The sequence below is a fragment of the Marmota flaviventris genome, chromosome X (assembly GCF_047511675.1).
Source record: "Marmota flaviventris isolate mMarFla1 chromosome X, mMarFla1.hap1, whole genome shotgun sequence".
Lineage (NCBI taxonomy): Eukaryota > Metazoa > Chordata > Mammalia > Rodentia > Sciuridae > Marmota > Marmota flaviventris.
In genome coordinates this window covers 7,758,062-7,830,150 of record NC_092518.1, presented here as the reverse complement: position 1 = coordinate 7,830,150, position 72,089 = coordinate 7,758,062, and the positions used below count along the sequence as shown (strand labels likewise).

The 72,089-nt window shown below is 38.2% G+C and overlaps 1 long non-coding RNA gene and 1 pseudogene across 1 annotated transcript; one reads left to right on the top strand and one right to left on the bottom strand.

Annotated features, from left to right (window-relative positions):
* Nucleotides 1-22,927: 22,927 nt before the first annotated feature.
* Nucleotides 22,928-58,440, bottom strand: LOC139703230 (uncharacterized). The gene is made up of 3 exons (XR_011705602.1): nt 58,361-58,440; nt 24,991-25,146; nt 22,928-23,167 (listed from the first exon to the last, which is right to left on the bottom strand). It is a non-coding gene; the product is annotated as an uncharacterized lncRNA (long non-coding RNA).
* On the top strand, nt 23,178-23,790 carry LOC139703320 (pecanex-like protein 4; annotated as a pseudogene).
* Nucleotides 58,441-72,089: the final 13,649 nt, after the last annotated feature.

Below are 72,089 nucleotides of genomic sequence, written 5' to 3'. Positions count from 1 at the left end.
GCATCCCCAATACCACAAAAAAAAAAAAAAAAAAGGCTGGCTGGTAGGCAGTTGTGTTAACTCACTCCATTAATATGAAGTGAACCTTCTGTGTCCCAATTGTAGGAGGAAAGACATGTAAATGATGATGAGGATGGGAACAGGGGTGAGCAACTAGAGGCAGTTGGGAGAGCTATTTTTCCCAAAAGGCCTTTAGCCTGGTAAAGGATAAATACCAACAACATATTTTGCATCAGGAGGCCACACCCTGATCCACCTTCAATCTTTAGGCTGGATTTGGTTAGGAGCTCACAGAAGTGATGGCACAGTAAATATTTACAGTTTAGAGATGGAGATGCCCTGAAGTCTGGACTCCTGGCATGCTGGAATACAGTGTAGAGTACGCAGGGGTTCTAACTAAGAATCAAGAGTCAGGGTTTCTATTCCTTCTTGAGTCACTACATGACCATAAGCTTGGTCCTGCCATGCAATTTTCTGGGTCTTTGTTTTCATTTCTAAGTGCTTCCTAGATCACTAATGTCTGCAGAACATTTAAAATATAAAGATTCTCTTAGGGCTAGAAAGAAGGTGCCTTAAAGATGAATCAGTGGTTCTCAGGCTAGAATCCCCTGGGACTTATTAACACTGAGATGGTTGTTCCCCACTCCTAGAGTTTCTGATCCAGTAGGTATGGAGCAGAGACCTGAAAATTTCATCTCTCACAAGTTTTCCAGGGAGAATGATGCCTCACCACATGTTGCAATTCACTGAGATAAACTAACGAGTTATTCCCAATCCACCCTGGATAGTCATCAGAATCACCTGAAAATATTTAAATAAATTTTTTATTAATATTTTAATAATATTTAATAATATAATATTCACCTGAAATTATTTTAATGACAACTGCCAGGACCTCATGCCATGTGTAGTAAATCATGGGTCTTAAATAGTCTAGAGTCTTCTGTGGAGCTCTAGGTCGGGGCTATCATGGTGAGTGGGCCAGAAGGAGCAGGAACAAACTCCAGGTCAGGAATCAGAGGCTATGATGATGGTCATGGGAACCATGACCCAGGTCATCACAGATAATGTTTATTAACTACTCAGTGCATTTATTTAGTACCTAAAAGGTGAGAGAAGGAGATATAATGGGAAAAGAAAAGCAGCCTTTGCATAGAGATGCTTAGGGAAGAGTTGAGGAAACTTCACAGAAAGTTCCAGATAGCATCAGTGTTAGATTACAAAATTTATTCCTGTATTCTTTTAATTTTTCCCAGGATAAAATCTAAATAATAATAAGAGCTTTTCAAAGAAAAATTCTGTGGCATGAATTCCTAAGGAATTAAATTCAATTTACTGATGTCTCAGCATTAAACAGGTCCTTAGATGCCATTTCAAGTAGTACCTGATAGAAGCCTTGCTCATTGAATATTTACTTGGTGGAACAGAGAGAAGGACCTGTTATGTTCCCTGATAATTACTTCTAGGCCAGCATCCTACAGCAAAGACACAAGCCTCCATAGCTCATCTTATTTAAAGCAACTCCTGCCAATTATTCAGATATTTGACTTGGGTTGTCTATTTGACCTTAGATCATCTGCTAGAACAAAATCCATCAACAATTAGGTTCTGTCTCTACAGGAAAAAAAAAAGAGCAGGCATTCATTGGCAGGCACAAATAAAATAAGTATAATGTGATAAACTTCTGTAATGCATACTTTAAAAAATTTTCCAAGGGTTTACTTAATTTGGGACAGCCACCTTATCCTACCTTCCAAACTTGCAATAGGACTAAAGCTCTTTAATTGTCTTGTATACTAATGTGATTGGTGCGATTATGTAACTAATGACATGACTATTTGGAGAATTGTCCCTGCCAACAAACATCATTTTGTAAAATTTCTTTCCAAGAAGAATGCAACTTCTTTGAGGTCTTACTCTTACATGCTTTATGTCCTTGCAACATTTAGCTGTTGAACACACATTGTGTTCATAATTTTCTTTCATTTTTTATCAAAGGAATACACAACAGACTCCCTGGATGGTATAACTGGTTTACTCAATAGTCAGAAAATAGTGCCTTGAATGCACCATTCAAAGTGCATTTGCCTTGAATTCAATAATGTTATCCTTGGGTTTTTCTCGAATCTGATTCACTCTCTTCTCAATACAGTTTATTCTATGGCCACAGAATAGAGTGTAGACATCATGTTCCTCACCCACTAATGGAGTCAATCAGGGCCATTTTACTACCAATATGTAACCCATAAAATCATCTTATAATCCCCAAATAAGCACACAATAAAATTTATATATAACAAAGATGATCTGGGTTTGAATCTCAGCTCAAGTTTGGGTGTCTGATGACCCCAGACCAATCAGTTAAGCTCTTATAGCCTCCAATTCTTCATCTGAGAAATATGAACAGCCTTGTCCAATTTAGCTGTGTTTTATCTCTCTGATTTGATTATTCATAACAAAAGCAAAGACAGGGGTTTCTATCCTTTAGTATACTCCATGTTACCTGATGAGCTCCCCATTAAGCTGATAAAATACTTCAAGAACTAGTTACAAGAAGGAAAGTCTAGGTGTGGTGATGCACACCTCTAATGCCAGCAGCTCAGGAGGCTGAGGCAGGAGGATCACAAGTTCAAAGCCAGCCTCAGCAACAGTGAGGCCCTAAGCAACTCAGTGAGACCCTGTCTCTAAATAAAATACAAAAAGGGCTGGGGATGTGGCTCAGTGGTTGAGTATTCCTGAGTTCAATTCTTGGTACCCCCCCCAAAAAAAAAAAGAAGAAGGAAAGGGACAAGGTAAGGAGGGACCATTGAGTTTAGGAGAAATGTAAAACTTAGAATTTTTCCTTTTTTCTTCTATTTTGTATTTTCTTAGCCAGAGGACAGAAAAAAAAAAAAAAAAACAGTGATGCTCCTGAATGTCAGCAGGGAGAATAGTGTTGTACAAGCCTATGAAACTTGAAAGAAGCTCAGAGACTTTGGAAATCCCTTTGCCTGACAACCTGTGGGTGTGGCTTCTAGGCTCACAGTCTTATTTTGTCCATCTCTGAATGCACAAAGGAGTACCTGGTGGTGAATTGCATTTTGTAAGTATTAACAGATCCTCACAAGAATCATGTGACTTGTTAATGTTTAAAATGTGACTGTTGTGTCTATCTCAGGCCCCTGGAAGCTAATTATGGAAAGACTTGTATTAAATGCCACGGACTAGACCATTTCCCTGCCTTTCTTGTCAACTGGTCCCATGTGGAGGTTACTATGGGCAACACTCCCTAGCAAAGGAGTAGTCATGTCTGCAGCCCTGGAGATTCCAGTAGCAACACTATTGTGCTCAGAGACATGGCCCTCTGGGATTTCATCCAAGCTGTAGAAAGACAGCCTGGGAGTGTGGGGGGGGGAGCATTTTATAAACAAAACTAAAAGAACAGGGTGTCCATTTACAGTGCTGGGAAAAGAACCAACAAAGACTAATGAGTTGGACAGATCAGCAAAACTAATTTTAAGCTCCAATGTGCTGAAGAATAATTGTGTGTCACCTATACAGAGAGTCATTTTGAAGTCATTTCTTGGGGCCACTTTGCATGCAAAGTAGATTTCAATCAGGATGCAAGTGATATGAGAAGCACCAAGGTCATTTTGAAGAACAATGTTATGTATAAAAATGAATGCTCAAGCCTGACATGATAGCTCATGCCTGTAATCCCAGTGACTTGGGGGGCTGAGGCAGGAGGATCTCAAGTTTGAGGCTGGCCTTAGCAGCTTAGCAAGACCCTGTCTCAAAAAAAAAAAAAAAATAAGTAAAAGGCACTGAGGATATAGCTCAGTGGTAGAGCACTCTTGAATTCAATCTCTAGTACCAAAAGAATATATTTAACCAGGAGGTTGGTGATGCCTGTCTTGGTGTAGGAATCACAGAGCACAGTGGTGATGAGAAGTTTCAAACTCTTTTGGTTGAGGATGGCTTTGGAACAAAACTAAAGCAATATGGAGAAGGAAGAGGAGAAAGTGCAATAGTGGCATTTTCTAGAAGCAGAGCTCACAACTGGGATTTAAGTGCATCAGAGTTATTAGATGTTTCTCTTAGTGCTCTCAGGAGAAAAGGAGAGAGGCAAGGGTTTGGTCTCGGCTGAGCTTCAGCCTGATTCATGGAGCCTCTGCAGTGTGAAGGGACCATAGAATTGCATGCTGAGGCAGGAAGACGGCTGCCTTTGGCATATCCCCACCTGAGTACTGCAGGGAGGTGGGCAGGTACATCAACCTCCCAGACGAGGTGACTCCCTTTGGTCAGGAGCAGTTCTCCAGAGAAGGGAGCAGCTGTGAGTGCCCAGCAGCTGGGTGAGGACGTGTCAGAACAATATGGAGGACCCACTCTAGCTGCTTACTTAGAGCCATTAGTTCATTAGTGGCAAAGCCAAGACAAAAACTGTCTCTCAGCCTAATCGTAGCCATGTCAAGTCCATCTTTTATAATGGCAATACCTACTCTTATGCCATACTTTATAAAGCATTTTCAGGGCTATTACCTCCTTTTGAACCCACAGTAATTCTGGGATATAAACAAGGGCAGATATCTGTGTGTGCATTTCTTGAATGAGGACATGGAGGCTAAGAAAGTGATCTGGCCCAGGGTCATATATTTGAAAATACCATGGTTGTGACTAGAACCCTGTTTCCTGGGATACCACCATCAGAAGAGCTATTTAGTAGCTGGCCACCATTTAGCCCTTAATGCTTCATGTGTGCTGAGCATAGGCTCATCATTGATTTGTTTTTGTCCTTTGTCCCTCTGATGCTTTGGCAGTTGTGAGTCCCTAACAAGGACCCCCATCTGAGCAGAGCCTCACTCAAGGAATATTTAAGTTCTTTGTCATGTACATCAGCTCTGGTGTGGAGTTTCCAGTTTCTATTTCTAACTTTTGATACCCACTCTTAGTAATAAAAGCAAAATAATCTATTTTTATAAAATGACTCAGATGTCTCTGGAAACATTTTACAATGCTTGGAATGTTTTGTTTTAATAATTTCCGATCTGTATGCAATAAGGCATTTCAATGCAAGAACAAATATGAGATTGCTCACTCTAGTGGGGTTCAAATTTTGCTTTACACTTTGCTTGCATTTAAATTTAATCAGAGTTGATCCTCAGATGAGTTGAATTTGTTACAACCGCCTCAGCTATTTGCTTATTTATGGAGAGTGCTCTCTGCTTTTCATCTTATCTCCCTCCTCCATTTCCTTAAGCCTCAAAAACCTTTTTATGATCTAATGGTTTCCTGCACTGACGTCTGGATATCCAGAGCCTGCTCCAAATTCTGCCATGGAATGTTCATGTATTTACTGAGGTCACTGGCATAAGGGCATTGTGGAGTTGTAGAGTCACAAGATATTGGTTCCAGACCACAGTCCACCATGTACTGACCTTGTGAGTTTGTAGCAAAAGAGAATGTGGGTGTTTATAATTGTGTAAACCCTGTACCTAGAAAATATAATTTTTATATCTATTGTAGCAAAATAATTGTAGATTTCTCAAATGTTTGGTTACAAAAATGTTTACTGCTACAACTCTGCAAGAAAAGGAATTGCTTAGGGACTCATGGGGTGACAGAACGTTGTGTGTACCCCCATTCATATGTTGAACTCCTAATTCCCAATATGATAGTATTCAGAGGTGAGGCCTTTAGCAAGTAATTAGGTTTGGGAGGTGAGGGTCATGAAAGTGGAGTACAATGATGGAATTAATGTTCTCCTAACAGCAAAAAAAAAAAAAAAAAAAAAAAACCCAAAAAAAAAAAAAAAAAACAGAGCTCACGTACTCCACTTTGGGTACACACCCACACTCTGTCTCTGCCATATAAAGGAGGATACAGCAAGAAGGTAGCCATATGCAAGCCAGGAGAGTATCCTCACCAACAATTTTAATTTTGGACTTCTAGCCACCTAGTCAATGGCATTTTGTTTTAGCAGCCCAAACTGAGTAGGACATATACAATAAAATAATATGTATTCATGGTTCTCATACTTGAATACAGGTTGGAATCCCCTAGAGGGACTGTTAACTAAAGCACATATTCATGTGTTCCCCTTCTGTCACCCCACCCTGAAGTTTTTGATTCAGTAAATCTAGGATGGGGTCCAGGAATTTATATTTCTACTAAGTCCCAAAGCAATGCAAATGTTGCTGGTCTGAACCCTACTTTAGGAGCAATTAATATATAAGAGCATCCAGTGACATAATCTCTTTATATTGCTTAAAAGACAATTGATGTGGGCTGGGGTTGTGGCTCTGTGGCTCAGTGGTAGAGTGCTGTCTAGCATGTGCAAGGTTTGATCCTCAGCACCTCATAAAAATAAATAAATAAAATAGAGGTATCGTGTCCAACTACAACTAAAAATAAATATTAAAAAATTGATGTGACAAAAGTACTTTAAATCTAGTTTTGTATACCAATGTTTTAAAAGTTGAAAAGTGGTTAACTGAGTTATCCTGAATGGCGGGATTATGGGGGTGGACATTTTTTGCCTGGGTTTAATCCCATCTCTAGCTCTCATCTTCTATAATATCTTGAACAGATTAACTAATCCACAGCAGCCACAACTTCCTTGCTTACAAACAGATAATGACACATACCTCAAGGGGCTATTTTGACTACTAAGGGAAATATTGTAATATTTCTGTCTTTATTTAACAAATATCTTTGGAGCCCCTACTGTGCCCTGAGCACTGGACAGGGACTGGAGGTAAAATAACGAAGATTCAGTGTTTTGACTTCATACAATTGTAAGTCTATCAAGGAAAAGACATTCAACCTCCCTCATGTTTTTTCCCTGTACATATTGTATTTCAATGAAAGCACATCTTAAAATGATTACAAAGGAATACACTTTTGGATTCCTCTAAAGAGCCAGTCCCTCCAGTATAATCTTATTTAAACATCTTTTCAGGAACAAAAATGTTGTATGAAGTGAGACAGGGGCTCCTCACAGTTTGGGCATTTCCTAGGCCTGTAGGTGTGGCTCTGTGTCCCCTGGGTGAGGGTTATTCCTGTTTACAGAGGGCCTGGAGGAATTTCCTGACAATCCCCAAACCCCTGCCCACAAAGGAAGGCTGGTTCTTTACTGAACTCTTCATGTGCAGCTCTAGAGGGAAAAGGGCCCTGCTCCCACCCACAAACCCGGAAGTAAGTGCCTCTCATCCTCTCAGTGAAGGCACTGGAGGCAAATTTCTTGATCCCACCCTGTTTAAAGGAGAGCTTGCTGAGGCAGGAGAATTGGGAGTGCAAAGCCAACCTCAGCAACTTAAGGAGCAACTCAGTGAGACCCTGTCTCTAAATAAAAACACACAAAAAAGGCTGGGCATGTGTCTCATTGGTTAAGCACCCCCTGAGTTCCATCCCCAATACTCCCCCCCAAAAAAAGGAAAGTTTACATATCTGATATCCTTGAGACTTGTTGTCTGGAAGCCACCAACACTGTGGAGGACAACACTTCCAGTATCAGTTTTCACCCCAGTGATGTGTTGTTGATAGGGAAAGTCATTGGGGCTGTGGTCATTGAGCACAGTGGGAGAGGCCCCCAGGATATGGTTATCACAGGCAGAGCCTCACCTTCTGGGCACTGCCCTTCTGGACCTCCCTCTCAACCAAATCTCTGGCTTTATCTTTTGATAATGCAGGGTGTTTACCTTACCTGCCTCTGTACCCCTGAGGTCCCATAGGTAGTGGGTGTGTTTTACTGCCCTTTTAATCTCTCGGCCTTTAACTATAAAAAGAAAGAAGGAAGAAGCTATATCAGCCCTTTAAACAAAAAACCCCAAAACCGAAACCATAAAACATTAAGACCAAAAAAAATCAAGTAATTACTATATTTTAGAAGGAGATCATTTTTCATCAGGTATCTTAGATTTCATGTTTTCCGGCATTTATCAAACTTCTGGAAGAAAGTTGTAAAAATGCTCACCAGATGTCACTGTGGAAGGAAGGGAACACAACTCATGTGGTATGAGTCAATAAAAACCAACGTGGATGTAAATACTATGTTGTTGCCATTTATGGGACTATTAATATCTAGGTAAAACTATGGTGAAAAGGACCCCATGTGGTTTTGTGGAAGACAGAGTAGGCTTTGCTATAGGACTCTAGTGCTACAACTAATGATTAAAAAGAGAAAGACAACTAGCTTAAGAATTCATTTTTTAAATTGAGATACAATCCATAGACCATAAATTTCATCCCTTTAAAGTATGTTCTGAAAGTTGTGCAATAACCACCAGTTTCTAATTTCAGAACATTCCATTGCTCCAAAAAGAAACCTCAAACTCATTAGTAGTCCTTCCCCATTTTCTCCCCCCCACCCCCCGCAACAGCAATGACTGCTTTTAGGGCAATGAAACTACTCTATGATTCTGTAATGGTAGACACATGCCATTATTCATTTGTCCAAACCTATAAGATGTATAACACCAAGAGTGAACCCTGATATAGGCTATAATGTGATAATGATGTGGCAATGTAGGTTCATCAATTGTAAACAAAGGTACCTCTCTGGTGGGGGATGTCAATGACAAAGGAACTATGCATATGTTGGAACAGAGGGTGTACTGGGGACCTTTATACTACCCTCTGAACCTAAAACTGTTCTAAAAAATAGAGTTCAGGGGCTGGGGTTGTGGCTTAGTGGTAGAGCTCTCACCTAGCATGTGCAAGGTGCTGGGTTCGATCCTCAGCCCCACATAAAAATAAAGGTATTGTGTCCAACTACAACTAAAAAAAATATTTAAAAAAATAAAGTTCAGCCATTTTTGATTCCTCTTTACTGTCTTCTGAAATATTCCTGGGGGAAGACAAGTTAAAGGATCCCATTTATTTGTTTCTTCCTTCCGAGTTTTACCAGTTTTATACTCATTTTTAGTAATTTTAAGAGGAAAAAGGACTGCAGGCCCCTTTCTCCAACAAAGAGCATAATCTATCTCTTCCTGATTACCAGGGCTTTTATTATCATCAAAGAATTTTGCCCAGTAATGGCTGGCCCGATGTCACTGTAGTTCTCTTGACCTTTTCTTTACTTTGGGGGTAACAAGTATCATTTCTGCATTTAAGGCAGGAGAAAAATGAGAAACATGGAAAGGGACACACTGGCTGGCTTCATCTCTTTTTATCAAGGAGGCAAAAGCTTCCAAAGAGACCTGCTTCTGCCTCACTGCCCAGAATCAGGTCATGTGGCTCCTCCTAGCCATAAGAGGGTCTGGGGAACAGAGCTGAGCATACTGCTACTGCAAACAGAACTGAGATTATGTTAGCATGAAAGAAGGTAATCAATGGATATTGGAATGCAAGTAATAGTATTTGTCATCCACATTCCTAATAACCAACAGCTATGAGGCTCTCAATGTGATTTGAGTTAATGTATGTAAAGCATCCTTTTCAGTTAGCATCCAGTGTAGAATGGCTTTTATAATAATGATAATGACATTTATTATAGCAGGCCCTTTTCTCACATATTTTTTGTTTGATCTTAAATCAATTCTGTAGAAAAGTTAAGTCTTATCATTCCCACTGCACAGAAGAGAAACTCAAGACTCAGAGCACATCTAACAATGTGGACATGGTGTGCACAGAATGTGAGTATGATTCTTCTGCTTCTAAAGCCTGTGTTGAGAACTGTATTTCTTTCTGCCTGCTCAGTCAGCAGTGGATGCTGAACCTTCCCTAAGGTCACAGGACTTAAACTACTAAGAAATGAACAGGGCAACTAGAGTTGAGAGCCCATAGAAGACAGGCTGTGTGTGGTTTCCTCTGCTTCAGATGGCCTGGGGCTTTGGGGTTTCTTTATTGCAATATGCTAAAGGACATTCTGGCTGCACTTGTGGGCTAGCAAAATGTCGACTGAGGAGCTGTGGCCAGCTGTGGGAAGTCACACCCCTCAAACCTCAGATTACAATGGAACATTAACAAATAGTTCACTGAAGATTTCAGGACTGTAATCAAATGAGGTGCTGGGCAGAGAGGGGGCCCACCTTTGCCTTGGGTGCATGGCCAAAGCTTGCTTTTAGAGAGATAAATCTTTCAACACTGGAGTTTTCTGTTGGTTGCTGAAGCTTTTAATGACATAGGACTTTTGGGGGAGTTATAAGGGAATTTCAGAGACCATGACCTATAAAACCCCCTTCCACTAAACTTTAGACAAAATGTCTTATGTATGACCCTGTGAAGAAATGTTAGACAATACTTGGAAATATTCAAAAGGATAATAGCTTGTCCTTGCAAAGTTATAATGCAGCACTATCAAGCCCATCCAAGTGTGTTTCATTCTCTAGGAAGATACATCTATGTTTGACTTACTATTTATCATTGATTAGGACCAGGACTCTATGAAAGGAGAAGTTAATTTGTAGTTTGATAAGCTGCAAACAATATTTAGAGAGTTGCAAATTATTTCTATTTGGTAAAAAATATAAACAAATGTCCCTGAAAGTTAGGCTTATATTTCCTTGAAGCATATAAAAGTTTTGTATCTATCTTTGCAATCATATTTTAACATTTTTTACTGACTATAGATACATAAGTCTCTCCTACACCCTTGCTTCCTTGTTAATGAGTAAAATATGTCTTTGATAACTGCTCACCATATATTTGTATAAAGGTCACATTTCTACCTTTTCAAAATTTGCTTTGGCAGCGTCTTAGCAATTCTTGTAGAGAGAATCAACTACAGTTTAAGGAATTTAGCAATGTGAAGATTATAAAGTGCAAAGAGGAAAATCCCACTGGGAGTATATGTGCAATTTAACTTGATCCTGGCCTTCGGCTGTTCATAAACACTGCCTAGAAGCTGTTCCTCATGGTGTATTGGTGTTGGACTAGAGAACCAAAGCAAAATAAACAACATAATGCAAAATGAAAAAGCCCTATGGAAATGAATGGATGAACAACGAAATTACAATTTTAGAAGTAAAATGGAATCTGGTAGTTGTGGCTGCACAGTGAGCATCCTTCTAGCTTCTAAATTCTGTCTACTGGTACTGTCTGCCCATGCCCAGAACCTATTTTCAAGGCTATATGTACTGCATGGAATTTCTGGTGCAAAGAAAACCAAGCTTTATCAAATATATGTTAACCTGATCTCTACAACAATCATTTCCTCCTCCAGAGGAGAGGAGACATATTATAAAGACCCTAAAGACAGTGCCTTCTCAAATCCAGACAACCTTTACTGGTCCCACCCAATGCCTCCAATCCATTGATAAGGACTTGCCTGAGATCCGATTCTAGAAACACTTGTTAGGTATAGTAATAAAGGATTACAATGACACTTATTTATTTTTCAACCAGCTTGGTAATGAAGCTGACAGTCTGTTGACAGACAAGGATATTTGTGAAGTAAAGCATGCATTTGTGTGTGTGTGTGTGTGTGTGTGTGTGTATTAAAGGGCTCCTGCTTGAAGCCACTCTTCAATTTGGCACTTCCCCTTTAATGTAAACAGAGATCATGGAAGATCCATGTATTTTGGTACATTTGTTACCAGAAGAGTAACCATCTAGACCACATCGTCAGAGTTTCCTTGCAATCCCTGGCCACAGATCACCCCTGCTAGGCCAGTGGGAGGGGTAGGCTGAGAGTGTTAGAAGAGTTGGTTTGTTTAACTCCAGTAGTTTTACTTCTCTTGGCCAAAAAAATGACCCCCTAGGATTTCCACCAGATAGGTCACAAGAAAAAGCTCAGGGATAATCCATGTCAAACTTCTGTTGTACATGCTATGTGCAAATAACAAATGCCTTTAAAGAGTAAGTCCATATGATGATATGGTCATTGACATCTAGAATCCATTTACTGTCATCGTCACATCCTGGGCCCTCAAATAGTTTGCCTTTTGTTCAAAGAAAAATACTATATATATAGTCATAGGGAAGGTTTTTATTTTTGGCATTTCTCAATACAAGGGCCCTTCATCTCACTTATTAAAAATAATATTTTATGTATTATGTTATATGCCTATATATCAACTGAGAGGAAATCACATATGTGTCAGAAGGTCTTTGCATTGTGTTTGTTGTAAGGTACTGGATTTGTTGTGGTCTCTTTCATGTTCTCATATCACTATCCCACTGATGTAGTAAAGCTTATTTCAAAAAAGACATTAGATTATTCTGGCATTACTTCTTCCAGAAAGCCCTCACTTGATTCTAATGATTCTATTAGAATCTCAAAGCCAAATCTTTGGTAATCATATTAGACACTTATCCATTGGTCAACAGTCTTCAGAAACTGAACTCAGGTTCAAGAGCTCAGATTAAGTTTCCTCAGTTTTCTAGGATATCTCTTGTCCTAGCAAAGAGACTTAAAAATATTTACAAACAGTAAATAGTTGAAAAAAAATCAAGCCATTTTCAACTGTGTCAAATGATTCTCACCAAAACATAAGCTCTCCCATCTGTCTCTTAAAGTAATATTTCCCTATAGCTCTTTGAAACATTTCCTTCTCTTGCTTAGAGATATAAACTTTCCTTGGACTTTATTAAATTGAAATAAACATGTTAGTTCTTCTTTTTGTTTTTCTGATTGAGAATATCACCACTGTGCTTCTTTAACAATTAATGGGTTGAATAAGATGTCTTTGTGACTTGCTATATAGTTCCAAGGGATAGTATACTGGAAAGTAAAAATCTAGTTTCAAGAATGGCATATTTGTCTTAAAAAGGAAAAATCGATCATATAATAATATCTGGTATAAATTCTGACTCCTTTTGCAATATCATTCTTCACATGACTCAGTTAAGAAAAATAATTGTCTCCATTTTGTTTTATTTCCTTTTTTTCCCCACAGCACGCAGAATACTTACCAAGAGCTGCTATGTCAAAATGATCTGGGAACCGGGTAGTTTGGGGAGCTTTCTATTCACCAAAATCTCCTAGCAGCTTTCCTTTCCATTTCTAGCACTGTAAGATGAAGGAGTAAAACAAACCAAACACTTCACATTACCATTGAAGTCTTCTCTACTCTAATTAAATTTGTACTTCAGTGAATTCTTCAAGTCTTAACTTTTCTGAAGAAGCAATAGAGGTTAACACTCTTCTTTCAAAAAACCTAGACCCAAAGTCCTTTGTAAGTTTTCTCCAATACTTAAGTCCTACATGCCTTTCTGTTTGGTTTCTCGGGCTCTGGGCTTGTGATGATATTTACTTTCACTGCCAGAGGACTACAGGCAGATTGGAAGAGCTGGCGTGAGAAAGTTAAAGAAATTCTGCTGAGAAAGAAAAAGTGGAGAGATAAGACTTACCCAGGACAGAGACATTTCATGAGAAAAGTGTTTTAAGCCAAGAAAATTAAGATTTAAGGCTGAGCTGGGCATCTGTAATGCCAGGTAGTCAGGAGGCTGAGGCAGGAGGATCATGAGTTCAAGGCCTTGGGAAACACACTGGACCCTGTCTCAAGATAAAGAAAAGAAAAAAGCCTGAAACTGAGCCAGGACTGGGGATCCAAAGCTAAAGGGCTTTTTATCCAGTTACCAAGAAAGGTGTGCTGACAGTACTAGATTTTCGGTACAGAATGGAAAGAAAATAGCAGTAGCAGGATGAAACAAAAATGTAATTCATCTTGTCATACTTTTATTGAACATCTACTTTTTATGAGTAGGCAAGAGAATAAGAACAAGGGAGGGTCACTTCCTTCATGTAACTTGCAACTTAGTTTGCATAACTGCCTGTCCTGTACTTCAGAAGTCTGTAGAAGAACAACTCGTGCTTCAAACTGAGCCAAACTGAAAGACATAAAACTAACTATATTGTGTATCCCCACAATTCCATCATACAAGAAAAGTGGTGTTCATTCAGAAGTTTTTTTTTTTGTTGTTGTTGGGTTTGTTTTTTTTTCCAGGAGACAGTGGGCCATGTCTAAAGAGAATTTTATTTGATATAACTGGGAAAAGAGAGGCTTCTAGCATCTGTGGGTAAAGGCCAGGGATGCTCCTCAACATCTTGCTGTGTACAGGACAAACCCCACAGCAAACCCTGATGTGGCCCAATATGTCTGGAGTGCCAAGGCTGAAGAACCTTGCACTAGAGTAAATGGCTTTGCACACTTTCAGCAACTGATCAGGCGTGGCCACTGCTTCCTGTGTAGCTTGACGCATTATGGGGATGAGGGTCATGATACAAGAAAAGCAAATGGGGGGAATGCATAAGAAATTCCACCATTCCTTTGGCCACTGCAGCAGAAAGTTACCCAAGCTGCAATGAAACAGCTCTGGGAGTTTTTTGTTTGGATAAATTTCATCAGAGTGTGCACTCAGGGAATACCTGCTCCTCTAAAATTAGTAGAAGCCAAACATCATCAGATCAGAGGATAAATCAGGTGCAATGAACACCATAAAACTCTTCCTGAACTAAACAGAAATGATTTACACATCATGTATGTCCCTGCCAGCTCCCAGCAGTGTGGCTAATTGAGAATGAATATTATCTCCATCACAGGTGGACATTTGAAGGGCAAAATTGGGTTCTGAACTATAGTTGCTTATAAGTAAACAAACAAAAGCCATATCATGTTTGTGTGTATTTTAAGAAGATTATATGCATCAATTTACTCCAAAACATTCATCATTAAAAACAAGTTAAAAATGTGCCATTGTGTGTCTTTTGTGTGTGTTTATGTGCGTGTGCACACTTGTGTAGTTTTAAAACTAAATTTCTTTCTAGTCTATGAATTGGCAATGAAATAGACATTGAATAGCTTGGCCTTTATTATTGCAGATTTTTTCACTTAGAGTTCTTCTTGCCCTTTTTCTTTTTTGATTTCCTCAGGATGCTGTGCTTTTATTGTCAGGCCACCCAGGGATGTCCTAGATCATGCAAGGTGTTGTGACATAGGCTTGCATTCTTGGGAGCACTACCCTCTGGCTGGGGAAGTGCTGGGAAAAGGTCAGGGTAGAGGAAGCGCAGATGTCAGAGATCTAAGAGCTTATGTGAAGCCCAAAGCAGCAGCTGTGGCCCTCCCCCATCTCTTCCTCTTTGGACAAATCCTTTATGTCTCACTGTTCCTATCAAAGGCACAAGAGAACACAACAAATTACCCAAAGAAGAGTCAAATGATGCTCCTTCCATCCTTGTCTCAGGTGTGTTGGCAAGGTCCCAGCCAAGTTGTGCCGGGTCTGTAGGCATCCTTCATTCAGTATTTGGCTCCTTAGCCCATCTCCTGAAGCAGCAGAGTGTTGGGAGTGGTCCCGAGTCAATGTTATTTTTACTGAGCATAAAGGCTGTTCCAAAAGTAATTATGATTCAGATGTTTCTTACTGACCTGCTCCCAAATACACTCATGGGGCAGAAATAAATTAATTTTATAGGGTAAAAGATACTCTGGCTAATAAACTTACTCCATGTATGTAATCTGTCAGATCAACAATTAGATGATGGTTTACAGACATCATAAAAAAGGAATCCTAGGCTTGAAGCCCTTGTATCTTGTTTTAAGTTTGTGCTATTAACAAACTTTAAAAAGGGGAGAGATATATATGGATGGGGACTTTGGAGAAAATTAATTTTGTGACTTGGGAGGAATTTCCTTAAGTTAAGGCTGTTGAGGTTAAAGGTCATGTATATGGTAAAACTGGAAGGGAACCAGTGCCTGGTGTGGAAAGAAAGAGCCAAAAGCAAAGCAAGCTTAGAATATCTAACAGAAAAAGAAGAACTGTGCATAATCAAAAACCAAACATGCATTGTTAAGACTGCGTGCTATGGAGATAAATTCTGCATTCGAAACAATTTCTGGGTTATTCATTGAATTCCCCCATGGAAAAAGAAATCCATCTACATTCTTGTAACTGTAATATGTACAAGCCAAAAGGGCTAAAGGACTTTGCCACAGCCCCTATTAGCATAGTTATTACTAGAATAAAAGCACATAGTTTAGGAAATTTCAGTAAACTGGTCAGAATATATTTCTTCGCAGAAAATTACCACTTACATTTCCAAACCCTTGGTATGGATACGGTCAGTCTTTGGAGCCAAAATAAATAAATACAAGACAAGGGTCCACTAAAGGAATTCAAACAAATGGGAAACTTAGCTACTTGAAGTTGACACAGGAAGTTGATGGTTTCACATTCACAAACCAAATAGCCCTAGGAAATGAGAAGATATCATATACTGAAGGCAGCCATGAAAAAACATTTGCAGAACACCTAGAACAGCCCCCAGTGCACAGCTTTGGTTTCCTTTAAAGCTGTCATCATAAATGCAGGAAATCTGGAAGTATACTCTACGTCTGATGTTGTACATTACACAACTTCATGAGAATGTTGCATTTGGCAGGGCTCATGTTACTTTAACACAGAGGTCAGCAAACCATGGCCTAGGAGCCAAATCCTGTCTGCTGCCTGCTTTTGTACAGCCTGTGAGCAGAGAATGATTTTTATGTTTGTAAATGATGAAAAAAATAAGCAGGAAAATCATATTTCAAGACATATAAAGATGAATTGAAATTTCTAATTCATTGTCTATGAATAGTCTGTTTGGAACAATGTCATGCCCAGTTGTTTCCATATTGTCTGTGGCTGCTTTTGGACTCAAAGGGCAGAGTCAAGTAGTTGTGATGGAGATTTTACATATGTCTTGCAAAGATGAAAATATTTACCATCTGGTCCTTTATAGACAAAGTTTGCCAACCCCTACTCTAATGTATAAAGTCAGCTTAATATGAAAGTAAAAGCACAAACAACTATATGTCGAAAAAAAAAGAAGAGGAAGGCACTGTTCATTAGTCGATTGTCATCAGTGTCACTTGAGCCTCTCCCACACATCTGCACCCACTTGCATGCCATTCTGGCCAGGAGAGCAGCCCTCTTCATCATAACCTTGTCATCCTTCCTGGTGTTCCATCTGTGCTAAGCTCAGGTGCGGTTTGAAATATGATACAAAGGTTGGAATTAGTTCTTATTTTAGCTGATTTAGGTTACCTAGGTTACACAAAAATAGCTGAAATATCCATATAAATGAAAAACAAATGTATACAGAGTTGGAGCAATCAGTTTTCAGAAGAAAGAGAAATGTTCCTTTTGACGGAACCCCCCCATTGCTAATGAGCTTCCTGGTGCTAAGTGAAGGAAAGGAGGAAAGGGACTTTTGTGGGTCCCAGCAGGACCTTCAATCAGTCAACTGAGTAGAAACTTTTATTGATCGCCTGTAGGCCTTGGCAAAATTCAGGGTTGCCTGTCATTCTGCTATTTTGAAGTTCAATTGGTATTTTGGTAATAAACTCTCATCTAACTTCACAATGGTAAGAGAATGATGACTCTTGGGGTTATCTCCATGATATGTTTTGTTATTTTTCTGCACATTTTGCCCCTTGAACTCTGCTGAAAATTAGCTTCAGAGCATCAGAAATACCATCATTTGATGCAAACAATTATATAGACACTTTGCTGCTCCAAGTGGAGTCTTTGGCCCAGCAGAGGTGGTACCATTTGGGGGCTTGTTAGATGGGGACTTTGGAGAAAATTTATTTTGTGACTTGGGTGGAATTTCCTTAAGTTAAGGCAGAATCTCAGGCTCCCAGACCTGCTGAATCAGAATGTACATTTTATTAGGATTCCCAGATTGTCTGACTATCTGCTAATTTTTGAGAAGCACAAGTCCAAGAAAATGTACTAGACTCAGGGTTTTGAAAATCCAGTTCCAGATTCAACTGATGCTAATTCACTGGTGACTATGGGCCCGTTTCCTCACCATCTTTTTGCATTGGTTACCTTCTCCCTAATGTAAGGCTAATTTCACTGACTTACTTCAAGTTTCTATAACAAAAACAGAACACACTGGACAGCTTATGCAACAAACATTTATTTCTCATATTTCTGGAAGCTAGAAGTACAGGGTCAGGGTGCCAGCATGGTCGAGTTCTGGTGAGGATCCTCTTCTTGGTTGCAGATTGGCTCACCCAAGCTCACAAATCTATTTAGTTGCAAAAGGGGAATTTCTTCCCCAAAGCCATGTTTTTGCCCTTGCACTACACCGCCTCTACAATACAATATAGAAGATGGCAACCAGTGAAATGATTGTCACAGATGACAGTCTAAAAATTCCTTACACTCAAAACAAAAGCATGACATGGTTTGATTTTTTTAATATACAAAAAAGAAAGACAAAAGAATAAAGAGAAGTTCCCTAGAGATTAATGGTCCAATATACCAGAGCACACACACCAACTGGAATGTGTTACCAAAATGGCAATCAGTTGTTTTTTTTTTGTGCTTTTGCTTCTTGTAGTTAAGTAGGAAGCACTGATTGATATATACAGAAGACAATGAGATTTCCAGTTTCTTGTCTTCTGAGACTCATTCTATTCCTTACTCTCTAAAAGAGTTGAGGGCTAGGCTGTAGCTCAGTGGTAGAGCCTGGCATGCAAAAGACCCTGGGTTCCATCCCCCAGACTGCAAGAAGAAGAAAAGGAAAGAAATGGGAAAAAAGGAAAAAAAATTGTTATAGTTGAAGGAAGGTTGAGAATTAACAATAGAAAGGTACAAAGCTGACTGTAATCTTAGAATTCGGTTTTGAAATATGGGAGAATGGATATGTTTTGTACATTTTGCAGGATCTACTTAGATCCTTTTGGCAGCAAAATCTTAAAGCTTCCAAATAGTCCTAAATGAATGATTTAAAATGTGGAGACTTCTTGAAAATCCTCATATTCTTGACTTTAAGCTAATGTTTATATCTTGTTTACTTTGTGCTGAGAATGGTTCTAAGAGCTTTTCAAATATTAACTCAAATATTAACCCTACCATCAATTTTTTGGCAGGTTATCATATCTGGATTATGATTTATATCTAGATTATGATTTAGAGTAATTAAATTATTATTAGCTAAGGAGGCACAGAGATGTTAATAGCGTCCCTAAGATCACACTGGTAGTACCTGGTAGAACTGGATTTCAGAATGAAGTAGTTGGTTCCATACTCCATACTCTTAACCCCTACCCTACCCTAGAGAGCCTACTAGTAAACTACCTCCCAGGAATACTTTTTTTAAACTTTGGTTTTAATGAAATCATATTAAAAATATGTCTAAATTAGAATCTGAAGATTGCATTGGTAAAACATTGGTGATTCCTTCCTAATAATAATGAAGAGAAGGAGGAGGAGGAGGAAAGGAGGAGGAAAAGGAGGAGGTGGTGGAGAGGAAGAGCAGGAAGAGGAGAAGGAGGAAAAGGAAGAAGATGAGGAGGAGGAGGAAGAAGAGAAAGAGGAGGAGGAGGAAGAAGAAGAGGAAGAGGAGAAGGAGAAGGATGAGGAAAAGAGGGGGAGGAAGAGGAAGAGGAAGAGGAGGAAGAGGAGGAAGTTGTTTTCTTAGTTTGGGAGAGTCTATGCTATTAAAGACCTTGTAAATGAAATCACTCAACCCACTTTTTTGTACCACATATTAAACCCATTAATCCACATGCCCATCCATTTTTTCTTTTGAGACAGAGTCTCACTAAATTTCTCAGGGCCTCACTAGGTTGCTGAGGCAGGCTTTGGACTTGTAATCCTGCTGTCTCAGCCTCCCAAGCTGCTTGGATTACAGGTGTGCATCACTGCATCCAGCTCAACCTACCTTTTTAATACAGAAGGTTCTCAACCTGTGAGGCCAGGTCCCAATAAACCATGGTAAATTAAGACTAATGTAAGTAAAAAATGCATTGAATGCACCTACCCTACCAAACATCATAGCTTAGCAACACAGTAGACTGTAGAGTACCAATGATTTCCAGTGCCCAACGTCATGAGGCAGGATAACACTGTATATCACTAGCCTGGGAAAAAGATCCAAATTCAAAATTTGAAGGACAGTACCTAGTGAATTGAATGAGTATTGTTTTCATACCATTGTAAATTTGAAAAATCCTCAATGGAATCATTATCAGCTGGGGACCATTTGTATTGTTCTGTAGCAGTGATTATCCCTGGGAGTATACCAGGGTGTGATTTTGTCCCCTGGGAGACATTTGACAATGTCTAGAGACATTTTTGATTGCAGTGATTTGGGAAGGAGGGCATTGCTGCTAGCATCCTGTAATGCACAGGACAGCCCCCACCAAATGTCAAAAGAGCTGAGGATGAAAAATCCTGTTCTATGACAATAAGAGTAGATAGCATTTGCCTAACTAGTTAAGATACTGGTACTAGTTTAGCAAATACACATAAATCACAGTCTGGAAGAGAAAGTGCTGATGTTAGAGATGACAGACAACTGAACAAAGAGTAAAACATGAGGAATGTGTTGGAATGGAATGAAGACTATATAGGATGTTTAAAGTCACAGAGAAGGGACAAGTGCAAATTTAGCCTTAACATTATGGCTGGGGCTGAGCCTTCTAGACTGAGGTGGCCAACTTAGCCAGCTATTTAAGGCTTCAGGGCAGAGGAAAGAGCAGTCTAGGGCTTGGGTTTTGTTGGATTTGGCTGCTAACTCTCAGGCATCTTGTTTAGCTGTGGCTCGCCTTATTGCCTGCCTTCTGCTCTGCCTTTAAGACATTGTCTTTTTAACTCCTAAAGTGCTCAATGGAAACTTTTGGAAAATCAGGTTTCAAGCTGAACAAAACTGTGAACTTTTCAATGCTGAAAATCTCTATGGAAGATAGAAAGCCCCAGCCAGATGTGATCAAAAGTAGATGAACTTAGAAACATGTTCAGTCCTAGATTAAGTCAGAGTATTTGGATTGCAGAAAGTGGTGGATGATGTAAAAGCTCTGATTTATCTAGGGACATTAAAAGCTTTAAGGGAGCAAAACATAGCATCAAGGTAAAGAGCTAAATGATAACAAGAGAGAAGAATCACCATCATTCCAGGCAGGTTTCTGAAAGCAAATGGATGAAAAGATTATTAAATCCACTGGTGATAAATGTTCTCCATTACTCAATTCATTTTTCAGGCTCTGAAAGGAAAAAGGCTAAGCTAAAGAGTTTTAGAATTGAAGCTGCAAATGAAATATGGATAGGCACAGGGCTAACCCACGTGTGTCAGTGTGATGACCTCTTTGGGCAGTTGTAGTTCTAAGTATGACATCCTCTCTAGCAGAAGTCTAACTTTTTAGATGGAAGTTTAGGGTCCCAAGTTTTCTCCGATTCTTCATTGTTTGCAAAAGTAGAGACCAGGGAATTTCTACATGGATCTCCCTGAAACCAAGGTTGTCTTTGGAATGTTCCTTCCCAAAGTTCAGTTTCAAAGCCAGAACAGTGCTGGAGCAGGGACCTTGGGGAAAGTGAGAGTTTGCTCCAATCAAACTAGATTTGTGACTTCAGTGAAACATTGGGTCTTCTTGGGTTTAGTTGCTCTTTTGAGGGGTGGGATGCAAAAGTATGGTGTAAAGGTTGAGAGAGAAAACAGCCCCCACTGCTGGAAGCTTAGGCCAGTGTTCATTTCTGGTTTGCACAAAGTGACTTGTGCAAATAGGTTATTGATGACACAACTTCACATTCAAGTTGCATCACTGCTTGGAAAACAGCTACTTCTTCATAAGCAAGGAACATGTCAAAACCATGAGCCTGCAAGACTTTCTGCATTTTCCTGGGATTAGTTATGGATCCCTCAGAGAGAAAAAAAAAATGTGGGATACTAAGACCCATGAGTCCTCTGCATATGAGATTCAGAAAATGGTTTCACAAAACAACAGGAAATGGTTCAGATTTTTGCATTATGTAAAGTCAGATTTATAGAGTCTCCTTTTTTTACATTTTTATTGGTTCATTATAGTTGTCCCTAATGATGAGAATTGTTATTACCTATTTATACATGCAGAACAATATCACTCCCCAGCATAGTCTCATTTTAATTTAGGGAAAGTCTGTGTCCAAGTAGGAGTGATAGGCATTTAAATGAATCCATTCTACCAATAGAGATATTTGAAAGTTCTTGGATTTTTCTGGAAGTAACAAAACATGAAGACCTATCAGATAAACACATGGGGAATCCTAAAAAGAGCTGCCAATGTGCTCTCCAAGCTAGTAAAGAGGTTAAGACTGCAGAATAATCTGAATTTGTCATGCACCCCCAGCCTTTCAGGCCCAGGCTCTCCTGTAATGTCAAAATAAAGTAGCTTAGGGCTCAATCATACATACTGTGGAAATCTTGTACCCATCCTTACGTGGCTGAGAATGCCCAGTGGGTAACTTCCCCCTTCCTGGAGGTTGCCTGCCCTTCTTGCTCCCAACTCCGTTTAATTCACACACAGACTTTTATCCTAGCTTCTCATTTTGTCTGAGTCATAGAGTTCCTGAATTCTCGCCTTGAGGAAGAAGAGGAAAAGACAGGGTGTTATCACAAGAGAGCCACATGATTTTTCTTCACCCCTTCCATTTCAAATCATGCAAGCACTCCAGTTCCGCAACGAGAGAAGGCTCTGTCTGATGCATATCTTTAAGCCGTGTGAAGTCCTGGGCCAAAAATTTTTAATCACAAGTTTTTGTTGTTGTTGTTTGTTTGTTTGTTCTGGGGAGTTATCTCTGGGGCACTTAACCACTGAGCCACATCCTCAGCCATTTTTATTTTTTTATTTAGAGACAGGGTCTCACTAAGTTGCTTAGGGCCTTGGTAAGTTGCTGAAGCTAACCTCAAACTTGTGAACCTCTTACCTCAGCCTCCCAAGTTGCTGAGATTACAGGCATGCACAACTGCACCTGAAAGAATGGAAGTTTCTTTAGGACAGGGATCTCAGTTGGGTTTAAGTTTGTATCCTCAGCACTTTGAAAATGACTGGCATATAGTTGTACTCAAGCAATATGTATAAACTGATTGAATTAATGAATGAATAGGTAGCCAATAAATATGTTTAATATTCATTTATTTGACAATAATCAATTGAACTACTAGTATGTGCCAAGAACTGAGACAATGTGGATTTTATAAAAATGAAACAGGCCTGTCACTTGTCCCTGATGAGCTTCTTGTTGAGTTGGAAAGACAAAATACTTTCTCAAGTTAAAAGAAGACCTTGAAGCCATGGAAACCAGGAGTAACCATGGAGGCATCTCTGGGATTTTGCTTTGGGGCCACTGCAGCTTCTATGCCTCCAGCCAGCTTCCAGGTGGGAGTGCTCACCTGGGTTTACCAGCAGAAGTGCAGACTTCAGGCTGCCTTTGCACCGCCTCTTCCCTCCAGTGATTTAAGAGTCTTCTGGTTACAGAAAAGGATGTGATTTTCAGAATAATCCTGCGTGAAAAGGATGAGTCCAGATGTGCTTCTGCTAAATGATTACAAACAGGACTTCTTTTCTGAAGCACATTCCACAGACTCTCCTTGGAGGCCTTCAACTCAAGTTAGGCTTTTGTGTATATGTTAATCAAATTATCCTTTTTCTGATGCCATGGGTTTTGGGTGGAATGGGAACACTTTTGCACCAATTGGGCATCCTGAAAGACTATTATATAGCATCATTTGCTGGTGGACTAATGCTTTTCACTGCATTTGTCATCTAGTTCACAAGTTTATATGCCAAAAACAAATCAGTGACATTAGCAAGAATGCTAACCTCAGATATCTTAGCTGAGGAAGATGAGCATGAATTTACAAGCTGTGCTGGTGCTGAGACTGTCAAATTTCTAATTCGTGGCAAGAAATATACAGCCAATATAATTTTTCATTCTGTTCTTGCTGGGCTAGTATGTGCTCTTGGAACGTGGTATCTGCTTCCAAATAGAATAACCTTGCTGAATGGCAGTACAGGGAGCACTGCTCCTCTATTTGTTTTTGAATGGATAACATTGTGTATAGGGGAATTCAAGATGAATAGAGTACTTCTAATTTTGTTATATAGAAGGAATACTGATTTATGAAAGAATTTTTTATAGAAGAAAAACAGAACTTTTTAAAACAATTCTTTACAAAATTGTTTAATAGCATGTATAATAAGAATTGTAATGCATTCCACTGTCATATATAAATAAAAAATTTGTTTAATAGCAACTTTTGCTTTCCTTTGCATAACCTGACTTTTCCCCTCTGTTTGTATAGATCATAGATTTCTTTTTTCCAGGTTAGTGTCCAGGTAGAAATGTACAGGCATGTTATGAACTTAATATTTATGTTCCCTCAAAATTCACAAATTGAATCCCAAACCCCAATATGATGTTATTTGGAGATACAGCCTTTGGGAGGTAATTAGGTCGTGAAGGTGAGGGCCTGGTCTGATGGATGGGATTAGTGCTCTTTTGAGAGACATAAAAGAGTTTGAACTCTCTGCATAAGGACAGCAAGAAGGGGGTCATCTGTAGGCCTGGAAGAAAGCTCTCACCAGAATCCTACTCTAATATTGGACTACCAGCATTCAGAAATGTAAGAAAATAAGTTTCTGGAGTTTCTACCCAGTCTGATATTTTGTTATGGTAACTCACACTATGACTTGGGTACTAAGAAGTGGCATGCTCTTATAACAAAATTTAAAAATGTAGAAGTGGCTTTGTAATTGGTTAATGGGTAGAGATTAAAAGAGTTTGGGAATGTGTGCTAGAAACAGAGATGTTAGAGGTAACTGTGATAAGATTTCAGATGGAAATTTGTAGCATGTTATTGAAATTGGGAAAAAATTGTTATTAAGTGGCAAACAACTTGGCTACACAGTGTTGTAGCATTTGCAAGTGATGCAATTGGGTATTCACATAAAGAGATTTCAAAGCAAAGTATTGAAGTAGCAGCTTGATTGCCTCTGACTGCTTATAGTAAAATGCAAAAGGACACAGAAAAATTGAAGAAGAAATTGTTAAGCAAAACAATGAACCAGAACTTGAAGATTTGGAATATTCTCAACCTATCCATATATTGGGAAACACAAGAAAGCCTATTCTGATGAGAACATCAAGGCATGGCTGGATTATTCCTTAATAAAGAGTTTATGGGATTATGTGGGTAGAAACACTGCCAGTTTGAATTAAAGGAGATTAAGAAAGGATAAAATGAAGGAATTCTGTTGAACTTCTTGGATCTTACAAGACAGTTATAGAACCATTCAACTTCGATCTGGAAGTAGTGGCACATACCTGTAATCCCCAGAAGCTGAATAAGAAGGATCACAAGTTTCAAGGCCAGTCTCAGCAACTTGGTGAAATTCTCAGAAACTTGGTTAGGGTTAGAGTTATGGTTATGGTTAGGGTTAGGTTACAAGTTCTCAGCAACTTGGTGAAGTTCTCAGGAACCTGTATCAAAATTTAAAAAATATATATGTAAAGGGCTGGAGATATATCTCAGTGGTAAAGCACCCTGGGTTTGATCCCCAGTACGAGAGAGAGAGAGAGAGAGAGAGAGAGAGAGAGAGAGAAAAGAGAGATGTAGTCAGCTGCAAATGTGTATTATTCTACAAGAAAAGAGAAAAAATATGCACAAGGTGATTCAGAGATCATTAAGGCCATACCTTGCTAAGTTCTGGACTGGCTTGGAACCTAACACCCTTTCCTTTTTTCTTATTTTTCCCTTTTGAAGTATAGGAATGCTTTTCCTATTTCTGTCTCACCATTGTGTTTTGGAAGTACATAACTTATCTAGATTCACAGGTGATTTAGATGACATTTAATTGAGACTTTAAAGTTAATGCTGGAATAAGTTAAGACTTTGGGGGTCATTGGAACAGTATGAAAGTATCTTGCATATGAGAAGGTTATTAATTTGCAGATGAGTGCAAGGACAGGGATGGGAAGATATGTACAAAATTGTCTTCTCAAAATTCTTATGTTGAAGCTATAACCCTTGATGCGATGTTAATTAGAGATGGGACCTTTGGGAATTAATTAGGTCATGAAGGCGGAGTCCTAGTCTCATGGTATTAGTTCCCTTATAAGAAGAGACTCAAGAGAACTTGATCTCTCAGGCACCAGGAAAAGACCCCTCACCAGAATCTGACCATTCTAACTCTCTGACCTTGGACTTCCAGCCTCCAAAACTGAGAAAATAAATTCCTGATGTTTCAGCCACCTCCTCTATAGTATTTTTTTAATGCAACCTAAAACTGAAATAAGACTTTTAAAAATATTTAATTTGTATACTGAAACTGACTTTCATAGAGTTTGCTTGCTATTCCTTAATTCTGAATCTCTTCTAATTGTGCTATGTTTATGGATCACAGGACAATATAATACCCATATAGTTCTTCATCTGATCAAATATGTAAAGGAAGAGTTAATCAAAGGAAATCTATCTACAATTGACTTCTTATTATTGCCATTTACTAACTATGAGATAGATACATTACAATTAAATGGTTAATTTTGAAGCAAAAAAAAAAGGAGATCTTGAGATAACATATGTCTAGACAAGGAATGCTGGCAGAGCAGGTGGAGCAGAACTGGAGAAGTATAGATCAGAAATATATGGAGTAATTGGGAGATAGAGATTTCCTTTAAATCATTAAGAAGAAGAAAAAGGAGAAAAAAGAGGAAGAGGAAAAGGAGGAGAAGAGCAGGAAGAAGAAGAATCCCTTTGAAGTCATATTTTCCAAAATAATTGTTATTTGTACAATGATTTTTTGGGGGGGTACTGGGGATTGAACTCAGGGGCACTCAACCACTGAGCCACATCCTCACCCCTTTTTTATATTTTATTTAGAGACAGAGTCTCGCAGAGTTGCTTAGCACCTCACTTTTGCTGAGGCTGGATTTGAACTCAAGATCCTCCTGCTGGGATTACAGGCATGAGCCACCACACCTAACCAATTTATATATTTTTTGGCAGGTTAAATCTGGGTGTAGTGGTGCATGCCTCTGTTCTCAGTGACTCGGAAGGCTAAGGCAGGAGGATCAAAAGTTTGAGCCCAACCTCAACAACTCAGGCAGGCCCTGTCCCAAAATAAAAAAAATAAAAAGAACTGGGGATGTAGCTCAGTGGTAACGTGTCCCTGGGTGTAATTCCCAGTACAGAAAAAAATATATATATTTTAACTATTGTTTTCCATATTGGAGCTTAGAAACAAGCTCTACTTTAGTCCACTGAATATCTTTCTCCAAAGCAAAAGTCACAGACAAGTTCATAAGAAAGTGAAAACGTCTACCAGTCTAGTCCCCCATCCCAAGAGAAGTGGCAATTTTTACAAAACCATAATCTCCCATTTCTTGAAGAAAGGAAATTGTTTTGGTTCACCAAGTGGTGAAATGGATACTCCCCTTCATCCACTTACTGAGCTGAAGTTAGCCAGCCAAGCACAATACTTCATAATAGGGAGGCATTGGCTGCAGCTGGTCAGTATCATCCTAGAGTCTCCGAGGACTCTGAGACCAATTAGCTTGACAGTGGGCTTTGAAACTTACAAAGCTTCCTTCCTAGTTGCTTTTCTGCTATGAGCACTAATTACAGCCCAGTTATTACCTATGGAGGACGGTGAAAGACAGGTTGAGTCTATATTCTCAGGAAACAATCCACGAGTCAAAAAGCAAGACTCTTAGGAGTGGAATTTGATGTAAGGACTTCCAGCAAGTCCTTGTTAGTGCATCTGATTGAGAGGCAACTCAATTATTTTCTCTCAATTGGCTATCATCCTATACATCTGCCTGCAAACTAGCCTTAAGGAGGACTGGGTTAGCCAGTTCTTACCATGTCAAACACATTATTTTCCTAAATAAAACTTGGTTCTTTTTTTTTTTTTTTGCAATTATGGCAATGTAAGTTTATTATATACAGTTTAGAAAATAAAGCAAGCATAAAGGAGAAAATAAAAATCAGCTATAAATTAAAAGCCCAGTGTAACCTCTGCTGATTTCTGTCCCATCCTTTCTGAAGGTTTGAGAATGTAAATTGGCTGAAATAAGCTAACAACAGACAGATTAACAAGAGTAAAAGCATCCATGTTTATGGACAATAAGTGCCCAGTAATACAATAAGAGTGAGGTATTTATATATCCTTCCTCGAAGGTTAGTGGAAAATGGGGGGTGCAGGCATTTTAGAGGGGTGACAAATGATTTTAGGGAAAACCAGTGAGCTCCAAGAACAAACAGTGGCTCAGGATAAAGTTTTCTGGGTTCCAGGTATCATGTTTGATTTTCAGTCTCTCCTCCTGTGATATGAGTTTAATCTCACTTGGGTGATGAAATTTCAATGAGATTATTGATGGCAATTATGTTCTGTTTTGGTGTGTCTGATTTTTAGGCAGAGAAGGGAACATCAGTGAAAAGTCTCTCCCTATCCTGGGGGGTGGGGAACAATGCAAACACACCTTGGTTCTAAGCCATCTTCTAGGGTTTTCCAATTTCTTTTAGTCCAAAGTGCTCACTCAGCAATGAAATGCCATACCTTGGGGTATTGTTTTGTGAGTCACAACTTCCAATCTTATTTATGAGTTGTTATTTCTTTTTAAATAATTGGGATAAATTTTGCATATCCTGCTTCTTATCCTTTTTATTTCTCATTTGATGGTTTCTTATAGCATATGTAGAAAATAGTAGGTGATTAACCATGGGGCAAGCTGGTGTTGGTGACCAGAATTCACAGGTGAACATTTTTTGGCATCTCAGGGCCCCCAAGAATACCCAGGCCTCAGAGCATAAAACTAAATGAATTTGTGGGGCTGGGGTTGTAGCTCAGTGTTAAAGCACTTGCTTTGCATGTGTGAGGCACTGGGTTTGATCCTCAGCACCACATAAAAATAAATAAACAAAATAAAGATATTGTGTCCACCTACAACTAAAATTTAAAAAAAAAAATGAATGGAGAATGGATTTATTTCAGGGAAGTCTCAGCCACATACACTCACCAGCCAACACTCAGACCCTCTGCCACTGGCTTCCTGATCCAAGGTGCTTCTTAAAAGTCAGCTCATGGGCATACCCTTTCCCCAACTTTCTCTGTAACTCAGGTGAACCAGCCCAGGCTATGTAAGAGAAGTGCTTGGAAAAACAGATCAAGAAGCACTTGGCATGTTTGTAATTTTTCAAACCTTCCTTAAGGTTTGAAAATGCAGACATTTTCTTAAGTGGTAGAGATGTCAGAAAAATTATATTTAAAAGAGCTTTAACTCACAATTCTGATGTTGTGCCTATCATGTAGTTAAGAGTTAATTGAAAATATGATGTATCAACTAAATCTACTCAATCACAGCCATGCATAAGTAGGTCATTTTTTTATATCTAGTAACTGAAAATGATTTCTTAAAATTATTTTACTTTATTATTATAATTTTATTTGTTTGTTTTGGTACTGAGACTGAACCCAGGGGTTCTTGACCACTGAGCCATATCCCCAGCCCCATTTTGTATTTTATTAGAGTCAGGGTCTATATTGAGTTTCTTAGGGCCTCGCTAAGTTCCTGAGGCTGACTTTGAACTTCCAATCCTCCTGCCTTAGCCTCCCTTTTGTTGGGATTACAGGCGTGTGCCACCACATCTGACTTAAACTTTATTAAATGTTACTTAGGTCATTAAAGGCTTCAAATGGCTCTGAAAGTCTGCCCATGCATAGACCCTCTTTTTGCCAGTTGGACATTTATTAAATATTGCCTTACTGAGTGTGGATTTGAAGACAATATTTTTTCCTATAGAATTTTTGCTTTGTGTAATGGAACAATTATAAGGGAGATGATATGATATATAACGATTTTGTTAGGGAAAAGGGAGCTACCCCTCCACCCTCTGAAGGACTGGTAATTGAGTCTGCTAAAATAAGCCAGCAAGAGGCTGAGTGACATGTGAAAAGACATACATGTACAGGGGCATCTCAGGAAAATGAGTACCAATAAGCCAATGACATTGAAAAATGTACACAACATCTTCATAGGGGAGAGGAAGGTGAAGGATATAGGCACTTGAGAGGAAGAGTAAAATGGTTTTCAGAGGAAATGAATGGGCCTGGATAACAGAAATGAACATGAGATAAAGTTTACTTGGGCTTTGGGTGTAATGTCACCTCTAATCTTCTTTCTTACCAATTAATACTCGAGAAAATTCAGCCTTTAGGTAGATAGAAGAACTTTGCAGAAAGCCAATTTCTGCGTTTCAGGAAGGGAAAGGGATGGGAGTCAGGAGGACAGGAAAAGGTTAGAGAGACCTTGGTTCTTCTACAGTTCAAGACACTAGCATGGCTGGGTGTGGTGGCATATGCCTGTAATCCCAGTGTCTCAGGAGACTGAGGCAGGAGGATCACAAGTTTGAGGCCAGTCTCAGAAACTTAGCAAGACTCTCTCTCAAAATAAAAAAAAAAATTAAAAAGTTGGAGATGTATCTTGGTGGAAAAGTGCCCCTGGATTCAATCCTCAGTGCCAAAAACAAACAAACAACATTAGCATACAGAAGTACCATAGTTTGGGGTGTCATTCTCTGAGCCCCAACAATTTCTCATGAGAAAACATTTTAACTAAGGAAAAAGAGGTGATGGAACAAAGCTGCAAGAACATGGCAGTGGGTCATGGGTACATTTTTTTAAAGTAATGGAATCAACACAGTCGAGTGCTATCATTTTCTAGGCAATGTTCCCAGTTTTAACTCATCTAATCTTCACAGCAGTCTAAGACAGATCTTATTATATCTAAGATAATAAAACTGAGGTAGAGAGAGGGTTAGTAACAGCCACAGTCACAAGTAGAAAAAGAAACAGAGCCAGGATCCAAGACCAAGTAGCCTACTTCTACAATCTCTGCTTTGTTTGCTCACAGATTCATGAGCTATAAAAAATCCTGAAAGGGTCTCTCTCTGCTTTATTCAACCAATAACCAGTCAAGAAACACTTAGTAAGCACCCCTTCTGTGCCAGGCATTGTATCAGATCCTGGGAATCTGATGATCCATATAATGTAATACCCGTCCTCAAGGAGTGCATTCAGTGGGGGAGACAGGTAAAAAAGCAATTACCATTGTACTTGGCCTTCCAACCCACTCAAGTTGAAGTGAGTCTAGGAACATCATAATACCATTTAAAAAAACTTGAGCATTAAATTATACATATAAAAATATAGGTGTTCCCTTGCAGGGTGCACCGACTACCTGTTTCTTTGTGAATTAATTGACCCCATAAGGCAAGCTAGGGATGTGCTTGTGGGGCCTTTCGTGCCACTAGAAGGTTTGTGCAAAAACAACCTGGGGACTGAGAATGAGGGGAAAAGGTATTGCAGAATCTCCTTCCCAAAGAACTCAACAAAATCACGGGCGACAGATGAGCCTACCCCTGTTATTTCCACCTTAAGACTTTTTTTTCCTGAAACTCAGGTTATGAGCTGTAAGGGAATGAGGGACATAGACAGATGTTATAAGAAACTTAAAAGAAACTCCTTACAAGAAACTCCTGGAATATGTTATGTTTTCACCATCACAAAACACCACCCTCCACTCTTTTTTCCTTATGAAAGCAAGTCCTTCTATTGTTGGTATCCAACTTGGCTTCCCCTGCTACAGGTCACACCCCAAATTGCTGCACAGTGCCAAATTGTTGATTGTCATTTATGATGTCTCCTTGAAACAAGCCATGTAATTACTTAATCACATCACAGCTAATCTGCTTGATTGAACAGGACTGTTGGGCTAATCATTGTCCTGGAAGATCTGTCTCCTAGGATATTTCTCATACAGAGGTGGCCAGGTCTTCCACCCAGCTGTTCACACTCAGTCTTTTGTAGATTGTTTTAACTAAGGAAAGACTGGGGTGCTCTTGGCAAGGATGTGTTTAAAGACGTCACAATTGGGCAATTGCTAAAGGTGGTTGGAGCCAGCAGATAGAGTGGATAAGGAGGCCCTGATCAGCTTTTGGGCCAGTGGGGATTCCATCCTGAATTTAAGACCTGTTCACTCTTAGGAAAATCCCAACCCTCTTCTCCCTGCTTATACTGGAAAGGGTAGGGCAGGGTTTGGGTTTATCAGTAACTCACTTATTTTTCTTTGAGCCCAGAAGCCAGATCTTTCCTGCAATCAAACACCACAGAGGAGCTTAGCAGGCAGGCTATTGCAAAAGTATTCTGTTTTCTTTAAAGTTCATTTCTTGGAACAGCATCTTATTCTTGGCTTCACTTGGGTCCTGCCAAGCACAGGGACATTGCTTGGTTCTACTTGAGGGCATGAAAACAAAAACCTACCATTTTTTCTTGGAGAGTAGCAGGAATATCTTTGCTATTTATTTGTCCTTATTTGGGCTCAGTTTCCTGTAACTGCTTTTTTGGGTTCTTTTCTCGGGCCAATAATAGTAGACACAGTAAATTCATTTGTGCAAACTGTCTGGCTTTGGTCTGTCATCTGTGTTTTTAAATACGCTTGAGTTATTCTATTACCATTCTATTTAGCAGCCACCCACGTGTGGAATGCTTCCACTTTGAGTGGTAGACATATATATTTTTTTAATTCCCAATTTAGAATTTGTTTTAGAATTTAGAATTTTTTAGGGCCCAAGACAGGCAGGGAGAGACACTATCAATTCTTAATAGGGCAGTCTACATAATTTGCAAGGCCCAGTGCAAAATGAAGAGGTGAGAACTCTTTTTAAAAATTCTTAAGATTTTCAAGATAGTGACAGCAGAGCACTAAATCATGTACAAAGACTTTCTGAGCACAGGCCCTCCTGAGTGCAGGGCTCTTCTATCTGCAGGGATCTGTGTAACTGCTTAAGTTGCACACCCATGAGGTCAACCCCAACTCTTTATCATTCACAGGCAAGTTGAAGTTTATCCAGGCCCTGTGTTTTCTCTCAGCCACTTTCCTGCTTCCTGGCTTAGGATGAATCTCTGACCCTTTAAAAACTGATACATCAAGTTGTAGACTGGGAAAATAAATGATATAAAATGAAATTGATTGATTTGACTCCCTGATTGAATGAAAAATGTTCAGTAGGAAAGCAGATAGAGATACCAAATAATAAGAAAAATCTCCATTACCTAATTATTTCATTTGTCCTTATTGTGAAATAGTGAGAGAGAATGAGAGCAAAGAAAAACCTACTACAATAAAATTAAGGTCCTCAAAAAGCTAAACATATATTTTCCATATGACCCAGCAATCTCATACCTTGGTATATACCCAAAATAATTGAAAAAAATAATTTAAATAGATCCTTGCATACAAAATTTCATAATAGCTCTGATTACAATAGTCAAAAAAACCACATGTCCATCAACAGATGAATGAATAAATAAATCTGTTACATATGCTTACAATAGAAGATTATTTAGCCATAAAAAGGAGTAAAGTACATGCTACAACGTGGATAAACTTGGAAAACATTATGCTAAGCAAAAGAAGTCAATCACAAAAGATCACATATTGCATGATGTCATTTACATGAAATTTCTGAATAGACGAATTCATAAAGACAGAAAGCAGACTGAAGGTTGCCAGGGGCTGTGGGGAGGGGAGAAAAAGAGTAACTGCTAATGTTTTCCCTTTAGGATAAGGAAGTAACTAGAAGCAATATGCAAATTGTTGTGCCTGGCTGTGTTACAATAAAACTTTATTTGTGGACACTGACATTTGAATTTCATATAATTTTCATGTGTCATGAAATATTCATTTTCTTCTGTTTTTTCTTTTTTTAAAAAAATCATTTAAAAATATAAAAGTCATTCTCAGCTTCAAAGCCATATAAATACAGGCAGTGGGAGGGGTTCAATCTGAGGCCAAAATTTGCTGGATTCTATCCAATAAGGGAGGCAGTCAACCAGGAAAGAAATTATTGAGAAAAAAAAATAAACCATATTTCTCACTCAAAATTTGGAATGAAAGATGAGATGAGAAGCACAGACATATTATTTAAGTCTTCTTCCAGGTTTTAGACTGTGAGGGGAACACTGAAAATTTCTGTCTTACATGGACTATGGTTATGGATACAGCAAAAGAGGACATTGGAATGCTTTTGAAAGCACACTCAGACTCTAGTTTATATGAATAAGCAAGATTATAGAAGCAATCAACAACATAAACACTCTGAATTCTTTTTTATTTAAAAAATGCAATGTAATTTGAAATAATCCAAAGTAGACTTTATATTTCACCATTTATTAAAATTATGTACTTATTTGCATTTCTCTGACTGCTAGAGATGGTGAGCATTTTTTCATGTACTTGTTGATTGATTGTATGTCCTCCTCTGAGAAGTGTCTGTTCAGGTCCTTGGCCCATTTGTTGATTGGGTTGTTTGTTCTCTTATTGTCTAATTTTTTGAGTTCTTTGTATACTCTGGATATTAGGGCTCTATCTGAAGTGTGAGGAGTAAAGATTTGTTCCCAGGATGTAGGCTCTCTATTTACCTCTCTTATTGTTTCTTTTGCTGAGAAAAAACTTTTTAGTTTGAGTAAGTCCCATTTGTTGATTCTAGTTATTAACTTTTGTGCTATGGGTGTCCTATTGAGGAATTTGGAGCCCGACCCCACAGTATGTAGATCGTAGCCAACTTTTTCTTCTATCAGACGGCGTGTCTCTGATTTGATATCAAGCTCCTTGATCCATTTTGAATTAACTTTTGTGCATGGCGAGAGAAAGGGATTCAGTTTCATTTTGTTGCATATGGATTTCCAGTTTTCCCAGCACCATTTGTTGAAGATGCTATCCTTCCTCCATTGCATGCTTTTAGCCCCTTTATCAAATATAAGGTAGTTGTAGTTTTGTGGATTGGTTTCTGTGTCCTCTATTCTGTACCATTGGTCCACCCGCCTCTTTTGGTACCAGTACCATGCTGTTTTTGTTACTATTGCTCTGTAGTATAGTTTGAAGTCTGGTATCGCTATACCGCCTGATTCACACTTCCTGCTTAGCATTGTTTTTGCTATTCTGGGTCGTTTATTTTTCCATATGAATTTCATGATTGCTTTCTCTATTTCTACAAGAAATGCCGTTGGGATTTTGATTGGCATTGCATTAAACCTATAGAGAACTTTTGGTAATATCGCCATTTTGATGATGTTAGTTCTGCCTATCCATGAACCACCCTAAGATACCATCTCACTCCAGTTAGATTGGCAGCCATTATGAAGTCAAACAACAACAAGTGCTGGCAAGGATGTGGGGAAAAGGGTACACTTGTACATTGCTGGTGGGACTGCAAATTGGTGCAGCCAATTTGGAAAGCAGTATGGAGATTTCTTGGAAAGCTGGGAATGGAGCCACCATTTGACCCAGCTATTCCCCTTCTCGGTCTATTCCCTAAAGACCTAAAAAGAGCATGCTACAGGGACACTGCTACATCGATGTTCATAGCAGCACAATTCACAATAGCAAGACTGTGGAACCAACCTAGATGCCCTTCAATAGACGAATGGATAAAAAAAATGTGGCATTTATACACAATGGAGTATTACTCTGCATTAAAAAATGACAAAATCATGGAATTTGCAGGGAAATGGATGGCATTAGAGCAGATTATGCTAAGTGAAGCTAGCCAATCCCTAAAAAACAAATGCCAAATGTCTTCTTTGATATAAAGAGAGTAAATAAGAACAGAGTAGGGTCGAAGAGCATGAGAAGAAGATTAACATTAAACAGGGATGAGAGGTGGGAGGGAAAGGGAGAGAGAAGGGAAATTGCATGGAAATGGAAGGAGACCCTCAGAGTTATACAAAAGTACATACAAGAGGAAGTGAGGGGAAAGGGAAAAATAATACAAGGGGGAGAAATGAATGTCAGTAGAGGGGGCAGAGAGAGAAGACGGGAGGGGAGGGGAGGGGAGGGGGGATAGTAGAGGATAGGAAAGGCAGCAGAATACAACAGACACTAGTATGGCAATATGTAAATCAATGGATGTGTAACTGATGTGATTCTGCAATCTGTATATGGGGTAAAAATGGGAGTTCATAACCCACTTGAATCAAAGTGTGAAATATGATATATCAAGAACTATGTAATGTTTTGAACAGCCAACAATAAAAAATTAAAAAAAAATTATGTACTTATAAAGAGCTTAATTGCAAGCCACTCAATAAGTTAGGTGCCACCCCACTTGCTGCAAGAACTTTTAAGACCTGCTAACAAAACATAGAAGCCTGACTTGCACTTTATTAAAACATGGTGATAACTTCATGAGTTTATAAATAAGTTTCTATAAATTTAAATTCTTTGTGTTTGTTTGAAAGATCTTCAGAACACTTTTTTCATTTTTCAACATGGCATTTTACAAAAGAGACTAAGGAAACTTGTTTCTACAACTATTTGTTGTGTAAGAAATCAATAGGAAGAGATAAGGTCTCTAAAATTCTTCATCAAGAAAAGAATTCTGGGGCTAGTATAGCTCAGTTGTAGAACCCTTGCCTGGCATGTTGAGGCACTGGGTTTGATTCTCTGCACCACATATAAATAAAATAAAGGTACATTGACAACTAAAAAAATATTTTAAAAAAGAAAAGGATTCTGAAATTTGATGGAGTTATGGGAATTCTTCACATAAATTATATCAGAATACAAATTATAAAGGATACTTTTATCCCAAGGCTTTTTTGGCCTTAAGGCTAATTAAGATTTGGACAACTTTCTTTTATTATCTAAGATTCCCTTTCTCCAATTCTTTGACTACTTGGCAGATAAACTGTCATAGCATGTATGGAAAGTAATTTTACAAAAGAAATCAGGAGTTTATAATATTTGAATTATTTGAAATCATTGTTCTATCCTCTGGAGAGATTCTGAAAATTAGAGACAGAAATGTTAAGTCCAAAGATGTTTGTCATAGTGTTACTTCATATTAGCAATACTAGGGAAATTTTTTTTTTCAGTACTGGGCATTGAACCCAGGATTTTGAACGTACTAGGCAAGTGCTCTTCCACTGACCTAAGTCCCCAGCTCTTTCTATTTTGAGACAGATTTTCCCCAAATTGCCTGAGTTGGCCTCGAATTTGCAATTCTGGATTATAGGCATGTGCCACCATGTCCATTTAATATTTTCAACAAAAGGAAGTGATAAAAATAGATTAGAATATAATCATATGATGGACCATTATATAGTTGTTGAAATGTTTAGCCATTAAACCATTTCATTTTATGAGGGGACTCCTTTAGGTTCTAAAAGATAATGTCAATATTCTAAATTACCCAATGAAAAAATCATATGATCATATACTCAAAAATCAGGAAAGATAATTTAAATAAGATTACAGATTTAAGATCAAGCATATAGGTAGATATGTACCAATAAAGGTAAATAAGTAAATGTAATTTTAGTTTTTGACAACAATCCTTACATTGAATTTTTAAAATCATTTTCTTTTTAGTTGTAGATGGACACAATATGTTTATTTTATTTATTTATTTTTATGTGGTGCTGAGGATCAAACCCAGTGTGTCACACGTGCTAGGTGAGCACTCTACCACTGAGCCACAGTCCCAGTTCCCTTACATTGAATTTTTTAAAAAGGACTTTCAGGGCTGGGGTTGGGGCTCAGTGGTAGAGCACTCACCTTCCACGTGCGGGACCCTGGGTTCAATCCTCAGCACCACATAAAAATAAATAAGTGAAATAAAGGTATTGTGTCCAACTACAACTAAAAAATACATGTTTTTTTTTAAAAAAGGACTTTCAACTCTGTGTGATATGTAGGATATGTATTGAAACCAAAGTGTCTCTGAAAGCAAATGAATCAGTCAAATGCTGAAGAGAGGAAAGGAAGAAGAGAAGGAAAGAATACTAAGACTCTAGGCAATGATTTTCAGACATGACTGAATTGAAGGAAAGAAGCATGAGACAAAAAGGGGGATTTTATTAAAAGAAAAACTGCCATTCATTAAACCATCACATTAAAATATATAAAGGAAAAACTGGAGGACATACTAAAATAAATGATAGAAACTATTCTAACCCATACTTTAACTCATTTCTCTCAACTCTTTTTTTAATATTTATTTTTTATTTATAGTTGGCACAATATTTTTTTTTTATTTTGCTTTATGTGGTGCTAAGGATTGAACCCAATGCCTCACGCATGCTAGGCGAGTGCTCTACCACTGAGCCACAACCCCAGCTCTCAACTCTTGATAATGTAGAAAAAGTGAAGTGAGGGTATTGAATTACTTAATAACAGAAAATAGACTTTTAATTTATAACAGAAATTATGCTTCTTTGGAAAAATGGGTGTTTTCCATCCACTGTGACAAAAGTTAAGTTCAACAACTTCCCAAATATTAAAAGAAAACAGAACCTTTCTGTAGCCATATACTAGAAAATAATCACAAAAGGGGGTGGGGAAGAATCCAACACTGAGATTACAAACAAAACAAAACTCCCCTTTAAAGAACATTTTTGTCCAAATAAAAATATAAACCAAAATGCCAGAATATCTAGAAAATAATGACAACAGAAGTAAATTTAGTCAAAACCTGTGGAATATGGCTATCCTACACCCACAGAATAGAAAATAGAGATTTTCACATTTAGATTAGTAAAAATTAAAATTAATTGATTAACTACTCTTTCAGCTCAAGGATTTAGAAAAATAACCACGAAATTAACGAAGGAAAAGAGAAAAAAGAAAATAGTAAGTGTAAAAACACAAACTTGTTAATCGGAAAACAGGAAAACCATGAAACTATGAAAACACAAGAAGCCAGCTCTTTAACGAGAATGGAGAATTTAGCATAGATAGAGAAGGAATTTTTAAAATTATTCTTTGCCACAATTTAAAACAAATAAATTTAAAAATCTCAATAAAATGGATGTTTTCTTACTACAAGAAAATAGTTACTCTAATTGACTCAAGAAGAAAATAGAAAATGGGAATCATAAAAATAGGAAGCTGGTCCCTGTTTCATTCCTATATTTAAACATAGAAAATAAAATATAAAGACCTAGAAATTAATTTGAGTGAATGTATTTTTAAAATTACTTTTTTATTGTGGCAGTGAAGTATACATGACATAAAATTTACCATTTTAGCCATTTTTAAGTGTACAAGTCAGTAGCATTAAGTATGTACACAATGTTATACAACCATCACCGCTCTTTATTTCTTGAACTTTTTCATCATCTCAAACCATTGACTATTGCAAATATGCCTATTCCAGGTAACTCATATGAGTACAGTCACATCGTATTTGTGCTTTTGTATGTGGCTTCTTTTACTTAGCATAAAGTCTGTGCATGTTGCAAAGTGTAGCAGAATTTCATTTCCTTTTCTGGCTGAATAATTTTCTATTAAATGTATATGCCACATTTTGTTTATTCATTCGTCAGGTGATAGACATTTGAGTGGTTTCCATCTTTTGAAGATTGTAAATAATGTTTCTAGAAACATTGGTGTGCAAGTATCTGTTTGAGTTCTTGTTTTCAGTTCTTTTGGATACACACACACACCCCTAGGAATGGAATTGTTGGATTATAAAATAATTCTACAGAATGAATGTAATTTTAATCATAATGAGAAAAAAGCAGTTCTCTAGGCAAGACATAAAATTAAGAAGCTATCAAAGGAATTATTTATAGAGTTAATTATATCACAAATATAAATTTATTTATTTTTCTTTCTTATTTCACTTTTTTATTTTGCTTGGGAGTGGGTACTGGGATTGAATTCAGGGGTACTTTTCCACTGAGCTACATCCCCAGCCCTTTTTATTTATTTGAGACAGGGTCTCGCTAAATTGCTGAGAGTTTTTTCCTAAATTGCTGAAGCTGGCCTTGAACTTGCAATCCTCCTGCCTCAGCCTTCTGAGTTGCTGGGATTACAGGTGTGCATCATGACATCTGGCACAAAATATGAACTTTGTTATTTCAGAAAACATTATTTCTATAGCCCAAAGACTGATATAAATATTGCAATGCATATGACAGTGAGCTAACACAAATCAGTAAAAGCAAGATGGTTAATTCAATAGAAAACAGGAGGGGCAGGGGGTGTGGCTCAAGTGGTAGCACGCTCGCCTGGCATGCGTTCAGCCAGGGTTCAATCCTCAGCACCACATACAAACCAAGATGTTGTGTCCACCGAGAACTAAAAAATAAATATTAAAAAATTCTCTCTCTCTCTCTCTCTCTCTCTCTCTCTCTCTCTCTCTCTCAAAAAAAATAGAAAACAGGAGAGCAGGAATTTTCTGGAAGTAACAGAGGGGAAGAAAACAAATGGCAAGTGAACTGAAAAGATACTTACTCCAATTTATAATTTAAGAATTAAGTATCAAAATTACAATGTGATTGATATCTTAAACTATACATTGCCCAAAAAGGAAAATTTTGATACACCCAATAGGCAAGGGTGTAGGGATATATTTACATACACTTGTTGATGAACATATAATTTTTTTCAACATTTTTTGACAATTCAATAACTTGTGTCAAAGATTATATGGCCTGTAATTTCTTTCCTAGCACAGATGGAAATATGTAGATATGAGGAAATCTGTTACAGCATTGTCTAAAATGCTAAAAAGTTGAAAGAAACTTGAAAATATATCATCACAAGACTAAATAAAAAGGACACACCAAGCAATGGAATACATTCAAAGCTAATGGTGATTAAGTAATGAAGAATTTGTGTTCTCCAAATCTCTCTCCTCCCCATGGATGTGGGTGCATGTGTGTGTATGTGTGTGTGTGTGGTCTACCATAGTCGTTAACTGTCACTTCTGTCATATTTTGTTCATTGTCTTGCTAATGTCACTACAGAAAGCCATGAAAGGAAGTTTCTTCACAATGATCTTGTCATTTCCAAAAGAGAACCTGATTCACGAAACCTGAGCATCTTCCAGGAGTGTGGTAGGGTGCTATCTCCAAGTTTGTTCTTTCCCCACTACTTCAGACCTGAGTTGATGTCCCCAAATGTCTTCCCATACACCTATATTCCTTATTCCCCTATGTTTCTTGCCCTCCTTGAGGCTGGGGAAGCCCATTCCTTCTTATTTGGGATTATGAGTCTCAAATTACTGAAATACAATCATTAGTCACAGCAACTTCTTCATAGTTTCAACCAAGAGGCCAACAGAATTCCTGGTAACCTATGTGTCATGGTGATACACCTGTGACCCCTCATTTAACACACAGAAACACCTTGGCTCATTCCATCATGACCAGTGATAGACGTGCTTCTACCTGCTCCTTCTCTTGAATGCAATTAAATCTGAACCCGTGTATGGTATAAATGCCTTAATAAACATGGATAAAATTGTTTACTTCTTAACTTGTGTCCTGTGGAAGCAATAGAATACATTCAGGGTAAAAAAGTTGAGATCTGGGCTGAGGTTATGACTCAGTGGCAGAGCACTTGCCTAGCACATGTGAGGCCCTGGGTCCAATCCTCAAAACCATGTAAAAATAAATAAATAAAGGTACTTTAAAAAGTTGAGAACTCATGTTGTTATTTACTTTTACTTGTTTTTAATTGTTTGTAGAATCCATTTTGGCATAATTATACAAGCATGGAATATATCTTGTGCTAATTCAGTACCTCTCCTTCCCCTTCCCTCTCCCCACCCCTGCTTCCTTCCCTCTATTGATCTTTATGCCATTTACCCATAATTATTTTGATAATGCACTTCTTTTGATTTATTAGTGAAAAAGTATTTTGACATCCTCATTTTCCTAGCATACATAATAAGCCAAAAAGAAAAAAAAATCACACATTGTTAACTTTAATTCTAAATTTTTAAGTTGACGGCTTCTAGCTGGTTTTAATAGCTATAACAACAATCCATTTCTGCCCTAATAATTCAAGAAGACAGAACTATTTAAAATACAAGTTGGATTATGTGACTCTTGGATGTCATATCCTTTGAGGAATTCTCATGGTCCTTTGAACATAATCCCAAAGTACCTCTAATTACTGACCTCATCCACTGGCTTCTTAACATGAACTGTCAAGATACACTGTCCCCTCAAACCCCTCCAGCACACTAGGTCACACAAGCCTCCTCTTTCATTCCTGAAACACACAAGATCCTTTCAGGCCTCTGGGCCTGTATTTTTGTCCCTTCCACTCACTTCACCACATTTTATTTTTTAACAGCTTTATTGATAAATAATTCACAAACCATAAAATTCATCCTTCTGAAGTCTACAATTCAGTGGTTGTTATACATTCACACAGATGTCCACCCATCATGACAGTCAACTTTAAAATGTGTTTCTTTTTTCACCTCAAAAGGAAACCCCATACTCATTAGCAGTCACTACCCATTCCCCAATACTTTCGGCCCCTGGCAACCATTAATCTTCTTTCTGTTTTTATGTATTTTGCCTATTCTGGACAAATCTGATAAATGAAATCATATAATTGGTGGCCTTTCATTCCTGGCTTCTTTCACTCAGCACAATGTTTTCAAGGTTCACCATGTTTTTGGCATGTATCAGTATTTCATTACTTTTGTTTTTTGCAGTGCTGGATATAGAACCTGGGGCCTTAGACATGTTAGGCAAGCAAGCACTTTACTACTGAACTTCATCCACAACCCTACTTTTTATGGCTAAATACTATTCCATTATATGTATTTACCATATTTTGTTTATCTGTTCATCTGCTGATGGACTTTGCAGTATTTACACTAAGTAAATGACTAGTATCGATAATGCTAATATGAATATTTGTGTACAGGTTTTTGTGAGGACATACGTTTTCTTTTCTCTTTGGTATATACCTAACAAGAGGAATTGCTGGGTCATATGGTAACTCCATGTTATTACCAAGTAACTTTTCTTTCTTTTTTGGGTTCTGAGGATTGAGGACTGAATGATTGAACCCAAGGACACTTTGCCACTGAGCTACATCTCCAGCCCTTTAAATTTTTCATTTTCAGACAGGGCCTCACTAAGTGGCTGAGGTTGGCCTTGAACTTCCTATCATCCTGCCTTAACTTCCTGAGTTATAGAGATTACAGTTGTGCACAACTCTGCCTGGTGCCAGGTAGCTTTTCATGGTGACTCCACCATTTTATTTTACATTCCCACCAAAAGTATATGGAAATTTCAGTTTTTCCATGTTCTTACAGACATTTGTTATTGTGTATTTTTAATTATAGCCCCCCTTATGGTTATGGAATAATATCTCTCTGTGATTTTGAAACACGTTTTTCTAATGACCAATTATATTGAGCACCTTTTCATGCAGCCATTTAAATAGCTTCTTTGGAGAGATGTCTGTTTAGAATCTCATCAATCTTTATAATGATTTATTCTTCTACCTGTTCAATGTTTTACTGGTAACCCTTCACTCCCAATCCACTGCTAATTTGTGTTTCATGAGGGCAACCACCGTGATGCTTTTGTTCAGTATTACATGCCTACCACTTAAAAAGGTGTCTGGTGCATGGTAGAAACTCAGTAAATGCCGTGGCCAGTTGTATTATTGTCTCTTTACCATGCTAATTAGGAAATTCGTGAAAATAACATGATAGAAGGGGCATGCTTTCTAATTAGAGCTTTCTTCTCTCTCTTGAGTTCATTAGGGAGCTCTACAATCTGCTTAGACTGCTAGAAGACCTGATTTGAATTAAATACCTAGACCAGTGCTACACTAGAAAACCTCCTTCTATTCTGGAAAGGCTCTGTGTCTTTATGCTGTGCACAGGACATGTTTGCCATTTCTGTTGCTGTTTTGCCTATAGCTTTTGTAGCCTGATTCTTTTGAATTCCATAGTTATATGAGAAATAAAGAAAACCTGAGAAGATGAAGGATGTGTTCTAAATTTAGTTTCTTTCAAATTAATATTACCATAAAGAGAGGGACAGAATTGAATGAAGAAAATCATGCCTCTCTTTTCCTGAGCACCTCTGGGCCAAAGTAGTTTGAAAAAAAAAATTATAAGAAAGTTCTGTGTTTTCATTCTTGAAATTCAGTTCTCACTCCTGGCCTTATTTTTACTTAATTGCAGAGGTGCTTAAGAAGTCAATGAGGTTAGCCCAAGAGACAATTAAATTTGTAAAAATCAAGAATTCAATGAACAAAGAGGAAAATGACTACTGATTAGTTAAGACTATGTAGGCACAATGTTCATTACTATTTGTTCAAGTAAGTTATATTCTTAAAATTATTTTAAATGGTTGTATAGCATCCCATTACATGAATTTTGTTATAATTACATGTTTATTATTAAGTGGAGAAAAGCAGATTGCAAATAGTATGTACAATGTTGTCCTATCTTTGTTTTAAAAGTATGTGGAAAAATAGTGTGAAAATAGAGGAGAATTTTTTTTTGAAACTGGGGATTGAACCCAGGTTCACTTCACCACTGAGCCACATCCCCAGCTCTATTTATTTATTTTTATTTTGAGATGGAGTCTTGCTAAGTCACTGATGCTGGCCTTGAACTTGTGATCCTCCTATCTCAGCATGTTGCTGGGATTATAGGCATGTGCCACTGTGTTCAGCTTAGATGTAAATCTTAATGGTGGTTCTTTAAGAGTGTTTGAAGTAATAGATGATTTTTACTTTACTTTCTTCTTAATACATCTGCATTTTAAAATGTTTCTACACTGGGGGCTGGGGTTGTGGCTCAGTGGTAGAGTGCTCACCTAGCATGCATGAGGCACTGGGTTCAATCCTCAGCACCACATAAATGTAAAATAAAGGTTATTATGTCTACCTACAACTAAAACCAAATATTTAAAAAAAATGTTTCTACACTGAAAACACATTAGTTGTATACAGTTTTAATGGAATAATAATAATATGCAAACATAAATAATGAAAACTCTGTATCAAGGGTAAGCCTGTGACTATGACTTAGAGCACAGAAGTGCCCTCCTAGCTCTGATTAGGTCTCCTCCCTCCTCCCACCCTCCCTCCTCCCACCCTGTCCCTTCTTGCTCTGCAGATCTGCCTGTGAGTCATTCTTTGCTCCACTTCCCACCACACCCAGTCCCTTGGGGGAGTGAATGCTCTCTTCCTTGACCTGAAATTGATGCTTGAATCACCAAGGACTTTTATTTCTCTCTTCACAATAGATCAAAGTTCAGATTGTAGAATATTAACTCTGGATTACCAGGGCTACTCTTTTCTACTATGGAGTTGTTATTTTCTACCACATAGATCCATGCAATGGTGGAATCCCCCTCTCCTGCAACTCTGCACACATGCCTTCTGTATACAACTGAAAATTCCCCCTCTTCTGAGTAACTGCAGTGATTTTATGAACTTCCCTAACTTTACCATGAGAATAAACACCTCCTCATCTGAATTTGCACAAAAAAGTCCCCATATTATTCTGTTACTGAAAAACCATCCATTATCAACTCTCACCCTTCTGCCTCCACTCTCTACCAACACTCTTTTGAGGAAGTAGACATTTACATTGATCAGCACTGTTTGTAATAATGAAATATTAGAAATAACCTAAACCCATCCAAGGGAGAAGCAGTATAACCAGGTGTTAAGAACTTGGGCTCTGACACCAGCCCATTTTGGATTGAATCCCAGCTGGCAAGTTAATTGACTTCTCCTTAATTCATTTGCCCTGTCTGTAAAACAGGAATAATACTACCTCTTTCAAGGATGTTGTTGTAGTGCTTAGAACAGTGCCAGGCATATAAGAAACATCAGATTTTTTGTTAATATTTTCAAGCCTACAATGGAATACAGTATGGCCATTATAATGGGTAATGAAGGAACTTATTTATTGACATACAAGGTGCTTCACGGTACAGCATTAAAGGATCAGATTTCAGCATTTCAGGACAGTATCTACAATATGATTCCATATGAAATATGCATATATTGCATACATATATGTATCCATGGGAAAATATGCACTGGTATGCTAACAGAAGATTTTACTGGGTGATACAGTTTCAAGTGATCTCACTTTAGTTGTTATTTTTCCTTATTTCTTAATTTCCAATATTAATTGTGCATAGGTTGAATAATGTTTTAGGTTGTAAAAAATAATTCTCTGCTTGCTTTGTTGAATTTTGTGGCTTCTGATTCCAGGTCACCTTTATACAGGAGGCACAAAAATACCCATATTGTTTGGATTCCTTCATGGTCTGTTCATCTTTTCATGTCTGACACCAAAATACCTGACAATAACAATTTGGTTTGAGAGATTCAGTCCATGGTCAGCTGACTTTGTTGCTGTGGGCCCTAGGTGAGGCACAAAATCATGACCAAATGCCCTAGCAGAGGAAAGTTGTTCAGCTTATGGCAGCTGAGAAAGAGAAGGAAAGGGAGAGGGAGAGGGAGAGAGGGGAGAGAGAGAGAGAGAGAGAGAGAGAGAGAGAGAGAGAGAGAGAGAGAGAGAGAGAGACAAAAAGCCAAGGACAATATATGATCTTTAAGGTCATGACCCAAGTGACCAACTTCCTTCAGCTACACCCCACCTCCCTACAATTCCCACCTAGTATTCCACTCAAATTACTAATCCATCAAATGGATTAATCCACTGATTAGGTTAGCACTCTCATCATTACCTAAAAGACCCACTTCTGAAACTTCTTGCACGGGGGATCATGCTTTCAAAACATGGGCATTTGGGGGGATATTTCTAGATCCAAACCATAACAGTTTGCTTGCCTACTTTAGGGGATGAATTATATTTAGAGAGTGGTTAACCACTTTGGTTTTAGTCTTCTTACAAATTTGTTTCCTTACATATCTGCTCTCATGAAAGCTTAAGGAGCCATGGCTCAGCTCAAGCAAGCAGGAGAATCCAGAATTTTTGCCTCTGAGTTCAGGCTTCTTCCAACCACATCACCTTAGATTAATAACCATTGATCAGTCATCAAGGCTGATGTACCCCAGTTGCCCTAGAACAATTTGTTCACTAGTCATAATTCAAAAAAACATTGCACCACAGGATTAAAGTAACAGGTTTTTAAAAATTATTTCAGCAGAGAGATGAAAAAACAAAAACAATAATATTTGATTAGTTGACAAGGAACATCAGGCTAGTCCTAATTGTTTTCTGTTGGTAGATAAAATTTAAATCATGCTGCTTGTTTCACACAATGTCAGAAGTGTTTGTCCAGTTCAGGAAAAACTTCAGATCAACCGGTTGTCTAGTACTACACAGTCCAAACATCTGGATGCCTGGAGTTTATAGAAATTGGGTGTTTTGTTGCTACTGTGTTTCCTTTTGTTAACAAAATGCAGTAATGATTCATACTCCAACATCCTTCATGAATTTGTTTGAAAATGAACAGGATAAATCCTGCCTTTGTCCAGAAAATTCTATTATAAGACTGAAAATCTTCCATGTAACCCTAAAAAAAAGTGAAAAAACCCAGATGACTTTCTATAAGAACAGTGAACCTGAGAAAAATGTACCAGAATCCATTACAGCCACATAGTTGGCAGCCTAGTCCTCTATAGAGAAAATGTTATTATTCAGGATCAAGGTTAAGAATTGACTGATCTTTTTAGTGCAGTGTTATTTATTTGTCAACTGCCTTCTCCCTCCACTATCTATTCAAATAAAGCATCACACTTGAAAGCCACTTTTTAAAAATATCTGCTGAAATTAAGACATGCCTACAATAGCAGAATTATAGATTAATGAGGGAACAGGCTGAATGTTATGTCCTAAAATTACTGCGTTTTTTGGTGTTTCTTCTCTTTTTATATAGTTGTGTAGCAGCATCCCTTTACTCAGGCTCACCCCTCATCATTTTGTTTGGACCTAGAAATGTGAATCCTGACTTCAGCAGACATGACACATTGTCAGTGGCCTTGGATTTTCAGTGTTTCTCAAAGTCTTATTCCAGATCTGCTTATGTCAGGATAATCTGTTTGTTATTAAATACTGCAATAATCTGGGCCTCACTCCACATCTACTGAATAAATATTTCTGGGAGTGAAGCTTGGAAATCTGCATACTAATCAAAACTTCCCAGATTAGTTTATTACACTAAATTTGAGAAGTAAAGAGTCTGGTGCTTAGGCCAATATTGTTTTCTCAGTACACTCACCTTATCTTAGTTCAGGCTGATACAGTAAATTAAAAAACCAGAAGGCTTAAACAGCAAACTTTTCTTTCTCATAGTTCCGAAAGTTGGGAAGTCCAAGATCAAGGTGTCAGCAGGCCTGGTATCTAGTGAGGACCTACTTCCTGATTTGCTGGTGGCTGTCTTATTGAATCCTCAGATGGTGGAGAACAGAGAGTTTTTTTAAAAGTTCTCATAATCTAATCCCCACCCAAAGGCTGTACCTCCTTAATCCATCACATTGAGGAGAAGTAAGGATTTCAACACAAGAATTCTGGAGAGACACAGTCTGAAATATATATGCCCTTAACCTGTAACCAGAGTGCTAAGAATTGGACAAAAAGCCATGGCTCCTCTTTGTTCTGCTGTCTCACAAGTCAATAACTAGAATAAAACAAACAATTATGATCAAAAGATCTGACTACATATTTCAACAAAGAAGAAAAGCAGATGTCAAGTAAACACATGAATACAAGTTCAACATCATTAGTCATTGGGGAAATACAAATTAAAACCACAATGAGATGCCACTACAAACCTATAAGAATGTCTACAATGTTTTTTAAACTGACAACATCCCCAGCCCTATTTTGCATTTTATTTAGAGACAGGGTCTCACTGAGTTGCTTAGGGCCTGGCTTTGGCTGAGGCTGGCTTTGAACTCACGATCCTCCTGCCTCAGCCTCCCGAGTCTCTGGAATGACACGTGTGTGCCACCATGCCCGAATGCATGCCCTTTAGAATAAGAAAAAAAATGAGCTCACAATCATGACAGATCCAATATGTTACACATTAAAATAATTCATAAGGAAGCAGAGCTGCAGGAAAGCAATATGAACAATGTTGGACCAATTCTGTCTGTGTTGCTTATCAATCCCACAGAGAAAGCTTACTTCTGTTTTGAAACCAGTTCCAACACCAGTTCATTCAATAGACCCTCAAAAAATGGTAAAGAAGGGACTGGGGACATAGCTCAGTGGAACTGTGTGTGCTTAGCATGTGCAAGACCCTGGGGTCAAACCCTAGTATCAATGCCACCACTGACAACAAAGGCAAAGAAGATCAAGTAGCAAGTTCTGTTTTTGTTATTGTTCAGAAAATGACTATCTACACAGCAGGAGAGTAATGGAAAAAATGTTTAAAAAATAAAACAGAAAAGAAAAGAAAAATATTGAATCACCCCAGTGTTTTGATTTCCTGGTGCCAAGTACAAAACCTGAGTGATTGACATTTCCTATTGGCTGACTTAATCAGACTATTGGTGTTACACAGACATGGTCTTCTTCTTCCGTGGATATAAAGAAAGGGGCAAGGACAATATGAGGATTTGGGGAAAAATCAAATAAAGGATGAGTCATATATGCAGTAGAGTGGATTCCAGGAGTGACCTCTCAAATTCTGTAAGAAAGGACCAAGGATGTATAATTGTAGCAAGCTGCCATTCAGTGAGGTACAAGATGTGCCTCACAGACAAAGATCAATGTTTTAAATAGCAGAAGGGATGAGATGTTAATTAATCTGAAAGCCGTGAAACATTATGCACTGCTAGAAAAATTATACAAAATGCCTATTTGGTTGAAAGGAATTTTACTTGCAATGAGTAAAGAGTAAAACACACCTTGTGAAAAGACTAGCTTGAATGCTTTCCTTTGGCATACCAGGCTTTAGGGCGGTGCAATATTATAGCTCTTAAAATAGTTTCCACTTCTCTGATCACTTTTACAAAGCTGTTTGGGATTTCTAGAATTCAGCAGCACTCAAGTGGGGAGCAGCTGGTACTCAGGAATTCAGTTCTGAAAGGCACTGACAGGTGGGAAGCGGGGCAGTTCCCTTTGTGCCTGGGTCTGAGGAGAGCTGTGGATTTGGCAGGAGAATAAGACTTCTTCAAATACTCAGGATGGACACCACAGAAGGGGCTGATTGCTCTCATTCTACATATTCCACATACTTCTCACTGCCTGCAGTTGTCATTTCAATCAGGGCTTCATTACAGAGCAAATTTTCCTCTTCAAATATTTGCTTTCACAGAGATTCCATCTGCATAAGCACTATGGTTAGTCTCGATGCCAGGAAAGGCCAGTTTTAAAGATACAGCTTGGTGTGAATGCACAGAAACTGATACTGAGAATGCATTTATGTGGATGTGTGTTTGTTCAATTTTTCAGGCTTTATGACCCTCCAACTTTTCCTACTGTTGATTCCATTAGCTATGCATGTTGCACAGAAAAGAGCTATTTCTTTAAAAAACTGATTAATAGATGGAATTGTGAAAATAGGTACAGAAAAAAATGGTACCTGCTTCATTTTCCTCTAATAGTCTTTTTTCTCAGATCCAAGTAAAAAATAATGATATTAAGTTCTGTGAAGTTAAGTGGACACCTTCTCTGGACCATTAATTTTACTCCTAGGTACATAACTAACAGAAACAAAACACAGGTCCTTAAATTGCAAGTGTTCATAGCTGCTTTTTTCACAATAGGTCCCAAATGGAAATGATCCAAATGTCTATCAACAGAAGAATGAATAAACAAATTGTGGCATATCCTTACCATGGAATAATAAACAGCAGTATAAAAAAAAAGTAAACTGCTGACACATGCAACCACATGGATAAATCTCAAAAACATTACATCAAGAGAAAGACAGCAGATGCAAGAGTGCATTCTGGATGATTACATTTATATGAAGTTCACAAATAAACCACCCTAATTTATGAATGTAGACATCAGAATGTTAATTCACCAGGATTTGAGGAGCGTGGGGTCAGCTGATTGAGAAAGAGAAGCAAAATAAATGTCTGGGGTGGTGGAAAGCTATAGATCTTGATCCAGTCAGTGGGTACCAGGAAGTATACATAAGTAAAAATTCATCAAGTTGTATACTTAAGATGTGCTTGTTATACTGTATGCAAATTACACCTCAGTTAAAAAAAAAAACACAGTTGGTGTCTGCAATAGTTCAGATCTGGAATGTATGCATAGGCCCATGTATTAAAGGCTTAGTCCCCAGCTTAGTACTATTGGGAAGTGGTAAAACATTAAGAGATAGAGCTTCTTGGGAGGTCTTTAGGTCATTAAAGTGTGCCTCTGAAGGGGATGGTGGAATCCCAAACTCTCCTTACCTCTCTCTCCTTTGCAGCCCAGCCACGAGGGTTAGTGGCTTTTTGTCTTGCTATGTGCTCCCTGCCATGATGTGCTGCCTCTCACAGTCCCCAAAGCAATGGGATCAATTCACAATGGACTGAAATCTCCAAAACTGTAAGCCAGAATAACCCTTCTGTCTTTATAAGTTAATTATCTTGGGTATTTATTACAGAGACAGAAAGCTGCCTAATACAGTATCCATATTCAGTTGTTGCAGGGCTAACAAAGTACATGGGGATTACTGCTAATGAGCATCAAATTTGATTCTGATCTTCTTGACCACCAGCCAGTGTAAGAGAACCAAATACTGTTTCTCATAGTCAGAATGGAGAATATCAACATCAACCACTGATTTGAGTATTACTGTGTGCTTGATTCTGGCTGGGGGCCTTGGGAGGCTTAATAGTAAAGCAAATCAAGAGCACACTATCTGTATAGGATCAACCTCATGTGCACCAGTGCCAAGAATTCAAGGTAGGCAGTGACAGGTAACAGCTTTGAACCATGTGCAGGAGACATCATATGATTTGTTCAACCTTCAGTGGACTGGTAGAGATGGAGTGAGGGTAGGTACCACATTTTCATAGGGGACAATGCTTCAAAGGGAGGATAGGAAAGATGAATACATCAGGGAGACACAAAGGAAATTTCCATTCCCCTCCTTTCAGCTTCGTCTGCATGGAAGGATTTGCTCCTCAGGCTCAACTTAAGGGATCTAGGAACAGATCACCAATATAGATCAATGGCTTAAAACAACAACAGTTCTTTCTCAAAGTTCTGGAGGCCAGAATTGTGAAATCAGTATCACTTGGGCAGAGATCATGGTGTGGGCAGGTCAGTGTGCTCCCAGAAAGCTCTAGAACAGCATGTGTTCCTTGCCTTTTCCAGTTTCTAGTGGGTATTCCACATTCCTTAGCTTGTGGTCCCCTCACTCCAATTCCAGCTGTTTTTACAATGCTGTCTCCTCTGTACTTGTACCATGTATCTTCCTCTGAATGTTTCTTGTAAGGATATGTGTTATGCATTTGGACCCATCCAGATAATGCAATAAAATTCCCCCATCTCCAGATCTTTAACTAAATCACATCTGCAAGGACTATCTTTTTTCACAAAAGGTAACATCTGTAATCCTTGCCACAGGGATTAGGACCTGATATTTTAGGGGGCAATTTTTCAGTTTGTTATACAGGGACAGCCCCTAACTTGTCCTGATGCCCGTAAAACAGAAGTAACACTGACCTCTCTCTGTTAGGAGGAACGATGCAATCAATTTAAACCCCTATGAAGGGTCCCACCTTCCCCCTTGCCTGTCTTCCGCCTAGATGTACTGGCTGTCAACTTCCTGGTTGCAGAATGACTCTTTGAAGAAGCCCCATGTGGAGCTTCCTCAGAGTTGTGGGTTGAATGCACCTAAAGATTTGAAGGCAGAGTTTCTCACCAAAGCACCAGTGATAATTTGGGCCACATTGTTCTTTGTGGTAAGCTCTGTATGTGTGCTACAGAATGTTTAGCAGCATCCTTGGCCTTTAGTCAGTCAAGGCCAATCTGACTGTCACTTCTACATCCCAGCTGTGACAACCAAACATAACTCCAAATATCACCAAACATCCCATAGAGGGCTAAGTGCCTCCAGATGAATCACACTGCTCTACAGAGTGGAGTGGACCCTGTCCTAGCCTCTGCAGAAGCTGGGCTGCCTTGCCACGCTCTCCTTCTCATTGTCTCCCAGTTTTGAGAAGACAGAAAGACTGTGTTTCTGGGTCTCTGTCCAGGATTTTTGTCATCAGTGCCATTGGAATAGTTTCTAGAGCTGGATTCCCTCACACTGGAAATAACTGGAGCCCTGAATGAGTGGCCCAACTGGAGGACTCCAGATTCATCTCTGACTAGACTGTTCTGGAAATGATTTCCTAGGGACCACTTGAACTCTCCCTGCCATAGGTCTGAGACAAGCTGAACACCTCTCAATTTTATTTCCCCATGGTCCTCAGTCAGTTTTGGTTGGAAGGAGGATCACAAATTCAAGGCCAGCCTCAACAACTCAGAAAGACTCTGTCTCAAAACAAAACATAAAAGAGCTGGGGATGTAGCTCAGTAATAGAGTGCTTGCCTAGCATATATGAGGCCCTGGGTTTCATCCCACCCACTGAAAAAAATAAGTTTTTCTTTTGGAATTGTGGTGGGAATGAAATAGATGATACATATCAAGTGGTTGGTAAATATTCACTCAAAAATAGGATGAGATTTATCATATTTGTATTTTATCTCTGTTCAAGACTTGAGCATGCTCCTCAGGCAACTCTAAAGGATGTATTTATTTCCTGGAATCTCTGAGAAACAGATCACCAAACATCATAGATTAAATAATATAATGCATGGTGCTTTCTATGTTCAATATCCCCATAATATCATAAAAACCACTTTTGGTTATTTTATTTATAGGGTGAAACTAGTTTCTGTTTTCTACGTATTTTCATGTAAATAGTATAAAGACAGAAGCTACAAGTGAAGCTTGTTTTAAAACAATAAATTTCCTCCACTGGCTTTTTGAAGCTACACTGTACATTTACAGCCAGCTCCCTATGCATAATGATAAGATTTCTTTTATAACAAGGAGAGAGATACAAACAATTCCGAAAGCCTTGCTTTTCAAATGCATATATTATGACTTTAGATGAATGAAGCAAGATTACAGCCAAATATGGGCACAGCATGCTGAAGAAAAACCCTCAATTATGATTGGCTCTTAACTTTGCCCCAAGAGAAGAACACTGTGGTTTAAACATCACCGCAGTGAAGTCTTGAAATCAACTGAAAGCTTTTCAAATTTGTTCTTTGTTATTTGAACTAGGCCTGAGCTCACTGCTATTGGTTGCTGGAGAAGCCAAGCCTGGAGTCTGAAGTTAACATTTTCAACCCTCATCTGACAGAACATAATTAGAGGAGAAGCCGCACCCCAGGGTGACATTTGAGTCTCGAGAGCTTTCAATCCCAGTGTTGGATTGAATTTCAGTTTCTTTCTTGCCACGCTGCCAATTTGTACTGTTGTAAACTGACCAGCCTGTGCACTCTGAAAAGCAAGCTACAGTTCAGCTGCTTTTCAAAGACCCATTGAAAGCCCAGTGCTTGTAAAAGGATGTGTAAGGGGCAGCTTCAGCTGGCCCCTCAGGCGATGGCCTGCGATGATAAAATGCTTTGCAGCTTAAATTTCCACCAAGTGTTTTAAAACATTGGTGTTTGTTTCAGGCCTTGTGTAATTCTTTGTTATCAGCAGCACAGTCATTCTTTTTACTCTTATGATCAGATCATGAGTCTCTTGCACAACCAGCCCAGGAGCCCTGTAGGGATGAAGACTATTAACCTCAGCCTTGTTTCATGAGCAACCAAGGCCTCACTGGATAGCCATCTGGGAGAGCTGTGCAGGCTGCCAAGCCATCGGCAGCACTTCCTTGTCAATCTTTGGCACATGCTGCCAGGGGGCCCTCTTCCAAGCCTTTGAGAAACAGGAATTCAACCCCAACTATCCCTTAGGAAGCCAGTGGATATTGTTCCCAATGGAAAAAACATCATGACAAAAATCAGCTCTGGCCAGAAGCAGAAGAGAACAAGGGCTGGTCACCTCTCCTTGCCTACTGCATGATGTGCACCATGTAACCTCAAAGTTCAACTTGTGGAGGTGAGGCTGTAGCTCAGTGATAGAGCTCTTGCCTAGCACATGTAAGGCACTGGATTCAATCCTCAGCACCACATAAAACTAAAGTTATTGTGTGCATCTATAAATAAAAATATTTAAAGTTCAACTTTTATGCTTTCTTTTTTTGCAAGAACTAAACTCATACCAATGTACCTTCCCTTTGAAGAGACTTCAGACCTTACTGGGCCACCCTGTCATTAAGCCCTAACTAGAACAGAGAAGTGTGGGTTTGGGGGATATAGGGAAATTTTGCATGAAGCATATTGTATGTCTTTTTCAAACTTAAGTTGAATGTATTCTGTGTTGGCATCTTTGTTAAAAGTCAGTGCCTCTGCCAAAATGGTCATTTCCTTCTAGAAAAACCCTGGGAAGCACCCTCAGCTCCACATCTTACAAGTTTTCCTTTGAGATCTTTGAATCCCAGATATGGAGCTGATCTGTGCTTTTTGCTCTCATTTAGACACTACACTGTCACTATCAATCCTCAGTTCAAAGGGTTCTTTGATAACAAAAAAAGAGAAAACCTATGTGACTATAAATTGCTGTAGCTATTTTGGAGATTAATCTGACAATCTATAATCTTGACAATTATAATTCAAAGATCACATGTTTGGTTAATATTCAGAGATGGAGTTGAAAATCAGTAGATGGAGATAATCATTACAATGTTGTTTATGATGGAGATAAAAGGAAAAGATGTATACCTTTTAAGTATTACTCAATAGCAATTATATAAATGTGTGTACATGTGTGTGTATAAATAAATGAACATAACCATTAATAATCATGTTGTAGGAGGATGGAGAAATATAGCTAAAACTTTATGTAACATGAAAAATAGGATACAGAATTGGATATTTAAAATGACCTAGGTTTATAAAAAGAATGAATTTCATAGTACATGTAGAAAAAATACTAGAAAGAAATATATCAAATTATTAACAATTTCTGGCTGTGTGAGGATGAAGTCCATACAGGGATTTTTTGCCCTCTATCATTATGCTTTTCTATATTGTTCTAATTCCCTACAGTTACTAAGTGTAATTTTTATAAAGGAAAAAAATCATTTAGGAAAGTAATATCCTAACCTTAGCTTGCTGATCTTTAGTTAATTAATAATATAAAATGGGGGGAGGCAACATTCTAATAGTTCAGTTGACATGATGGCAGTAAGAATCAGTCCTGTGACCCTCCGAACTTTATCCACCCTTTTGCTTATAAAATGGTCATCATGATTACATACAACACACACCATGCAAGAAGCCACTACTTTCACACTCAGATATGGTAAGTTAAAACCTTGCCCAGGCCAAGCATGGTGGCACATGCTTATAATTGCAGCTGCTTGGGAGGCTGAGGCAGGAGTATGACAGGTTTAAATCCAACCTCAGCAACTTAGTGAGGCCCTAAGCAATTTAGGGAAAACTTGTCTCAAAATAAAATAAATAAATAAGGAGTGGGGATGGTTAAGCACCCCTGGGTTCAATCACTGGTACAAAAAAAAAGTTTTCCACAAAAATTTGCCCAGACAAGTTGAGAAAGAGGGGGCTGTCCTTGTACTCTAATTGAGGGACAATGTGTTGTGACCATTCTCATAGCAGATTGGGAGGAATGCAAAAATCCCCAAATGTCAGAGCAGAGACAGAGAAGGGATAATGTGAAGGCAGCTGGTGTCTGGCTTCTGTTTTCTTGAGTTAACAAAGCAGAAGAGAAAAACTTCAGACATTGCATGCAACTCAGAGCACATACATGCAAAACTGTACAGAGTGCAAAGAGCAGCCCTAGACACCCCAGGGGGTGCCTATTTTGGGACCTGTGGTCATGACCACAGTGCTCTTCTATCTTCAAGAAACTGGTTACTTTATGATCAGAACTTTGACACCACTGGCCCCTGGGTGACCAGATGCTTGTCCTTATCAACACTGAATATATTTCCATTGCAGTTTACAAGGCAAGAAGCCCCTAACCTTTCCTTAGGAGGACATGCTAAACTAAGGTTTGAGGTTTTTTTTTTAAATTTTTTTAGTCGTTAATAGATCTTTATTTTATTTATTTATATGTGGTGCTGGTAATTGAATCCAGTGCCTCACACATGCCAGGCAAGTGCGCTACCACTGAGCCCCAGCCCCAGCCCAGGTTTGAGGTTTGATGTGAACTTACATGATACCATTTTCTCCTCTACTCTCTCTAATTATTCTTTGGTTATACTATAGAGACTGCAAGCCTTCTGCCCTCATAAAGCAACCCACCCATGCCAATCCCATCTCTCCATCTTAGAGAGAATATTCTTGCCATCTGTCAACTATGTTTCACTGTCTCATACCAATCTCTCCTTGAAAGTCCCTCTGCCAAACCACATGGTTTTTCACTCATGGAGTTGTCTCAATTTCTCCCCAAGGCCTAGATGTAAAGCTTAACCAAATCTATAGTCTCCTCTCCATTGTATTGTATTTGAATACTAATGGAGAGACCTACAATATAAAATATTAATAGAAGACCTTAAAATAGAAAGCCAAAATTCTCCTTCTTTCTGCTAGCTTGGAAATAGCAGAAAGACAATGAAACCTGTATTGTACTGTGCAATCCTTCACACGAGCGACATGAAACAGGAAGCCTGGGGTTTTCTCGCAAGCGTGTGATAAATGGTAGTGGTTTCATGCAACAGTCAGGTAGATTTGCAGAAGGAAACGTTCACATATGGCTTCTGTCCAATTCTAGCATTACTCAGATACAGTCCCCTTTACACTTTGACAGAAAACATTTGCTTTCTCACACTGTATTTTTTCTTACTGTAATGTCCAAGTGTACCAAACAGTGAACAGCAAAATGGATCCTTTGAGGAGAGGCCTGGGTTTAGGGCCTTATCTCAGCTGCTCTTAAAGAATCCCTCAGATTGAGCCCTTTCCCTTGAGCAGTAATCCCTCCAGCTTCAAAAGAGACCACTTAAAGAAGGAAAGGCCTTGCTCCACTAACATAACTGAGTGATCCCTTTTGGGAAATGGGGCTAAAAGGGAGGACCTTTTAGCTGTCTTCTGTTATTAATCTCCTCTCCATATCAATCGATGTTATTTATCATTACTGAACAAGCATTAATGGAGAGGCTAAGAGGGCCCTAAAATCACATCAAAGATGCTCAGACTCCTAGGAACCATTCTTTGAGATCCCAATGGTCTTGGGTCAAGCTTTTCCCTTCCAAGACAGATGAGATCTACAATTTAGGATGTATGCTCATGAGCTTTGCAAGCAAGTTACACTTCCGTTGTAAAGAAAAAAAGCAAACAAAAATATCTCTTGCACCATTAATTTCAACTGTAACCCACAATGCAAGACTTCAAAATGATGCATCCTGAACAAGGGCACTGTAGATAGGAAGGGAAGCCTTCATAAATATTTAAGTATTTCCCTATTGAGGGTTTAAAAAAATTTTTTTTTACAATTTTTGGTAAAGAGTTGGTAAAGAGAATAGCTGGGTCACAAGATCTCAAATGGAGGATGCCTTTTCTTCTTTCATTTTCACCACTCCTCAATCTCAAAGTCACATACTTTAATAAACAACCCAAGATATACTTCAAAATGGATACTATCCAATTTTTTAAAAATTGATTTATACAGTCAATGTTCAATTATCTACCTATGGTCACCTGTCTTAAAACCTGCTAATGGTCTTCTAAATCTACATTTTTGTCATATTAACCTTTCTTTCAAAACTGTTACTGAAGTAAAAATGAATCAACAACATGAGGTAAACAAACACTGTAAAACCACTTCTAAAATAATTGCATACAGCTAGAAGCAGTTACCTAGATAGCCAAACGCTCTGGGTTGAAGTGTATGAGCAGGAGCAAAGCCGGTAAAGAAACAAACAGATCCTGCCTTCCCCAGAACATTTCCGGGCACAGTGTGAGCTGCACCCTTCTCTGCAAGCAACTGCCATGCTCTGTGGCACGGCTTCCGGAAAGGGACTTTCTGTAGAGGAAAAAACATGAAGTGATGCTGATTGCCCAGTGTTTCTGTGCTATTGCCCTGTATTTTCTCCTGTTTTCAGCTTTCAAGAACCTCTCAGAGAGAGTACACTAGACACTATGCTGCCAGGCTATCTCTTTTGCATGCAGATTTGCTTGGAAAATTCTAAAATAATTAATATTAACATTCTAACTGATATTAAGATAGAAGTACTATTGTCAGGCCAGAGAGAGGGGACTGTAAGGCAAAATTGACAGCTACATGGCCTACTGTTATATAAATTCCCAGCTCCCCCATTACAGAATAACAAATGAATTTAGAAGCTAGAGAAATCAATTATCCATAATAGATGTCCTGGTTTCATTTATTCTGACAAAGAAAAGAGGGTCTTAATTATCAGAAATCCTTCTCTAGCAAGTTCTAGTCAATAGTCTTTACTGGGTTAAAGCAAATCCACATTTTCATGAGCTATCATTTTACTTCAAAATTGGTAAAAATTACTAAATAGAGATGTTTGTGGGCTTGTTGGAAATCTCAAGGTCAGCCTGTACTTAACTATTTTTGTGCTATTGTTTCTTCAATTGAAAGTGACCTTGGAGGTCACAACCCAAAGCCTTTGTTTTACAGATAAGGAAACTGAAGACGAGGTCACACAGATAAGTAATGCCAAGGGTTGTTCTAAAGTCCAAAATCTCCCAATTAACACTCTTTGCACAGAACTCTGCAAGCCATGGGCAGGATTTTGTGTACTAATATTCTCAAAGGATCTTGGCTTCATATTTCAATAATGATCATTAAATTTTCTATTAGGAAGAACAACTGAAGCTCAGTTTCATCTCCTGGCAAACAAATCAGAAGAGCAACAAGCTTAGGACTACTGAAATAAGCATTGCTTTTTTAGGCTCAAGTTTTATCACAAGTCACTCATTACCCTGTATCTTTAGAGTTTTAGCATCCATTCTTGCTTTTTTTTTCCCTTAAACTCTGCAGCAACAAACAAACAAGCTAGCTTTTTAAAAGAGGGGTTTTTATGTTTTTCCTTCACCTGCCATTTCAACAAGTTTAGCCAAGAGGCACTAATGGTATGGTGCTATAAATTTTTATTATTGGGATTTCAATAATTTTACTAGACACATAATAGCCCCAAGAGAATGGCAGAAATTGCAGTGAAACATATTTAAGGAGATTGCTTACAGAGTCATTTGCTTTAAGAGGTCATGCTTACATTTCTTCAATGATTTTCTGTGGGGTGGGAAAGAGAAAGGAGGAAATATTAATAACTGGGTTGCATGGGTTTTGTTTTACCAGACTGTTATTCTGGTTAATTCCACCAAGGTGGGGGGGGGTGTTTCAAATGGGCTTATATTTAGAGCATTGCTAGAATGAGGATTTTTCAACCTGGGCACTGGTGACATTTGGGGTCTGATAATTCTGTATGCACAGGGGGCTTTCCTGTGCCTTGTAGCATGATTAGCAGAATCCCTGGTATCTACTCACTTGATGAGAGGAGCAGTTCCCTTTTCTCCACCTTCAATGGTAACAATCAAAATTGTTTTCATACATTGCCAAATGTTCCTTCTGCCAACTTGCACCCCCCTCAACATGCACAAAATTGAAAATCACTACATTGGGATTATTATTCTCCTAGAATCTTACTACATTGTAAGAGCTCTCGCAGGAACTGGATCTCTTTTGTTTGATTCATGCTCCAACAAAATATGAAAAATCCTAAATAATGATGCATGCCTGTCCCCAACACCAATCCTCCATCCAGCTCTCTCTGTAAGAATGTAAGTGCATGCTGTCATTTGAGGGGGCTTAAGCTTATCAACAAAAGCATTCATGTCGACCTGCTTTATACAAGATTAAGAAAACTAATTTTTCTTTTCCCATCAGGCAAAATCCTGCTATTTTTTAAAAAAAAGATGCAGGTATGCAGAAGGATTTTTAATTTAAGCATCTTTATTGTTTCCTGAACTGGCCAATTCAGCCTCAGAAACAAAGTGGCTTCCTTGTGGCTAGGAACAGAACACTCTGATCATGAGAGTTACCAATAACAGGTCATGCTAGTTTTGCACTCTCTGAAATTACAGCAGTTACAAAAAAAAAAAAAAAAAAAAAAAAAAAAAAAAAAAAAAAACCTACATCCCCTCCGCTTCTTGAACTTTTCTTTTCTCCAATGGAATTCATAAGGGTGGTGTGTCCAAGTTGATGCCAAAACAATGGAATGTGTATTCGGGAAGCACTTCCCTAAGCAAAACCAAAGAATGGAAATGGACACAGAGCAATTCCTTCTTGTCCAAAGATGGAACTTTGTGTTCAGGAGCTCTGTTCAGGAGCTCTCCTATTAGAATTCTGCACTCAATCTTAGATACTTAGATGCATTCTGCTACTATGATACAATTTCCTGATGTTTGGGATAAAGGGCACATTTTCAGCCTTAAACACCAAGGGAAGGATTATAGCATTTCTTGTTTTTGCATTCTTTGCTTTTGCATCAGAGAGCACAATCTCTAGCCACAGTACAGATAAAAATGAATAGACACTCCATCAGCAAAATGGAATCCCTTTAAGCTCATGATGCTGTTTTCTAATCCTAGAGCCCCTTGTGCAAGGTCCATGTGTAAGAGTCTGCGGCCTGGCTTTCTGAAAGCAACTTCCTGTTAGTGTACAAAAATATTTCAGGCAATGATCTATTTCTAAATTCTCCTCCTTTCTTTTTCTCTGTTCCTTTTTTTAATTCCGACTTTCACTCCCCTTGTGATCACACCAGTGGTCTCACTTCAAACAGAAGGCTGCATGTTCTTTGGATCTTCCACAATCAACATCAAGGCTTTGCAAAAAATTAATAAGTAAATTCAATTTTAAAAAGAGGTTTTCATATTGTTCCCTGCTCCACCCTCAATAAAGTTTTAGTCGAAAGCAGTGTTAGGTTTTTTTTTAAATGTTACTTTATTTTAGTAGAAAACATTTTACATTTCTACCACTGTCTATAATTAAGAACTTTCATCCCAGTGTTCTGCTTCCAAGTTCAAAGCTCAAGCAACTTGTGATAATAGAAGCAAGTTTTAACTTCAGCCTAAATGATTTTGTGCTTCTGTGAAATTTAAAAAAAAAAAAAAAGATTGGCAGAAAATAAAGTCATAAGTCACTTAGTTTTAAGACTTCATTTTCTATGAATATTTCCTTCAAATTCCACTTAATTGAATCTGTTTGAATGTGTAATTCTTTGTTATTTGATTGTTTTTAGGCTTTTTTAGAATCAACACAAATGGAGCCTAGAATGTAGAAACTTATTACAATCTTTTTCTTGGTGGAGCTACATTCTAATGGTTGGAAGAAAGGGAAAAAGAATAAACAGAAAAATAAGGAAAAATACATAGTTTGTTACAGGAAATAAGTTGAGTGGAATAAAAGGAGTGATGTTTGAGGGCTGGTACAATTGGAAATAGAGTGGCGAGGACAGGACTTCCTGGGAAGTGTCATTTGACCAAAGATTGACAGATGCCAACAAGGCAGCCACATGAGTACTAGGAAGAAGTGTCTTCAGCAGAGGGTAGTGTGTTCAAAGAGGAGTAGGGACAGGAGCATGCTGTGCATGTAAAAGGAACAGCAGGAAAACCAGTGTACCCAGGGAAGGAGCAGGGGGAGTCAGAGGGGAGGAGGCCCAGAAGTAACAGGACCACATCCTATGGGACTTGGCAGCCTCTGTAAGGATTTTTGGCTTCTGCTTTCATGACAATGGAAGTGGTCATCTCAGATTTTAGTTAATTAACTTTTAAAATATTTTAATGATGCATCATAACTATACATAATACTGGATTCATTGTGCCACGTTCAAATATGCACATAACACAATTTGATCAATTTCATTCCCAGGGAAATGGATGGCATTAGAGCAGATTATGCTAAGTGAAGTTAGCCAATCCCAAAAAAACAAATGCTGAATGTCTTCTCTGATATAAAGGGGGTGACTCAAAATGGGATAGGGAAGAAAAGCATGAGAAGAAGACTACCACTAAATAGGGAAGAGAGGTGGGAGGGGAAAAGAGGGAGAAGGGGAGTTGCACAGAAGATGGAAAGAGAACCTCATTGTTATACAGAATACATATATGATGTTGTGATGAGAAGAAGAAAAAAAAGTGTGTCACATTAGATTGGATAGAGAGAAAGGATGGGAGAGGAGGGGAGGAGTAAGGAGGATAGGAAGGGCAGCAGAATAGAATAGACAATATGATTGATGTATGTACATTCCATGTATGTATTATATGTCAAAATTCATTCTGCTGTCACGTATGACTAAATAAATAAATAAATAAATAAACTGAAGTGAAATTCACATAACACTAAATTAACCATTTTTAAATAAAAACATTCAGTAGTACATAATAGATTCACAATGTTGTACAACTCTGTCACCGTTTAGTTCCAGATCATTTCTATCACCTCATAGGGAAACCCTATATCCATTGGCTGCCACTCTCCATCTTCCTCTCCCCCTTCCCCTGGCTACCAGAAATCTTTAGATCTCTACATATTTGCCTATTTGCCCATTCAGGACATTTAATATAAGGGCAATCATATACCGTGTGCTTTTCATAACTGTCTTTTCATTTAGCATACTTATTGGAGGTTCATCTGTATTGTACTATATATCATACCTCTTTCTTTTTTAATATTTATTTTTTAGTTGTAGTTGGACACACTACCTTTATTTTATTTATTTTTATGTGGTGCTGAGGATTGAACCCAGGGCCTCTTGCATGTTAGGTGAGCACTCTACCACTGAGCCACAACCCCAGCCCCACCTCATTCCTTTTTATGGCTAAAGAATATCCCATTGTGTGGATTATCACAATTTGTTTATCCATTCACCAACTAAAGGTCATTTGGGTTGTTTTCACCTTTTGGCTATTATGAATAAAACTGCTATAATCATTGAAGATTTTAAAGTAGCAAAGTGACACAATCTCACATTTTATATAACACATACAGAGCTATTTTATTTTATTAAATATTCATTTTTTAGTTTTAGGTGGACACAGTATCTTCATTTTATTTTTACATGGTGCTGAGGATCGAACCCAGTGCCTCATGTGTGCTAGGTGAGTACTCAACCACTGAGCCACAACCCCAGCCCTCATTTTACATTTTTCCCCCTATTTTACTTTTTATTAGAGTTTTATAGTTACACATAGTAGTTGGGTTCACCCTAACAAACTCATCCATGTATGGAATTCAATTTCAATTCATCATCTCCTGCTTTTCCCTCCCATCCTCTCTCCCCTCCCCCATTCTCCTTCCTCTACTATACTAAACATCCTTCTGCTCACCTATTTTTTTTTTATATTTGGTTGTTTTTACTTAAACATAAAGATGAAATTCCCTGTGGTATATTTATATATACACATAACATGATTTTAAAGAGTTCATTCTGTATTGCCTCCCCTTACCCATCCTTCCACTCTGCCTCTTGGTCTCCTTCTTTATTACTGATATTCCCTTTGTCATTATAATATCGTAACCTTCTCTCCTTTCCTTTTTTTTCTACTCTAGCTTCCACATATGAGAGAAAACATTTGATCTTTGAGTTTCTAAATTTAACTTACTTCGCTTGGCATGATATTCTCCATTTCCATCCACTTACCAGCAAATGCCATAATTTTATTTTTTTTAAAGGCTGAGTAGAATTCCAATTTCTTAATTCACTCATCTATTGACAGGTTCCTTGTTTGATTCCATAGCTATTGTGAATTCTGCTCCTAAAACAATGAAGTGGTTGCATTGCTATAGTATACCAAGTTCAGATCTTCTGCAAAAATCTCAAGTAGTGGAAGAGCTGGGCCATATAGTGTTTCCATTCATAATTTTTGAGGAATCTCCATATTGCTTTCCAGAGTGGTTGTACTAGTCTGCAGTTCCACAATGTACAAGTGTACCTTTATCCCCACAACCTCAACACATTTATTATTGTTGGTATTCTTGATTGTTGCCATTCTGACTGGAGTAAGATGAAATCTTGATTTGTATTTCCATGATTGCTTAGAGATATCGAAAATTTTTTCATATATTTGTTGGCCATTTTTGTTTCCTTTTTTGAGAAGTTTCTATTTAGTTCTTTTGTCTGCTTATTGATTAGATTATTAGATTTTTTAGGTTTTTTGAATTCTTTATGCATTCAGGATATTAATTCCCTACCAAAGGAGTAACTGACAAAGATTTTCTCCCATTGTGTGAGCTTTCTCTTCATGCTCTTAGTCGTTTCCTTTGTGTTTAGAAACATTTCAGTTTTATGGTACCCCACTTATTGATTCTTGGTGTTATTTCTTGTGCTTTGGGGGTATTGTTAAGGTAGTGAGTGCCAGCACCTATATTTTGGAGTTTTGATCCTATATTTTCCTCTAGCAGTTCCAAGAGTTCTAGTCTAGTTCAAAAGTCTTTGATCCATTTTTGTTTGAATTTTGTTCAAGGTGAGATATGGGTCTAGTTTCATTTTTCTACATAGAGCTATACAGTTTCCAGCACCATTTGTTAGAAAGGCTGTCTTTTCTCCAAAATATATTTTTGACACCTTTGTCAAGTATCAGATGGCTGTAGGTATATGGTTTTGTCTCTATGTCTTCTATTCTGTTCCATTGGTCTTCATATCTATTTTGATGCCAATATCATGCTGTTTCTGTTACTACAGCTCTATTGTATAATTTCAGGTCAGATTTTGCTTCTCTCACTTAGTATTGCTTTAGCTATTCTGGGTCTCTTATTCTTCCAAATGAATTTAAGAATTGTCTTTTTTTCTAATTCTATGAAGAATATCAATGGTACTTTGATGGGGATTGCATTGAATATGAGTATTGCTTTTGGTAGTATGAACATTTTGACAACATTGATTCTGCCTATCCAAGAACATGGAATATTTTTCCATTTTCTAAGGTCTTCTTTATTTCTTTCTTTAATGTTCTATAATTTTCACTGTAGAACTTTTCTACCTCTTTGATTACATTAATTCCCAAGTATTTTATTTTATTTTTGTAGGTTATTGTGAATGAGATGGTTTCCTGATTTCTTCCTCAACTGAATTTGTTGTTGGAGCATAGAAAAGCTATTGATTTGTGGGTGTTGATCTTGCATCCTGCTACTTGGATGAACTCATATATAAGATCTAAAAGTCTTCTGGTAGAGTTTTTTGAGTCTTCTGTATATAAGATCATATCATCAACAAACAGAGATAATTTGACTTCCTCTTTTACTTTTTGTATCCTTTTCTTGTCTAATCTCTCTGGCTAATGTTTCTTTTTTTAAAAAGAGAGAGAGAGAGAATTTTTTAATATTTTAGTTTTCAGTGGACACAACATCTTTGTATGTGGTACTGAGGATTGAACCCGGGCCGCACGCATGCCAGGCGAGCGCGCTACCGCTTGAGCCACATCCCCAGCCTCATCTGGCTAATGTTTTGAGGAATATATCAAATCAGAGTGGTAAGAGTGGATATATAGAGCCAATGTCTATCCCAAATTAGTAAATGCACTTTAAAATGGTAAACATAAATAAGTGACTGAATAATTGCCCACTGGATTATAGGACCTATCATTCTGCCATGTGCATCTGATTGGCTGCTTAATGTATCTATTCCCTCCAGAACCATTTCTTACAATTCTATAATTTTTCATTCTCATTGGTTATTAAAGGCCAAACAACTATTAAATATAAGAATGCCCTCATTATCTAAAGAATAAATGTTTCCCAAATTTTACATAGATATTTTTAAGAAAGATAGGCAGCAAGAAATAAAATGAAAGTTCTTCAACTGAAAGCAAAAATATTTTTACTTAAAAAAATGCACACCAAGTAATTGCAACATGGCTTGCTAGCTTGGATCCTAAAAGAGAAAAAGGCCCTGAGCTTGAATGGAAGATATTTGACCATGTCAAATGACCATGACTCAAAGAAGGTTTTCTTTATCTGGCCTTGTTTTCCCTCCTTTACCAAATATTGAGGGCCCATGACCTACCTGCATTGGTAGGTAGCAGAGAGCAAATGATGATGACATTTCTCCCTCCACCACAAGGCAGCTATGAAAACAAAATGGGGCTGAGAGGCAAGCACTTGGTACCTAGGGAAGGCAATTCTAATGCATCAAGCATCTAAATCTCTGGCTTTTTAGTTGCTAACAGTTTCAAAGCATTCAGATAAGGAAAATTAGAAGATTTTCAGGTGACTCCATCTCCCCACTCTGTATGTGTCTTGTCTAGTTGCAAAGGCAGAGGGAGCCCTGCTGAAGTTCAAATTCAAAGACCTGAATTAAAAGCACTTCCCTTTATCATCAGGGAGCCTCCCTCAGATTTTCTCCCCTGCTATTGCTTTAAAGAAATCCTAGACCAAAGTAGAAAGAAACTGTGGGATTTACAGCCCCAGCAGTGCCTCTCCATTTGTTTCAGAGAAGCTGGGTGTGTCTGTGTGATTCCTGGAACAATCTGAACCAGTGGCCCCAGAGTGTAGTGGGAGGTGAGACAGGGGAAAAGAGAAAGAGCAAGGCCTCAACTTCTTCATCTAACAGCAGCTGGGTTAAAATCAGCCAGCCTCAAAGAGAAAAGTACATTCCCAAACACAGCGTTAGACTCCAGCTTCTGGGCCCTCTTGGCTGGATGGAGGAGGAGGGGAGAGGGGCAGGGGATAGGCCATAGACTGATGTGGAGTCTAAGGTATCCTTGACTTATAAACCAGAGCTTGCTCCAATTTGGAAAGAGAACTGCTTAAGATAGGTTTTTCTAATGCTAGGTTGAAAATTTTGCCAAATATAGCTGTCCGCACCATCCCATAGTGGGAGCTGCCTACACCACCCCCACATGTGTTGTGTTAAATATGGGTCTGAAGTTCAAATACATTGGCCCCACATCCTTGTGATGGTGCCTCCCAATGTTGGTCCATGCTGTGTTCTGTGCCTGGAATAGTGTTCTCTACTCACTTTCCCAGTAGTTAATGTTAATGTTATTCTTTAAGTCTCAGTTTTTAAATCAATCCTCACGTGACTATCTTCCGCTCTCCCCTCCCCACAAAAACACCCAACTTCCATTTCTTGGGATCTCTACCACACTATATTCTAATGTAGCTCCACCATTAACAGTACTTGGCAAGGAGTGGGCAGGTATTCAATAGATGCTTTGGGGATGGATATATGGATGGATGGATATCTAAATGGATGGAGAGAAGGATAGATAAATGGAAAATGAGGTTATAAACAGCAAGTACCTTATCTATGTATATAAACATATCACCTTACAGATAATAACGATGATAGATATTATTTATAAATTTAAATAAATAGATAATTAGATAGATCTGAAGGGAATTTCATGATTTTCTCACAGAACAAATATTACTTATTTCCATTTTACTAAGGTGAAAGCATCCTAACACCTATTAGATGATTTGCTCAAGTCATAAGTGATTAATCAGTTACTAGTCCATGGAAACATTATTATGGGTGTTCTTTCCTATTTTTAGCTCCATTTTACTTGAAAAAAATACTATGGTGCTAACTTTGGAATCAATACCATTAATTCTATGGAGTATTTATACTGAATTCAAAAATACAGGATTTTTAATTTAAAAGCTTGCATGAGTCACCTTAGATTGAGTAGAGAGAAGTGATGGGAGGGGAGGGGAGGGGAGGGGGGAAAGGAAGGATAGTAGAATGAAATAGACATTATTATTGCTGTGTATATATATGTGACTGCATAACCAAAGTGATTCTGCAACCTGTACACTCAGAAAAATGAGAAATTATATTCCATCTGATCCAAAAGTAAAAAAAAAATAAAATAAAAATAAAAACAATTTTTTAAAAAAAGCTTGCATGCTCATCTGGTCCAACTCCCTTATTTTGCAAATGAAGAACCTGAATCCTAAAGAGGTTAAGTGCCTTATCCAAAGTCACACAGCTGCTAAGTAAGAGCCAATATTGGAATCTAGATTTTTCAAATGTTAATTTCAGTACATTCTTTACCATATAACAAAGTGATTGGTTTATAAACAAATTCTTGGAACTTAGCTTATTTCTATTTGGGGCTTACTTGAGTTTGTAAAATCACTCATGCCTAAACTTCCCAGGGGATTACACCTATTGGAAGTATCTTATGCCAGTTTTAGAATATGGGGTCTAGCATAGTGACAAAATTAAGAGTTAGTTCTGAGGTCAAATTAAGTGGGTTCAAATTCTAGTCATGTGACCTTTGGCAAGTCACTTAGCCTCTCTGTGCTTCAATTGATCATCTGCAACATGAGTATAATAATTCCTACCTCAGAGGGTTGCTGTGGGAATTAAATTATTTACTATCTGTGAAGTCATCTGGAGAGTGCCTGACTCATAGTAAATGCTGATAAATGTCAGCTTAAATGATCTCAGTTTAGAAAACAGGTTGTTACATATGAGATCATTGTTAATTCACATGCATTGAGGAGTGCAGTGACTGGAAAGGGTCATGAGGAGGCCATTGAGGCAGTAGTAATGCTATCTTTCCTGATCTGATAACTAGTTACGTGCTTAGTGCCATTTGTAAAAAGAATCTCAAGTCAATCCCATATAATTATCAAGAATTGTGAAGGGTTTCATAGTTGACCCTACTTGCAAACTGACAAGCTGGCCTGCCATGGTTTCATGGATGCTGGTAGAAGACATGAAACTCCTGCGTCAGAGACAAAGAACATTATCACTTGAAGAACTGCAGCCAGCATGACTTTGTGTTCATACTAGTTCCACTTTCACTCTACATCCCATGGGGTAATGTGGTAGGCCCAGTAGAATGCTGCCCATGTAGTGTGTTTGTGTCATAGCTAATGGATTCAAAGTGTAGGGAACTTGGGGCTGGGGATGTGGCTCAGTGGGTAGAGTGCTTGCCTCAAAGTGTAGGGAACCCATATATTTTTAAATAGACAATAAGTCTGTTTGACCCTTGTCCTGGAAAAAAGGGTTCTGTTGGGCTGACCTTATTGAAATTTATTATATTGGACCAATCTTTGTTCCGGAGGGAGACTCTACTGCTGTCTACCAAGGTTGTTCTCTATACAGACATCATTGAGAAGAGAATTCAGAACAAATGGAGTCAATGCCTTAGGTTACAAGATGTGCAGGAAGGTGAGAGATATACATGGAGAATGGTGGCCAACAATATGTGCACCATTCTGATGTATGTCACACTCCAATAAAAAGCTATTTAAAACTGCTATAGTTTTTAAGATGTTGAATCTATGGTCAAATATATTGGCAAGATCTAGGGTGAAACAGTTTCTTTACCACTGGTCTTAACAAAAAAATTTATACACTAATGTGTATCATGCACCTTCAGAAAAAGGAACACAATTTGCAGTTGTTTCTCAATATTCAGTGCTTCTCAAGCTCTCTTCCCATACATATATAAGAATGACCTGGAAGACTGGTCATGTAGCTTAATGGTAGAGTGCTCAACTAGCATGCATGAGGCCCTAGGTTCAATTCTCAGTACACACACACACAGGCACACACACACACACACACAATTACGAGTGTGAGAGGTGTGAGAGGGGATTTCTGGTTAAAAACAGATGCAGATTTAATAAGTCTGTGGTAGGATCAGAGATTCTGTGTTTCTCCCAAGCTAAAATCAGTTGAATGTAATTTTTCAAAAGAGGTGACACCTAAGCTGACAAGGATCTGAATTGCTGGAAGCTAGAGATTGTTGAAGTAGCTGGTGAAAGTTTTCCTGAGCTTATAATATGGGTAACTTGAATAACTCTAATCCTAATGGAGTATTTCCCAAAGGTGAGTGTCATGGGCAGAAAACTGATCCCATGTGGCTTCCACTCAGCCCCTGGCAAGAGGACATCAAGAGTGGAGCAGAAGTGACTTAACTGCACCTTGTTCAAATCCCCCCAGAATTTTGGAAATACTCCCAATTGCCTAGATTCTTCTAGACTAGTAAATTAAGAATCCCCTGGGATGGGGCCCCCACAATAGTGGTTATAAAAATCCCCCAGTGTTTCTGATGGGAACTGTTACTCTTAAGCCTCCGACAGACTTCAGTGAAGGAAGTGAAAGCCATAACCAATCGTAAATGGAGCATAAATCCCCAAGGTACACCTGTTCTCCTCTCTTCCCCATCTCTGATTCTGCTACTAAGAGCTATCACATTTTGAGAAGAGAGATCAGCATGATCAAGATTCATTTCCTTCTAGATATCACTACATCTCATCTCTGTATAGCTCATATTTGGCACAAGTAATTAATACTATTTTTAGGGAAGAAAAGCATAGAAAACTCCCTAAGTAGGACTTTGTAAGAATTTTGGTCATGGTGAATTAGTTTTATTTCATATTTAAGATAAGTCAAACATTGAGTTACCTCAATTATTAAGATGGTTAAAGGAGTCATTCAGTATAATACTGTGCAATTAAGACGGTCACAGCTTTCTGTTCTCACTAGCTATGTGACCAAGTTGGGCAAGTTACTTCAACCCACTAGTCCTAGTTTGTTCACACATAAAATGGGGAAATTTGGAAAGTTCACAGCATTTTGAGGAACATTAATAGAATGTACTTCATGTGAACGACTGTATTCAGCATCTAAAGCCTAGTAAATCTACATAAAGATCAGCTATCTTTATGTTGATTCAATATCATTCAAATGCAAGATCCATGGATTACTGCCTATCTGTGGACTGTTCATTACCCATCTTCAAGGGACATGAAAATTGAGATTGAATGTTTAGAAACTTTTATACAAAACTGACAGAATAACTATGTCTAATAAATTTAATAATAAAACTCTTGGGCTTGCATATTGTATGTCTATTGAATTTTTGGAATAATTCATTTTATGAGACTATTAGTCCATGGGCTTATATTTTGTGTATTTTTTTATTTTGTTTTTTATAATTATTTTATATTTCATTTGATTCATGTATTTTCCATGATAGATTGGAGATTCAAACATTGATTCTTTACAAACAAAACTTGAGAATAACTAGTTTAAAGATAAATTTATGAATCTTCTGTCATGGAAACCCATTATATCTGTTTTATGCTGTATTAAAAAAAAAAAACCTACACAAATCTAGTGGCTCAAAATAACCCCTACTTATTATTTTACAATTTCTGCTGGTCAGGAGTTATGCCACAATGTGGCTGAATTCTCTGGTCTGGCCTCAAGAGGCTTTACTAAGTGTATCAACTGGGTTACAGTCATATCTGGAGCTGGGAGATCTCTTCTAACGTCACATGTTTGTTGGCAAAATTCAATTCCTTAAAGCTACAGGATTGGGGTCCCTGTTTTCTTATAAGCTGTCAGGGGCCATCCTCAGTTCCCAGAGGCTGTCTGCAGTTCCATGTCACATGGTCCTGTAATGGCCTTCTCACAACACAGCAGGTTACTAACTACACCAGCAGGCAAGGGTCTATCACTCCAGTCCACTGTGGGTGAGTTTTACATGACCTAATTAAGTGAGCAACATCCCATCACCTTTGCCATGTTCCACTGACTTGAAATAAGTCAAAAGTTCTCCTGGACTCAGGGAAGAAGATTATGCAAGGAAGTGT